Source organism: Capsicum annuum, chromosome 11, assembly GCF_002878395.1.
Source record: "Capsicum annuum cultivar UCD-10X-F1 chromosome 11, UCD10Xv1.1, whole genome shotgun sequence".
NCBI classification, from domain to species: Eukaryota; Viridiplantae; Streptophyta; class Magnoliopsida; order Solanales; family Solanaceae; genus Capsicum; species Capsicum annuum.
The window spans coordinates 157808733-157880821 of NC_061121.1; positions in this window are offsets into that span (position 1 = coordinate 157808733).

Genomic DNA, 72089 nt, shown 5'->3' on the forward strand with positions numbered 1-72089 from the left:
TGCTTATCTAGAGCTGAGTCAGTCTCAAGATAATCTCAGTCGTGCTATGATCAGTAGAATTAAGTCATCTATAGAACTTAAGAAAATTCAGTAACCTCAGTACTAGTTCAATCTATTCTCTGTATTAGTCTAACTCAGGTTTGTATCTAGTTTGGACCTCAGTAGTATTCAGAATTTAGTTCATATTTCATAAAGCTCAGTAAGTTATAGAACTCAATAGTATTTAGACAGAAAGTAGAATTCCTAAGTGTTCTGTTAGACAACGGAATCAGGTAAACTCAGTCAGATTAGTCAAGTAAGATGATCAGTAATAGATTTATCTTGATCTAATACAGTTTAAGAATCAGTTCAGTGTCTTTTAGTTGGGAGTAGGAACTAGCACCAAGCGAGTGTAGGGCCGATGGCTTCCCCGTTATAGAGGTAGAGTCGCTAGCATCAGTCCCTGAACTCTTAAACTGTGTAGCCAGCACAGGACCAGGAGTTACCCATTAGATTAAGGCTTGACTACCTTCTAAAAGTCACCCGATGCCTTAGGCTTGACTTTCTGTTCAGGGTCACCCGTTTGAAAGGCTTGACCATAGTAGTGTCTTTCCCAGTGGCACGGTACTGACACCCTTACAGTTGGGGTTATAGGTCAGACCCCACCAGTTCAGATTGCGGGATGTCAGTTAAGTGAGAAGTCCCACAGTTTCAGCTTCAGATTAAGTCTCAGTCAAGAACTCTGATAGTTCTTCAGATTTATTATTCTATGTTACTACGATTTCAGTGATAGTTTAAGTATTCATGCATGTATTCTTATTTAGCATACTCAGATTATCTAGTTAGTTTTGTTCATGCATAAGCCCTTGCATTTAGCCTTACCACATCTAGCATACCAATATATTCAAAGTACTGATGCATACTTTTCACTTGCGCTATAGTTTCTTATACCATAGGTTCAAAAGTGCAAAATCCAGAGCACCCTTAGCAGTCCACACTCAGTCAGCAGCAGTAGATATAGTAGTGAGTCCTCATCATTCAAAGATGCTTTGTATTTTAGTATTACATTAGATTCAGTTTATTTTAGTAGTTGGAGTTAGTTGGGGACATGTCCCATCAACTCCTTATTCAGACAGTTTAGAGGCTTTCAAACTACAAAGTTTTTTAGACTAGTTATACAGACAATTATTTTAGTTTTGATATTGATAGACATTATTCAGTTGCATGTTAAGTTTTTGAACCTCATGGCAAGCATCCGCCAGTTTTATGCTCTTATTTCATTATATTTTGGAGTTCTCAGTACAAGTACCAGAAAAGGGTTAGCTTGTGGTCCTTTGAGATCATAAGCACCGTGTAGCATTCTGGCTATTGAAAATCAAGGCGTTACAAATTTGGTATCAGAGTGTAAGGTTCAATAGTGTCCTAGGGAGTCTGAAAGCCACATCTAGTAGAGTCTTGTACATGGATTTGTTGCGTATGACATTTATGTACAGGAGGCTATAAGATGTTTATAGAAACAATTTCCCTTCTTTTATGTATCAGATCGTGCTGTAGAAATGCTCTCTAAGAAACCTATGTGGATTCTCATCATGTTCTATTCATGTCAGCTTTACCTCACTTTTAAGGTAATAGAAGTAGTAAAGCCCAAAGTCCTACAGATAGAGCTTTCTCAGACAGTCTCCACAGATAGTTTTGAGATAGTGTTGTCTAAAGTGTGGCAGAGTATGTTTGATGGGGTTGGTTGTATAAAAGGTGAATTAGTAGGCTTGAATTAATGTATACAAGAGTTTAAGTTTAGTAATTAAAAGTTATATGTGTTATCGATGTGAGTATAGTGGTAATCCTTATGGTATGAGGAGAATATAAGCTTAAAAGATGTGACATTTGAAGGCTAGGATGAGAGTAGTAAGATTATTAATGATTTATGGATATTCATGTTATGCTTTAGAAACTAAGCTTGAAATCTTTGAAGAATTTAAGTTGGTGGACTTTAGACTAAGTATGAAGGTATGGATATAAGTTTAAAAATTTGATATTAGTAGCCAATGATAGTAGCAGATGTTATGTATATGTATAAGTGTCTAGACATGTTTTAGAGATATCAGTAGGCTTGAATAGTACAGGGAGAATTTAAGTTTATGGGATTCAAACTAAGTATTAAGGTGTCGAGGTGATATAAATAGCCTATAAAGGAATAGAAGTAGATAATGTGTTAGTAAGACAAGCATTTATCGAAAGGAGTGTAAGTATGTAATGATGATTGCAGAGTCTAAAGAGAGTTAAGATTTGGATCCCACGAGATAGTATTAGCAGTTCAGAGTTTAGTAAAGTATTCATAGACTTACGGTGATGGCTCGAGGCTAAGGTGGAGAGAATAGTAGAAAGACTATAGAAGAAGTACTTTAGTTAAGTATAAGTTTTCAGCATGAGTTAGTTAGTAGAGCCAGCAAGTCAGTTTAGCAGTCAGACAGTCAGATTCTCATAGATTGTTTTCTCTTCTCTTCACCTAATCATGCTATAAGAATTCTCAGGCATGTAACTATTCCAATGTAGAATATTCTAGTAGTTACAAGTATAACTCATTTCATGCGTCATGCATTAGATTTAGATCCCAGACGTTTAGTTATGAACCAGTTCATAGGTGCCTTATCCATCGCCTCAGTTTTCTCAAGTACTTCGGTGAAGTAAGTGTTCATAGAGGGACATAGTGTACCAAGGGGGAGATACCCTATAACTCCCTGATTTTTTCAATTCCTAAAACCCATTCAGTTTTATGCTCAAATTGTCATTACAAGCTTTGCATCAGTTATCATTGCATAGTTAGTGATTCTTTCAAGAGTCAGTTCAGTTAAATATTCATGCATTAGATATGCATGTTCAGTAGAAAAGTTCAGTTCATTAGTGTATTCAGTCATGCATTCATGAGAGAAACTCAGTCAAGTATCCACGCATCAGATATGCATGTTCATTATGAAATTCAGCTTATCAATAGTTTTAGCCGTGTATCCCATGCATCAGTTATGCATGTTCAGAATAAGAACTCAGAATATTAGTAGTTCCAGTTGCATAGTCATGTGTTTGATTTTCCCTTCCCTTAAGTAAGCTCAGTCGATCAGTACTTTTAGCCTAACAAGCGACATTCGAGGACGAATATTCCCAAGAAAGAGATATTGTAATACCAAAGATTCCTAACCGATAGTAGAACCATGCTTCAAACGCATAAGAAATAAGTTCTAGTTATTTGGTAGTTTTACAATCAAGTTTAATGTATATTAAGGCCTCAAATACATCCTAGCTATTAGACAAATCAAAACATCCCTTACTGATTAAATTCTTGGGAAGCATATCGATATAGTCAACTTCAAATGAGCATATCTCTCGTTATATTATAAATTTTTGGGCTCATGACCCACCAACAGATAGATAATTTAATTAGATTTTCAACGATACCAATTTTACCCAAATTCGGTATCAGAGAAAAAAGAAATACCCACTTTACTCTAGCATGTCAGCCTGGCAACTAAGTGATGGTATAAGATGATGGCTTATCACAAATTTGATGGCTTATTAGCCCATGTCGTCAGACTTAGAAAGAAACCTATCAATTTCAACTCCCGGATGACGACCTGGTGGCTGATGGGCTATAACAGATCTGACGGCTTATCAGCCTTAGTCGTAAGATGGAAATTTTAGCAACTAGGAAGTGATTTCGTAGGGATATTTTGGTCTTTTCCTTAACCCTAAAACTTACCCCCACGACATAAAATGCAAAAAACACATACTTATCTATTGTGATTTAATTTCAAAAGCTCTTAACCCTCTTTGTTCCCAAGAACAAACTTAGAGTTTCTTCTCAATTGAATTCAAGACCCCATCACACTCTCCACAAGGTAATCAAGAATTAAGATTCCCATTCCATAACATTCAAGAAAAGTCATTCTCTTTCAAGATTCAAGATTTTATGGAATGTTAGATATTGATTCTTGGGTTCCTTTCACCCAAGAAGTTCAAGAATCCTTTTCTAAATTCAAGATTTATATTTATAAGATTGTCATGATTTTTGTGAATAGAAATTGAAGTTAATGTTGTTGATGAGTTTTAATTCATGACTTGATTTCAAAGATCCAAGCTTTGATCCTACTATGTGATGATCATGAAAAAACCCCTTCAAGTTTCATGATATTGATGTATTTATGATAATTAAGTATAGAATTTGTGGTATAACCAATGCATGCTCCCCATATGTTTGATAGAATGCTTAAGTTAAGAAAATAGTGCCTTTTTAGTATGTTAAGCATGGAATCCCCAATTATGTGATAACTAGTACATGCCAAGTGTTTCCTGAAATGCCTTAGTATGTATTATGATAAGTTGCATGCATTCTTATCCATGTGCATTCCCTATTGAACAACTATGAGATATTAGTATAGATACCCTATACATTTACATGTTTATGACATACAAGTGATTGATGAGATATCATATTGATTGTGTTATCAGAGAAAGTCAATTGTCATGATATTCATGTATGGTCATATATTATTTATTTATGATATCGAGTCCTGGGGGTATTTATACCTGAAAACTTAGCTGCTTGTCTAGAGCCGGGTCAGTCTTAAGATAATCTTAGTCGTGCTACAATCAGTAGAATTTAGTCAGCTATAGAACTTAAGAAAATTCAGTAATCTCAGTACTAGTTCAATCCAGTCTCTGTATCTGTCTAACTCAGTTATGTATTTAGTTCTGACCTTAGTAGTATTCAGAAATCAGTTTAAATTTTAGTAAAGCTCAGTAAGTTACAGAACTCAATAGTATTCAGACAGAAAGTAAAATTCTAAAGTGTTCTGTCAGACAATAGAATTAGGTGAACTCAGTCAGATTAGTCAAGTAAGATGATCAGTAATAGATTTAGCTCAGTCTAATACAGTTTAAGAATCAGCTCAATGTCTTTTAGTTAGGAGTAGGAACTAGCACAGAGCGAGTGTAGGGCTGATAGCTTCCCTGGTATAGAAGCAGAGTGGCTAGCATCAGTCCCTGAACTCTAGAACTGCGTAGCCAGTATAGGACCAGGAACCACCCGTTAGATTAAGGTTTGAATACCTTCTGGGAGTCACCCGATGCCTTAGGCTTGACTTCCTGTTCAACGTCACCCATTAGATAGGCTTGACCATGGTAGTGTCTTTTTCCATGGCATGGTACTAACACCCTTCCAGCTAGGATTACAGGTTGGACCCCACCAATTCAGACCAAGGCATGTTGGTTACGTGAGAACTCCCATAGTTTCAGCTTCAGATTTAGTCTCAATGAAGAACTCAGATAATTCTTTAGATTTAGGACCGTCAGATACGGTCACACAGCTCAGTGAGGAACTTAGATAGCTCCCCAGATTCAGAGATCACCCACTAGATAGGCTTGATCTCAAACTCAGTCAATTATTATGATTATTAGTAGATTAAGAGATCAGCCACTAGATAGGGCTAATCTCAGATATAAATCATCATCATCATAGTAAAATCAGAGGTCACCCGCTAGATTGGCCTATTCTCAAATATAGTCAATCATTATTATTATGAGTAGAGTCAGTGAACTCAGATTTTAGTACTAGTAGACTCCGACATCAGTAAGTCAGTATTCAGAAACTAGTATTTAGAAGTTAGTATTCTGTGTTACTATGATTTCACTGATAGTTTATGCATTCATGCATGTATTCTCATTCAGTATACTCAGATTGTCTAGTTAGTATTGTTCATGAATAAGCCCTTGCATTTAGCCTTACCTCATCTAGCATACATTCAAAGTACTGACGTATACTTTTCTCTTACGCTATGGTGTCTTATACCATAGGCTCAGAAGCACGAGATCCAGAGCACCCTTACTAGTCCAGACTCAGTCAGCAGTAGTCGATATAGCAGTGAGTCCTTATCATTCGAGGATGCTTCTTATTTTAATATTACATTAGATTCAATTTTTTTCAGTAGTTGGAGTTAGTTGGGGACATGTCCCATCAACTCCTTATTCAGATAGTTCAGAGGCTTTCAGACTATAGAATTTTTCAGACAGACTAGCTATACAAACAGTTGTTTAAATTTTCATATTGATAGGCACTATTCAGTTGTATGTTAATTTTTTGAACCTTATGGAAAGTTTTCACCAGTTTTCTACATGTATTTCATTATATTATGCAGTGCTCAGTCAGGTACCATAAAAGGGTTAGCTTGTGGTACTTCGAGGTCATAAGCACTATGTAACGTTCTGGTTATAGAAAATCAGGGTGTTACAAAATGAGTGAACCTCTCAAACCTCTTCTAATCCTCAAAACATAGTTGCACTCATAAGAATTGGGGGCATAGTAAATCTGGCTAGCTAAGAACTTATCTGAAGAGACATCATAGAAGAAGGTTTAACTCTATATCTCATAACACCATACTTAGATATAGGCACTAAAGGTGGAACCGCACTCAGAGTCTAAGGAGTACCATAAGCAGATATTAGTATAATAAGATAATCCATACTTCAAACTGAAGGAAAACTATAAGCAGAATCTAGCACAAATAGGGGTACAATACTCGAAGTTGGAGGAATACCAAGTGTACTTAAAGGAGCACTCTCCAAATGTGTCAGCAATCGAACTATAACCCTTTAAGTATTAGGGCAGAGAAACTCTATAGGACTAGGGTAGGACCCATATCTCTAATATTCTCATCCCGAGGCTCATGGGAAATACCCCTAGTGCTATCTATTGATAGGGAAAATACTCATGCCTATATTTCATGTTGAGCCCGATGATGATTCGTAACTCACCTTCTAGAGTGGGCTCAGTCCTAAGATAATTGATCCAATTATCTAGCCTTATTGGATCTAGTCCTCACCATCTGCATAGAAAAGAATGAAATATAACTTATAACACAAGGTATGAAAGATTTGCATGATGATAAACAATGTAAGAAAAGTTTTCAAAAGATATCTTATAGCCTCTCAAAGATAGATATGGACGTCTATGTATCGATCTGCAAGACTTTATTAGACACTTTATTCTTACACTATTAAGACCAATGAACTTGGCTTTGATATGAATTTTTCACGACCCAAAAGCCAATGTCATCATCGCACATTTTGCGAAAAGTCTAGATAAGTAAGCCTATTACTCAAACTGGTATGAAAAGAGTTGAACCACACATATAGAGTAAAATACGAAATACATAGTCAAGATACCATACAATATCCCAAAAAACCTTGTGTCACGGTATAAGAACTACTAAACATAACTCAAATGTAAAACATACAATAACTGTCCAGAAAGAATCAAAACCTAACTTAGAATACTAAATAAGACTTAAAATAGATAGAAAGAGGTAGTAGACCAATTCCTAAAACATGGAACGAACATTACCTCGGATATACTCCAAATTCCACCTGACTCATTTATCCATGTGGTGCACTCATACCTGGATCTACATCTAAAAGGCACAGTAGGGTCCTTACATTCCAGTTTTACTCACTAGGTAGCATAGGCCAACTAAGTAAGGTAGAAAATAAAGGACATAAAAATTAACTATAGGAATGTCACCTTTAATTATATAATGTCCCAAATGGTAGGCCACATCGTCTCTACTAATAGTTATAATGTAGACACATACAACAAATATATGTAAGATAAAAGAAGAAAAAATGAACCATACATCAAATACAAGTATAGGAAGTGATGTTGGGTGTATTTGTGCATTCTAGAGTCATTATTCTGGCCTTTTTAGCCTTATTTTGAGGATAATTCTATACTATATTGGTAGATAATGAGATAAATATGTATAACAGTGTTAAAGCATGTGTTTATAATTGTTAAAAGGGTTATCCAACTAATTCGTACTTAGAAGAGTCAATTAGAGTTCAATAGAGAAAACTAGTCTTTCTAGCTTGAGCTAGCTTCTTGTCTAGTCTATCTTGTTGAACTCTATTGCATTTTATGTGTTCCTTGTGATTTTAAATGTTTTATTATATGTTTAATAAGTTTTAAGTATTGTATAAAGTTCAAATAAGTTAAGATAAGAGTGGAAACTTGAAGTGAAAGATCATGGAAATCAACCTAGTTCAAGCTCTTGTTTTTTATTCATTGTGATGGATGTTGTGTGTTTGTTCTTCTAATTATTGTGTTGTGTTCTTATAGGGTACTCTATAATATTAATATAATGATATATAGATGATATAGAGTCTGTAAAATCAATGGTAAGACACTACAAGACAAGGGATGGAAGGAGGAAGGACCAACACGAACCAAAATTTGGAGGACAAATTCCAGTAGCATCATGCTATTAGCATGTGTTGCATACTCTATTCCTATGGAATATAAGGTGTTTCACATGATACATTCTATCAAAATAGAGGGTTTTATGCATGGTCCACTCCGCCCCTGGGCTTTACACTCCAATTGGACTCCAACACGGACTTGGCTTACCCTTATGCTATATATACATATTGTATCACATTTATACATAACTTTTGGATGCCTTTCGACAAGATAAGTCTGATATACATATTATTTAAGGTTTTATTAGCTCAAATTTAGTTTCATTCATGGTTGGTATTATTAATCCAAGGAATTAGATGATGAATATTGCCATTAAAGGCTAAAACCCCCTTTCCGGGGTTAAGGCCAAAATCATGACTACTTTCATTTTGAATTAAGTTTGTTGATTTGGTTATCATTAGTGGTTTCTTGTTTACTTTTGTTTTAAATATTTTAAGTATTATCTACCCTTATAATACATCAATTGTCAACCTTGTGATCTCAAGAGAGGAAATAGAAAGATCGAACATGGAAATAAACAAAGTATGGTTCTTGATTCTTTATAAAATAAGGAATTTGAATTAGCATCAAGGACAGGGTTGTACTTAGATTCCTTATATAATTCACAGGTAGGATGACAGCTTAAATAACTTAATTGGATTACTACATCCCTGCTCAGCGATGTAAGTGTAAGCTCCAACTTAAGTAAAGAATTAGAGGTCGGGTAACCATAATCATGCGATTAACCCTATGAATCAAAAACCAATATAAGTAATTTAACTAATGCAGTTCAATAACATAGTATGATTGTTCGTAACCCTTAACCCTGCGCTTCTATCCACTGATTATCCTTACTTTTCTGCATTAATTTAGTCTCCTTTAAGTTACAACTCAAACTCTATTGTTTACTTTTTCTTAATTGTTAAACTAGAATTGGATAGTCGGCGAGTGCAAGTCCCTGAGAGATCGGTACTTGGGCTTTCTTGAAGCCACTTTACTATTTGGTAAGACCACATACACTTGCTTATGAGATTATGTACTGCCAAGTTTTTGGCGCCATTGCTGGGGATTTGTTATTTGGCAAATGTTTATTTTAGTTTTACTTTTAGATTTATTTGGTGTTTTTACACTTGGTCTTGGTTTTGTTGTTGCAGGAAATAGGGTTTTAGGTTGATAATCTGGCAAGGGATCGGGATTTGGTAGAACCAAGCCCTGAACCTGAGAAAAACTTTCACCAATGCATGACAGAAGCAATTATTTTCCCTAAAATTCCTTAAATCCAAGAACACGAAGAGAATCCTATGATAATGGCGGCAGAACAATAAGCATGCAGGACAGTTTGGGAAGTGGCAGTCCCACTTCCGATGAACTTGACTTCCCCAATTCAAAGATCAGCTGCTGAGGGGAATTTCGAGTTAAAGCACAACATGGTGCAGCTTCTTATCAGCAGTGCGTAGTTTGCAGGGCTTTCGCACAAGGATCCACAAGTACACTTGTAGACCTTCAATGAGCTTACTGATACATTCACTTCGACGAGGGTGATTTCAATTTATCTGAGGCTGACACTATTTCCCCATTCACTTTTGGGGGAAAAAAGGTGGTTTAATACAGAGCCAACCAATTCAATTACATCATGGGACAACTTAGCCAGAAAGTTCCTCATCAGATGTTTTCCATCTGGCAAGACTAGGAGACTTTGTAGTGAGATAGTGAGCTTTAAACAAAAGCCTGATGAAAACCATTATCATGCTTGGGAATGCTTCAAGGCTCTTCTTTAGGATTTTTCACACCACTAATAGTCTAATGAGGTACTTTCTCATACTTTTGTAGAAGCTCTTGATCAAAATACGAAGATTTTGCTAAATTCAGCTACAGGTGATCAAGCGTTGGAATTGACTTATGATGAGTTATACACATTATTGAACCGTATAGCATAAGGAAATCAAGAATGGCATTCATATTGAAGATGCTCCACAAAAAAAATTGCAGATGTATTAGAGGTGGATCAATTCACAGCCTTATCAACATAGGTTTATGCATTACAAAATTTAATCAACACTTAGTTTAGTAGCACGAAGTTAGGAGTACCACAACCTACAGCCACAGTCAATGCCATTCAACGAGCTCCAGGTTGGTATGAAGTATGTGAAAATAGTAGTCATGCAGCTACCGTGTGTGCTTCAAATTCAAAATCTGTGATATATGTAGGCAGTAATCAAAGGCTAAATTATGGTAATGCCTAAAACATGAAGTGGCAAACTCAGCTACCAAATCATCCGTGGAACGCCCCATAGCCACACGCCTAATAAAATAACTCAATAAGAAACATTGAAGAGATGTTAAAACAACTCTTATCTGGGCAATCACAAATGGTTGTGGATATGAAAAGTCAATAGGAAGAATTGAAAAATCAGCAAGCGGCCACAAGAAGTTTTGAATTACAAGTGGTCCAATTTTTACAGGCAATAAATACTAGAACACAAGGTGGTTTACCAGCAGATACAGAAAATCTAAAGCAGGTTATGGAAATCACCTTGAGAAGTGGTAAAGAGCTTCAATGAGAACCTCACAAGGCAACAAAAAAGGTAGATGTTGATATAAGGATCCAACAGGTAAATGACAGAGTTGCTAAAAATTCAAGAAAATCTGCGTACTTGAATAAAAAAGTTGAGCCAAAAGTGAAGAAGAAACTACCATTACCCTTTCCTCAGAGTCAATTTAAAGCAAAAAAGGATGCACTATTTAAGAAGTTCTTTGACACATTCAGAGAGCTTCATGTTAATTTACCTCTTTAGATATTTTGTAAAGTATGCCCAAGTATGCAAAGTACTTAAGAGATGTGGTGGTTAATAATGTTAAACTACAGGATATGGGAGCTATAACACTCACTGAAGAGTGTAGTGCTATGATGACACAAAAAATCCCCAAGAAATTGAAAAGTCAAGGGAAGTTCGCTATCCCTATTCAAATTAGGAGTAAAGTGGACCATGCATTGAGTGGCTTAAGGGCGACCATTATTGTGATGCCCCTATCATTGCTTAAAACATTGGGCTTGGGAGAGCCTAAATCGACACCAGTGGTTATACAGCTCACTGATGGATCCATAACATATCCAAAAGGAGTAATAGAGGATGTCCTCATTAAGGTAGATAAATTTATTATACCTGCTAACTATTTTGTTCTTGATTTTGAGGTAGATTAATAGGTACCAATTATCTTGGGGTGTCCATTCTTAGCAACTGGAGGGGCCTTGATTGATGTTAGAGAAGGCATGCTCAAAATGAGGGTAGATGATGAAGAGGTTGTACTTGATGTTTACAAAACACCCATTATAAGATCCCAAATTAAATATTTATGTGTGATCAATGTTATTAAAAGGGATAAGTATAGGGTGGTAAATCCACCAAAGACCTCTTCGGATTACCTAATTTAGAATCCCATGTTGAATATACTATTTTCTAATATGATGAAGGTTGAATTTAAAGGAGATATTGACCTTGAGAGTGAAACTTAAAGAGGTCAGGAATGAATGAAAAAATAGCTCCCCAAAAAAAGTAAAAGGGTGAAGGATTATGGTTGAGTTGAGTTGGGTTGTGCCACGATACTAAATTAGGCGCTTCTTGGGAGGCAACCCAATTTAAGTAGGTATGTTTATTGGTAGTTTTTTTTTTAGTTTTATTTCATGTAGTTTTTGGTTTTGGTTGAGTCACAGGTAATGAAAAGTCGAAGTACCATAAGCTTGAGCTGAGGAGCATGGCAAAGACTGAGTATGGGGTCCCATGAATTTCATTTATATGTAAAGATGCTACTATATAGGCCTAGAGGACTCAGGGAGTATTTCTATATCTTACTTCAAAACTTTACTTTGGGGACAAAGTAGATTTTTAACTGTAGAGTGGGGAAATCTCAAATTTTGGCTCAATTTAAAAAAATTTAGGTTAGGAATAAGTGAGATATTTTTGTTGGTTCTACTTTTGATTACAAGGTGCAAGCGTTTTGTTTGATAAAAGCATATTGAATGAGTGAATTTCTATTTTTGAAACTCTTAGGCTCATGTTTATGACTCTTGAACTTGTTGGCTTGAATTTGAATTGATGCTATTATTTGGTGGGGAGTTTATGATAATCGTATATGAGTTGAGCATGTGCAATGTGGGTGCAAGGTTCTTGTATATTTTTTATTGTATGTGATTTCTACATTTTTCTTTGTGTGTGTGTGATGCAAAATAAATAATATAGGTTTAGGAGATGATTTAGGAATTTCTTTGATAGCCTTGTTTTATACCTTCTATTTTTCCTACCCTTGTGCGTTATCCTAGTTAACCCCCATTGAACCTTTATCCTTTTCTTTGGTAGCCTCATATGCAGCCTAATCCCCTTCTTTGATAGAACATGATTTTATCCAAAAAGCTTCTAAGTGCTTTAATGAAAAATTGAATTAGTAAGGGCATTGAGAAGTTAAACAATAAAAAGGTGAAATTGAAGCCCTAAGATAAAAGTTTTTGGTGTTTATATGTGATGTTTGGGGGTGGATGTGATATAATTTATGCTAGAAATATTTCCAAGGTTGTGAAAAAAAGAGAAAAATTGATTCTTATGGTAGTAAACTATGCGTCCACCAAGTGTTTGTGAAAATGCTCAAAAGAGACGGGGCAAAATAAATGAATAGGGTAGACAAAAATGGTGTAATTTTGTTGTGAAGATTGGTTTTAAATGTATAATGTATTGTATTAAAGCACTTAAAGAGGTTAGTCACTATTCCCTAAATAATTCCTACCTGTCCCTTAGCCTATATTATACCCTGGAAAAGTCCTAATTGAACCTAAGCTTTACATTCCGATATTAGTGGAGAATTACACTAAGGGAAAGCCTATGGTTCATTCTGTGTAACTTGTGCCTTCTTTGTGAGAGTGAGCGTAATTTGATTCTTGTACCCACCATATTATGAATTACATTATTATGAGTGATTATGGGTAACTCTCTTGTTGTAAGGGGCACTTGTTTGATGAATGTGGGTGATTTGTATGATGTCCATAATTGAGAAATATGCATGTGTTTGCTACCAGGTCAGTCAATTCTTGAGGATAGAATGTTTTAGAGTAGTGTTCATGAGCTTTCAATTGTGTAAATAACATGCTTAGTGTAGTAACTTCGATTTTATGTAGTCATTGTAGTGCTAGTTTGAGTGTCTTTCATTCAGTAGAAGAGTAGAATCTCCTTAGTTGATAATCATTATAGTTAAGAGTTGTTCGAGGATGACCAAGGCTGTAAGTGTGGGGTGATGATGTTGGGCGTATTTATGCATTCTAGTGTCAATATACTGGCCTTTTTAGCCTTGTTTTGAGGATGATTCTGTACTATATAGGTAGATAATGAGATAAATATTTATCAAAGTTTTAAGTCATGCGTTTATAATGGTTACAAGGGTTTTCCAACTAGTTGGTACTTAAAAGAGTCAATTAGAGTTCAATATATAAAACTAGTCTTTCTAGCTTGAGCTAGGTTCTTGTCTAGTCTATCCTATTGGATTATACTGTATTCTATGTGTTTGTTGTGGTCTTAAATGTGTTATTATATGTTTAACAATTTGTTATGAGTGTACAAATTTTAAATGAGTCAAGATAAGAGTGGAAACTTGAAGTGAAAGATCATGGAAATCAACCTGGTCTAAGCTCTTGTTTTTTATTCATTGTGATGGATGTTGTGTGTTTGTGCTTCTAATTCATATGGTGTATTTTTGTAGGATCCTTTATGAGATTGATATGATGATATATGGATGCTTTAAAATCAATGTAAATACACCACAAGATAAGGGATGGAAGGAGGAAGGACCAACGCTTAACCAAAATTCGAAGGACAAATTCTAGTAGAATCATGCTATTAGCATACATCACATGCTTTATTCCTATGGAATATAGGGTACGTCACATTCTTCATTCCATAAAAATAGAAGTTATGACATGTTTTCCACTCCACCCTTGGGCTTTTTACTCCAATTTGACTCTAACACGGACTTGGGTTACCATTACGCTATATATACATGCTGTATCACATTTTTACCTAACTTTTGGACGTCTTTGGACAAGAGGAGGATACTCTACACATTATTTAGGATTTTATTCTCTTAAATTTATTTTCTTCCATGGTTTGTATCATCAATCCAAAGGATTGGATAATGAATATTGCCATTAAAGGCTAAAATCCCCTTTTCGGGGTTATGGCCCAGATCATGACTACTTTCATTATGAATTAAGTTTGTTGATTTTCTTATCATTATTGGTTGCTTGTTTATTCTTTTTTTAACTATTGTAAGGATTATCTATCCTTAGAATACATCAATTGTAAACTTTTTGATCTTGGGAGAGGGAATAGGAAGATAGAACATGTGAATAAACAAAGTATGGTTCTTGTTTCTTTCAAAATAAGGAATTTGAATTAGCATCTAGGAAAAGGATATACTTAGATGCCTTACTTAATTTACATGTAGAATGACAGCTTAAATAACTTGATTAGATTGTTACATTCTCGCTCAATAATGTGGGTGTAAGTTCCAACTTAGGTAAGGAATTAGTGGTCGGGAAACAATAATCATGCGATTAACCCTATGAATCAACAAATAAGATAAGCAAGTTAATGAATCCAGTTCAATAATGTAGTATGATTGTTCGTAAGCCTTAACCCTGGGCTTCTATCTGTTGATTTTCCTAAGTAATTACTTTTCCGCATTAGTTTAGTCTCTTTTTATTTTACAACTCTAAAACTCTATCATTTACTTTTTCTCAGTCGTTAAACTAGAATTGGATAGTCAGCGAACGCAAGTCCCTAAGAGATCGATACTTGGGCTTTCTTTAAGTCACTTTACTACGTGATAAGACCATGTACACTTTTGTGTACGCTTGGTCACTGTCAAGAAGATAGAATAAATAGATAGATATCAAGTCAAAGATAGAAATACAATCATAATATAAGCACAATATATGAAGTGCAATGAAGATTATGATGATGATGGTGGTAGTGGTGATGATGATGATGCAATGCACGAGGTCATCGCACAACCTCCACATAAACCTACCAAGCTAAATATTCCCAAGGTATGACCCATGGGGGGTTTTTTATACCTTATAAAAGTAATATCAAATACCAATATCTATATCTCCTCTCCGACACATCCATCGTTAGAGGGTTTTAAAGATGACCCATTTTCTATCAAAAATGATAGTATTTTCCATATTTTTGTAGTGGTGCCAATGTTTCATGAATGAATATGATATAAGGATGTAATACTCACAATTATCAAAATAAAAATATCCAGTATCCAACTAATATACTTGTATCACCCAAATCTATACCTCCAAACAATGTTAAAGTGGTCGATGAAAAATATAGTAACCAAACTCAGGTTGGGGTCAAACCCACAGGGAATATGTGAATTATCTCTCTTGTTTACTGAATTCAATAAGTAATAATTGAATGTTATTAGGTGTATTGTAGTAGTAATCTATGAAAAGTAACAAGCTATGAGTGTTTTGGTTGTAACCAATTAGAAACGAATACTACGACTGTGTTCCCCCTTTCTTCTCAACTCCATAGGTTTATCGTGCTTTGTTGAATTAACCTGGTACCTTACATGAAAAATCTAATTAGTTATGTACCATTAAATGTCTTGTGGATTCATTTATGAATTTCACCCGATAACTTTTGAGTATCAGGATGTTATCTTACTAACCATTATCCTAGATCCATGATTAACTAATACATTTAGAGACTCAAGTTATTAGATGAAAGGTAATTATCTTAAATAGATGAAGGTGATTAGCCTATATCGATAATTAATCTTAAAATTACTGTTGTGATCATCTTTTCCTAATCTCTACTCCTCTTATGAAGTACTCGAAGAGCTTCCCTTCATTCATTACTATCCCCTTCCTTTCTTAATAGTAGATAGATATAGAGCTGGAGACTCCCTCGATAGGGCATCTCAATCTGGCTCTCAATCTATCGTGTAAGGAACGAAGACCATAGGCAAAGGGTAATAGCTCCTTACTTGTAATTGAGATAGGGGCTCACTGAAGACAACCACAATATATGAAAGAATATCAATTCAAAACAAACTTTACACTTCCCCTACTTTATCAATTTGCCAAGGTTCCCACAAGCATAGCAAAGGGAATTAGCTGCTCATCATTGTGAAAAAAATCAACGGAGTTCATAATTGACAGAATTAAATTAATATCATAATGAATAACAAATAAAACCCAAATTCATGATATGAATAATCAACCAAAAACAAGAACTAAATAAAACAAAGATCAAAATCGAATCCTGGAATCAAATATATGTTTGTAAGCATCAAGAGTATGTAACTTAACTAAAAATATCAAAAGGGTATATATAAAGTATAACAAAAAACTAGTAAATAAATCCTAAAAAAAGAAAACTTAAGGTCGGTGGCAACTTATAAGGCCACCTATGGACCACAGGCGGAACCTATGGACCGTGGGTGGTCCCACGTAGGTTCCAGGACTTCAAAACTTTTGTAAAATCTCTAGACTTTTAATCTTCTAATATAGCTTCTAGAACCGGTTGACAGTGGGTGGTACCAACAGGCTGTAGGTTCCCTTCGTAAGTTGCAGGGTCAACTTTTTCTGATTCTGGTTCTCTGTTTTTCTACTTCTCTAACACATACTCTAGAACCTACACCTAGTAGGTAGTACATACTGGTTGTAGGTGCCCACGTAGGTGTTCCATATCATCAAATTTCACCCTTTTTCTCAAAATTAGCTCCAAAACTTGATTTCTTGCCAGACATAACACAAAACACATCATATCTAACAAAAAAACCTAAGTACCTTGCATATTTTCATTCTTTTAAGCGTCGAAAGTTCTATGAAACCATAGCACATCAACACCCTCAACATAGAACGTTTACATGTCCTCAACCAACATAATAAAATTAAAAAAAATAATGACGCTTAACTAGAAAAAACCTAAGCTATCTAAGATAGTAAATCATAACTTTAAGCTCAATAACATTACCCCTTCATATCTCAACACCTTCAGAACCAACTGTGTGTATTAATGATGTACAATAATGTGACACAAGGGAATCAAGATATGGCATTACATTAGCAACAAATAGCAATACATATGTACAAGTTACACTGCCCAAACAAGTAACCAGCTAGCAATACAACTTATGAGCCCTCACAACAAAGAAGTCACAATAACTCTATAAAATCATGGATGTCAATACGAGGATGGTCAAGAGATACTCATACTCAAAAGAGAAGTTCCTCCAATGTGCATCAAATACCATAGGCTTCCCATTATTTTCATTACCTAAGCTTTCATCCAGTCAAGTTAGGATCACTATATGAATTTATTTAGCTTGTAATGTAGGCTAAGGGGTTGGTATGATACATCTGGAAACTTTTATTGAATAAGACTCCTTGGCACTACACATACTTTGGGGTCTACTTATAAACCAATTTTCTCTTATTCCACCCTTATTTCTCCCTTTTTATTCTTTTATTAGACAATCAGGTGGGTGTGGTTTCCTTTATGCATTCTCTTTTTTTCTTTCTTTTTCAAAATTTTCTTTTTTTTCTTTTTAATTTTCTACCACACCCGACCCTACATTTTACCCTCTTACTGTACCCTTCTTCATTCCCACTTCATATTATGCACCACTATGATAGCTACCCTCAACTTAGGAGATCTGCCTGAGTTGAGATGCACAATTTCCAAGGAGAACCAGGGATAAAATAGGTTCATTATAATATAAATGGGAATGTGAAAAGATTAACAAGAAAAATAAGCTATACATGCTCAAAAATAGGGATAAAGGGATACTTATTCACTTTTAGATGGTCATTTGGGCAAAAAGTGAACTAATATCAAGAACGACCATAATACTTTTCTAACAAACTATCCTACAACATAGTAAGACTAACTTGACAAGTTTTGGATTCAACACAAAAAGAGAAATAACTTGCATGTCACACAAATATGGCACACAGTTACATCACAAGCTACTACCTATCTGGTTCATACAATTTTAGCTATGATTATTATGTCCCTAATCCTAATTCCATAACGAGATTCATAACAGTCACACATATATATACATCACACAGTTCAAAAACAAAATTTTGAAAAGGTATTATGCTTCTCAAAAATTAATGAAAAATATGTCAACTATCCTCAATACTGAAAATCTCCTAATTATACAAAAACATAATACAATAGAATGTAATACAATACAAAACATAATATGAATCAATATTAACCTAGACATGTAATGAACCTTAAGGTAATTTTTTGTATTTCTTCTTATTTTCACTATTAGAGATTTTTTATTACTTCCACAAATCATTTATGAATTGATGGAACTCAAAATTTTATTATCAGGCAGCTTACTTGATTTAGCCCAAACATAGCTTGGTTTTTACCTATTTTTAGATTTCTGATTCCATGAGTTTAATATAATATTGGGTTAGTCTCAGAAATATCATTTACATTGAGTGGGACCCATGTGGGGTTTTGCTATATTTTTGGACTTGAAACATAATGGTGCAATATGGGTATCGATATTCTTCATTAATGAGTAAAATATGTTTTTCATAGCTTGGCATTTTGAAGAGACTTCTCAAAAGTGAAAAAAAAAGGTTGGGGATTGTTGATCTTTCTTTTCATCGAGGTAGGTTAGGTTTATAATTGTTAGATTGAGTCATGTCATAGTATAATTGTCATATCTTACTAGACTGGCAGGTTTTAGGTTTTTGATTGATTAAATATAATATTTGGAATTAGTTGAATCTTTTAGGTCATTTGGACCCATAGAGTGAAATGCTTAGCTTATTGACTTAAAACTTGATGGATTAAACTTAATGTCCCATGTTTAGAATGAGAATTCTTATAATTACTCTAGTTAGAAGGGAGTAACCTTGTTACTCTTGTTTAGGGAAAGATTGGCCTTAGTTTCTTCATCTAATGAAGTTGTTTTAGCTCCAATGGACTTAGTGTTAGAACTTGTGTAGAACCTTTACCTTTGATTTAATTGTGGCTTTCCATATATCTAAGAGTTGATTTAGATACCTAAGAATATGTCTGGGGTACAAATGAATTTAGAATGTATTTCGGGGGTTTAGAAGTGCGCTCTTGACCTACCTTAGGCCAAGATTTGATATAGCTCCCTCTAAACTCTTTCATGTTGCTAAATGTTTAGAGAATTCCCTATAAGGAAATATTGGGGAATCCTTATAAATTTTTGGTTATGATTAATGGTGTAAGAAGTAATGCCTAATGATTATGCCATATGTATCATTTATGGGTTAAGATTACGATCTGCTATTAATTATGTTATTGATATGGCTATTGATTGGGGCTGCCAAAGATATTATTGAATGAGCCATTGACTATGATATTTTCAAAACCCTAAATATGCTATGGACCATGCTATGAATAAACTATACAATATACCATAGATTGGCTATTGGCTAAGCTATTGATAAACTACCTCTTAAGCTAAAGGTAAACTATCCTTTATGTTAATGATAAGCCATCAAAACTGCTATTAAGGAGACATTGCCCAAAATATTGATTATGTTTATGATCTTGATATAAAATCATGCTATAAACTATCCTTAATGTCGATGTTAGCAATTGTCCCATTAATTATGATAGAAGTCATGCTTAGTGATTATATTAGGAATTTATATCCTTCATTATGTTGAAATGATGATACTTAATTATATGCTTTGTTATGCTATTGAATTTGCAAATAATTATGATTATGATGATATAATGATACCCGATAAAATTAAGGGATATCATGATGATATAATGATGCTCGGCAAGTTCGGAGGATATTATAATGATATGATGATGTCTGGCAAGGCCGGAGGATATTATTATTATATAATGAAGCCCAGCAAGGCGAAAGGACATTATGATGCTATGTTGATGTCCGGCAAGGCCAGAAGATATTACGATGATATTAATACCCAACAAGGCTAGAGGGTGATTATATTAATATGCCAATGTGTACATCTACCAGTTTGAGTCCTATTAGCCCTATGTATGGCAACTACATGTTTATATATTTATATGTAATTTGGGCATGTTGTTGATATTTGTGATGTTTGTTGTAGACCGCTAGTGCTAAATGACTACAAAATGGTATAGTTAATGATTAGTGGTTGATATTGTTAAGTAATAATGTTAGTTGACAAATGAGATTAGTTTATGGATGATATATTTTAATTAATGTGGTGATGGCTAGTGATAAAGGATAGCTAATTTATAGAAGGGTAGATAGTGGATTCATTTAGATATTCCATGGGGTAAATTGGTATGAAATATGGTAGATAGTCGCCTATGTGATGACTTGTAACTTAGTAATCTAGTTAAGGAGAAATCGTTAGCTAATGAATAGTGGCTAATGAAGTAGTGATGATTAAGTAGTTAGTTATTGTAATAGTATGGAATATAGATACGTGTTCAATATTGGTAATTAATGAAAGTTTGATAAAATGATCGATTGATGATAATTATAGAAATACAATTAAATAATGATAAAGTTTGGATATGTTGTTGGTTAAATTCCTCTATGCATCTATTGGGTGTAGTCTTCAATAGTATGAGATGGTGTGATTGATTCTTTACTTTATGCAATAGATGGCACATGGGAGCCAAATTTTTACTTGTTCTTGTTTGTGTTGATGTATTATAATGTGTTATGATTCCAATTTATCTATTTATTATGCACGGCGATTGGCATGTGTTGATGCCTTGTGTAATACTGTTATTTTGCTTTAGTATCTTATTACATATAGTGATAATAGAGAGGATTTAGGTTCAATTCTATACCTTAACTTAGTTATGATTATCTTGTATTATATCTTTTTATATCATCATTTAGCTGAGTCGAACATTAATGGCTTCTGAGTGTCCATTATTTTTGTACTCATACTATACTTAAGTACCTTTTTGGTGTAGTGCTGAGTACTAGATGTTGTTGTTATTAGTTCTTCGTGCAAAGTTGATCTTTCAAAGATAGGGTGATCTCTTAGAGTTCTAAGTCACCTATTTCCTTCTATTTTATTGTTATTTAGTCTTTTGTATCAAGTTAGGTGTATTGACTATATTCTAAGTCTCTTGAGTTGTATTATTGACATTAGACACTTTTGTACTGGATCTACCAGGTCATAGGATTGGTTTCTTTGTTATGTATGTTTATCTATTTTAGAACACTATGTTATTTATAACTTATGTTCATTGAATTTGGTCTATATTGGGCATTCCCTATTGAACTAACCAATTGTGTTAGCTTTGAGTTCTTGTTTTGGATTACCTACTAGTGGGGTTTAGTAGATACCATTATGATTAGTAAATTTGGTCTTGACAAATTAGTATTATATTAAGGTTTCACTGATATTGTTGGTAAAAGATCAGGTATCTAGAAGAGTCTTCCAAATCAGTAGGATGACATCTATTTCCTATATTCAACAGGCTATGGTACATTTTTAGGAGTTCATCACTTCTTTCATTCATATCGTGCTATAAGCCGGAGTTAATTTTTAGAAGTATTCCCTTGACTTTACTCTTTTATGGATGTCCAAGGCCCCTGTTACCACTACATCAGATGAGGATCCCAAGACTGAGCCTAGGGATCCTTCTCTATTTCGTGGATGACCTAGAGGTTGTGGACAGCCTCGTGATATGTCCTCATCTAGGGTCCAAAATAGGCCACCTTCCCTAGGTCCTATTTATACTCCTAATCCACAGGATATTCTACCACAGCTAGTGGTAGACCAGGGACCAGCCCAAGCTCTACTAAGATTTGTTCTTCTTCATTACTCAGAGATGTGTTGATTTATCTTTTAGGGATAGTCGACCGTGTGTCGTCTGATACTAAATAGTCTACTAATCAAAGTGGTACTAAGGCTGGGGCATAGGCTATAGCTGTGGCTTATAGAGTTGAGATTTCTCTTGCATCGACAGTTGCTCAGTTGGTATTTATTCTGCCAGTGGTTAATCAGCCTGCTATGTCTTTTGAACAGTAGAAGATGTTAGGTAGATTCTTGAGATTGGCTTTCCCTAGGTTTTCTGGTGCCCCAGGCAAGAATGCACTTAAATTTCTAATTCTTTATGAGGATAGGCTTCATGGTTTGGGTCTTGTTGATACTCGTGGTGTCGATTACACCATATTTTAGTTAGACTTGTCTGCTTGGTATTGGTGGAGAATTTATATGGATTCTAGACCAGCTGGATCTTATCTCTTTTCTTGGACTCGATTCTTTGAGATATTATTGGAGAAGTATATACCTCATAGACTTAGAAACATTTGAGATATTAGTTTTCTAGATTAGAGAAGTGCTCTATTACAGTTGCAGAGTATGAGGCTTATTCTCACAAGTTGGCTACACATATGACTTTTATTCTAGATACTAAGTATGTGAGGGTTCGCTGCTTTATTAGGGGGTTGAGATTCCTTATTCGTATGTTTAATAAGAGACTAGTTATTATGGGTAGGTTTTTTGTTAAGGTTTTGGATCATGCCAGGGTGATGAAGGAGATGCACCATGAGGGTCATGAGGGCCGTGATAAGAGGCCTAGGTTTTTAGGAAGATTTAATAGGAGTCGTCGTAGTTCCCAACCAAGAGATAGCATTTCTCAAAGTAGGTATTCTCTATATCCATCCTATCATTCTATGAGTTAGCCTAGTAGACTAGTTCATGCTTCTCTTTAGAATACTGATGGAGGTCAGTCTAGAGCTAGTGATCACACTAGTAAGGGAAGTGGTTAGTCTTCGAGGGGCTCACCTTCAGGTTATTCTAGTTGTGGTGGTTACTCCAGGTCAGCCAGATCTATTAGTCCTAGTTTATCTTGTGTTTTCTATTTTACTTGTAGAGTTTCTAGTCACTATTTACATGATTACCCTAGCCATGGGGCGATTGTTTCTTTAGATCAAAGTGTTCCCCATATTAGAGTTATTTATCCTTTATCTAGAGGTGGTTCTCAAGGTCGTTGAGGTTATTCCTAGAGTTTTCGAGGAGGTTCTTAGGTAGGCAAGATAGAAGGTTGGTCAGGTGCCCAGCTTGGTGGCTGGCGCGGTCAGTTTTATGCAGTACCTTCTAGACATAAGTTTGAGACTCAGATGTTGTTGTTACATGTACGATTTTGGTGTTCTGCCAATCATCCCTTGATTTATTTGATCAGGATCCACTTATTCTTATATTTTTTCTTATTATGCACCACGATAAGAGTTGTCTTGTGATTCTTTATCCATGCCATTGTGTGTATCTACTCCCATGGGTGATTCTTTAGTAGTGGATCAAGTTATGAGATCATGTGTTGTGAATGTTACTGGTGTTGATACTTATATGGATCTTATCATTCAAGATATGATGGATTCTAATGTGATTTTAAGAATGGATTGGTTATCCCACTATCATATGATCATGGATTGTTTTGCTAAGACCGTTACCTTATCTATGCCAGCATACCCCCAGTCGTATGATAGGGACATACTAGCTGCAAGCCGATGGAGATTATCTCTTACATGTGTGGTAGTAGACTTATATCAAGGGGTTGTAATTCTTATCTCACTTATATTTGTGATACTAGTGTGGAGAGTCTGTGCTTAACTCTGCTCCTACTATTTATGAGTTTGTTAATGTGTTCATTACCAACTGGCCTGGTATTCCCTCTATCTGTGAGATTAAGTTTGCTACTAATCTCAAACCTGGCACCCTACCTATTTCTATGACACCTTACTGGATGGCTCCTGCCGAGCTTAAGAAGCTAAATTCTTATCTTCAGGATCTTCATGGTAAGGGTTTTACTGGACTGAGCGTCTCCCCATAGGGAGCTCTTGTATTGTTTGTGAAGACTAAAAATGGTTCTATGTGTATGTGCATTGATTATAGGTAGCTTAATAAGGTGGCGGTAAAGAACCATTATCATATGCCTCACATTGATGATTTATTTTACCAACTTCAGGATGCAGTGGTGTTTTCTAAGATTGGTTTAAGATTTGGCTACCACCAGTTGAGGATTTGGGTTGAGGATTTCCTAAAGATAGCTTTTAGAACCCATTATGGTCATTTTGAGTTCTTAGTGATGTCTTATGGATTGACTAATGTCCAAGTCGTGTTCATAGATTTGATGAACCGGGTATTCAGGACTTATTTGCACTCCTTTGTGATCGTGTTCATTTATGAAATCTATGTGTATTTGTGGAGTAGTGAGGAGCATATGCAACATTTGAGGATCCTGCTCTAGACTTTGAGAGATTATTTGCTTTACACCAAGTTCTCCAAGTTTGAGTTTTGGCTCAAGTCACTGATATTTGCTTGACATATGGTATCTAAGGAAGGTATTATGGTAGACCCAACAAATATTGTGGCTATTCAAGATTGGGATAGACCTACATCTTTGACTGAAGTTTGTAGCTTCATTAGTTTGGATAGTTATTATAGATGCTTCGTCGAAGGTTTTTCTATTATTTCATCCCCTATGACCCGATTGACTCAAAAGGAGTTTCCTTTTCGATGGTCTGATGCATGTGAATGGAACTTTGAAAAGCTCAAGGACTTATTTACTTCATCTCCTATTTTAGCTCTTCTTGTTGAGGGTGAGGGATTCACCATGTTTTGTGATGCTGGCCTAGGTTTTGTATTGATGCAGTAGGGTCTTGTTATTGGTTATGCGTCTAGACAGCTTAAGGTGCATGTGTGTAACTACCCTACACATGATTTAGAGTCGGCTGCAATAGTTTTTGCACTTAAGATTTGGAGGCATTATTTGTATGGTGTACATTATAGGATTTTCACCTATCAGCACAGTCTTCCGCATATTATGACCTAGAGAGAGCTTAATGATCGACAACATAGATGAAAAGAGTTGCTTAAGGACTATGATATTTCTATCTTGTATTATCCTGGTAAGGCAAATGTGGTACCAGATACCTTGAGTCGCAAAATAAGTATGGGTAGTTTGTCTTGTATTTCAGTTTCAAAGAGATTGTTAGAATAGGACATTCATCCCTTAGCTAACTTGATGGTTTGACTTGGTATTTCATATCCTAGGAGGATTTTTGCTAGTGTAGAGAAGAGTTCAACAAAATTTGAGCAAAATCAGGATCATTAATTTTAGAATTGCAAGCTTTGCTTCCTTTGTGATTAGGTGTTGAGTAGTGAGTCTAAGAGGCACACCATTAATTCAATGTGCATCTTCAGGTTTGATGGTAGTATTTGTGTTCTTCAGCTTGATGACTTGATATAGTTTATTTTTCATGAGACTCACAGCTCAAGTTATTATATTAACCCCAGGACAGAAAATATGTATAAAGATCTAAGATAGCACTATAGTTAGATTAGCATGAAGAGAGATGTGCAAAATGGTGTATCTTGTTGCCTGTGTTGTCAGTAGGAAAAGGCCAAACATCAACATCCTGGTTGATTGACTCAGAGGTTGCCTTTTCCCGAGTGAAAATAAGAATAAATTACTATGGATTTTGTTAGTGGCTTGCCTTGTAATTTCGGTGGTTTCGATGGTATTTGGGTGATTGTGGATCATTTAACCAAGTCATCATATTTCATTCCTATTAAAATGACATTAAGTGTTGAGAGGTTGCCCCATATCTATGTTTGGAAGATAGTATGTTTGCATAGGGTGCCCATTTCTATCATTTCATACCTGTAATACCCCGAACTTTCTTTAAGTCAAATCTAGTCTCTAGAAGAGTTAGTGATGACTTTATAAATGATTAATGTTTAAATCAGTTCGAATTTCCCAAATTTTGACTTTTTTTATCATATGTGAAATTGAATTAGCTTTCCAACTATATCAATTTCGTCCAAATATGGCATCGGAGTAAGAAGTTATGGACATTCTATAGAGAACTGTCAAAATTGCCCAGAAGCGACGGTCAGGCCGATGGACCGTCGAGCTAGAGACGGAACATTACCCAAGTTGTTGCGAGTAAGGTAGTGAACCCATCTTTTGGCCAAGTGCGATAGTCAGGACCGATGGACCATCGAGCTAGCGATGGAACATTGCCCAAATGGTTATAGACGAGGCAGGTAGTTCAGGTTCTGGCCAAGTATGATAGCATGGAACAGCCATGACCCCTCTCACCACCTTTTGTTCTAACTGGTCTACTCTACATCCCTTCTACCTCTGGGAGTGGTCAAAGATACTATATCAACATAGGAAGCATAGAAGTCATGCACTAATGCATAGTTGTATAAACCCTAGGTTCTAGTCATTTACTCCAGTTGATAACTATCAAACACAGCCTGAAAGAGTGGTGCTTCAGCCATCTTGGACAACTGAATTTGTCACTCCACCCAAATAGAACTCTTGGTCTAGCTGATCCCAGTTACAAATATGTCTTACTCATAAATAGTTCAAAAACCCTTAACATACCACCTTGGGTTAATCTCATCAATAGGCTTGGCCAAGATGGAGTAGGGTCGGAAGCCTAGTCTGTCTGAGCTATTGGCTCCTAATGAAAGGTATATATAGTACCATCTTTAGACTAGGGCACTACCAATTATGTCTTAGGAATTGGTGCTACTGACACGTCCTCAGATTAGGGGTCCTTTAGGGCTGCCTCTGGTAATGGATCAGACTTCACCTCCTCTTCATCATCATTCTCTCTCTCCTTAGACTAGGGAGAGTGTGGAAATGACATCCTGGCTGACTTTAACCTCATCCTAAAAACTGGTTGGATGGCCCCTGGCTGGATCCTAATATAAGTAGATTTGAGTCGTCTAACCTACTATGAATTTGTTGTGAGCTGGACACCCAAAGTCTCCCTAAAAACACACTTAGCTACAGCTTGTCTCTAGGCCTTAGTCCACGGGAAAGCTTCTATGGTCAGTCCAATCAGGTACTTCTCCACCAAGTCACTGTACTCAGGGGACTCATCCAATTGCCTCGATAGCTATTCCTTCTTTATGAAAGCCTTTGGTGCCATATGTACCTAAAAAAACAAGTGTTAGTCCCCAAAAGATAGTAAGGGATTGCAAAATTTAAGGGAAAACTAAAAATTCTAAAACTTCAAATATTTCCTAAATTTTCTATCCCTATAACCTGTACTTAGTCCCAACAAGTCTATTTTTCCACATTCAGTTCTGGTAAACTATCAAACACAAATATGACATACAAAACTCTTGGGATTACCAAACCTTTAAAACCTCTACTTTCACTTTAGAGCGTGATCATAGTGTATTTGTTAAATTACAATGTACCATTTTAAGATTTTAGGCTAATTCTAGGTTCCGTTAAATTACAATGTACCATTTTAAGATTTTAGGCTAATTCTAGGTTCCTACATAAATGTTAGTTTATTTGTACATATTTTGCATAAAAATATCATACCAACTCAGCTATTTCAAGTTTAGCATAATGTAATCTGATTAGGAGCCAAGAGTTTTTACCTTTTTTTCAAGAACCAAAAGTGAAGATTAAAAAGATAAAGAAACCTAGATTTAATGGCACAATACGTTCAATATAGACAAGTTGGTACTAATCCAAAGTAGTGTTCTTGTGTTTTATAAAGTGTGAGTGAAGTAGGGAAGTTTGAATTTGAGAAGGAATGAGAAATTTTAAGGTTTGATAGGGTTTAGAAGTGGGTTATGGTGTTTAAATAGACCTAGGGAGTTAGGTTCGGGTCATTTAGATTTAGGTTGGGTGCAGAATTTAAAAAAATAGGCCCCAAAAACTATTAGTTACAGCACCACCTATGAGGCATAGGTGGTACCTACAGCCATAGGTGTCCCATCGTAGGTGGTCCTAATTTTTCAAGCCTTTTTCCTGCTCTCTGGACTTCTTGTTCTGACATAGATTACACTACTTATGAGGTTGTAAGTGGTATTTATGACATCATAAGTATGTTTACAAGTTAAAGTCCAGAGATCCCCAAAAATATTCAAATTTTCTTTTTTAACAGTCAGTGCATAACTTGCCTGGCCTGAGTGGGACTTATGACCTTCATGAGATGGTTAAAAAGTCCCCATACTTACGATATTCTAAATTAAGTAATGTATTACCATATTATAGGTTATTCCTCATGCTATTTCACAAACAAAAAAAACAATGTTAACACTAAAATAGTGGGCAGCCTCCCACCCAGCGCTTGATTTAACATAACAGCACAACGTGGCTATGTTGGTTACTTAGAATTCACCAACAAGCCCATGGGTGGCCTTCCATTCAGTGCTTGATTTAATGTCGTAGCATGATATGGGAACCTTGAATAATCAGAATTCATCAAGGTACCGAAAGGAGTAGCCTCCTGGGTCCTCAACACAATGAATAATCGACACCACCCTCTTGTCGGTTGGCTGGTTCATAGTTCTACGAATGTTGAATATCAGTTCCTCATTATCAACTTTGAACTTGAGACTCCCTTATCCAAATCAACCATCGCTCTACCCGTGGCCATGATTGTGTTCCGAAGATTATGGACATCTCGAAGTCAACTTCATAATCAAGGATAACAAAGTCAGCCAGAAAGATGAAGGTGTCACTTTTACCAATGCATCAAACAATATGACTATGGATTTCTTTACATTTTGGTCTTTCATTAGCAACAGTAAAGTCATAGGTTCTGCAGGACTCAAGCCCAACTAGTGGAACACAACCAGCAGTATCAAATTAATGTTGGCTCCCAAGTCAAACAATGCTCTGGCAAATTTGGATGTCTCAATGTTGTATGGGAACGTGAATGCTTTGAGATCAGCCTTCTATTGGCCCATAGATCTATATGTAACTACACTACAATGGTGAAATCCATCAACATCCTCAAACTTTATAGCGCTCTTCTTTGTCACCAACTCCTTCAAAAACTTGGCATAACTAGGCATCTGCTCCAAAGCCTCAAGAAGAGGAATGCTTAAGCTCAACTCTTTTAGCATGGAAATAAACTTCTTAAAATTTCTTTATTCCTTCTTCTACTTTATCATTTGAGGAAAAATTTGGGGCGGTTAAGGAATTGTCTGCACTACAAGCTCTTCGATCGTTCCCTTGCCTTCGTCCTTCTTAGCACTACCATCAACACTTATTGCCTTTTTCAACTCTATGCTAGCTGTCTCATCAACCAAAACACTATCATTCATCAACTCATCAATAGTAGGCAAAGGGGGATCAAAAGTAGTCTTAACACTCCAAGTGGTTATGGCTAGACAATGACCATCTCTTTTTGGATTCTAAACTATATTAATTGGAAAGTACCCGACTGCCTCTGATTTAAAGTTGTAGATAGTTTCCCCAACTGTTGCTCTAATTGCTTTATTGTAGCAGCATACAATTCTACCTTTTGGGTCAGTCCTAATATATCTACCCTAATCTCCTGAAGGAAGGTTTCCTGACTTTCCTGACACTTAACAAGTTTGGACAATATATCCTCCATCCTCTACTGAGTATCACGACTGCCTGGTGGAATATACCGTTCCCCATTCTCATTGTAGTCACTCTTTTTTCTCTAGTCACTATTACCCTCTCTACTCTGATCTCTATACCTATCTCTATAAGAGGTTAGACCTATGTTTTCCTGCCCCGTGGCTCGAAAACCTATCAATTCTCGATCTAGATACTTGGCCCCCTATTCTAAATAAGAGTCATAAGATTTAAAGGAATTACCCTGTGAACCTGCTGCATTTACCTTCTCAGAATTCATTGTTGCAAACTACTTCATCAGGAACAAAATATTAGGTCTAAACTATGCAATCTCTTGCGCCATAGAATCATCAATCACTCATGCTCACTAAAATCCCCAATGGCATTAGTTCCAGTACCTTTCTTGTCCTCCCGAGTATGCCACCCTTGATTGGTGAGAGATATTTGGTAAAATATATAATTCTACTTCTAAAAATAGATGTATGAGTGCTCCACCGGTGACTGTATAAGCCATAACTTTGGCACTAACAGTAATGTCTATATAAAATATCTCAATCAAATTAGTCCTTGAAATGCGATGATTGGTTACCATGCTCAACATCTTCTTAAAATAAAACCATGCCTCATACATCAACTCAGAATGTAGTCGTTTAAAGTTATATATCTCATCTTTCAATAACAACATTCTAGTTGGAGGGAATAAATAGTATAAAACTATCTGTACAACTCATTCCAAGTAGTAATCCATCCTCAATGAAGTTTCTCTATCCACAATGAAGCTTTACAAGTCAACAAATAGGGAACAACTAGAGTCTGAGCGTTTTTTAATATACCCTAGGTACTGTGTATGAAGTGAATATCCCAATAATGTTTGCAAGATACATGTTTGTGTCATCTATAGACAAGCTCGTAAAAATATCTTTCAGGTTCAAGTGCTTGATTATAGCTCTTGTAATGTCGAACTTCACACCTGGTGGTAAAGTAAGAGGATGATGGATGCTACGTTAGTAGGTTCAACATAGACCATATCTTCCTCTGGATCATCATATAGTGGTAAGTACTAGTAGGCAAGGATGAATTGAGCTCTACCACCTCTAGCTCTATCAAAATTTTCATTGTGTACTACTCGATAAGTTGTTTCTTGTCTCTTCCTAGCTAGCTCTGCCTACTGAGCTATACCTTAGGCTTCAGCATCCTTCCTCTTGTTAGCTTTTTACTTAATAACTGATGAGTTCTTTGATCAGCAATGCCCTGGAAATCTTTAGGAGGAGGGGGAGTCAAATCATGTGTATCATCCTGAACACCTTGAAGTTGGCCTTCATGCTCGTGTTCTGTCCTTGCATAATTCAGCTGTAGAATTCTCTTTAGGTTAAGATATAGTGGGAGTGTTTCATTGACTCCTGGTGTTAGGCATACACCAGTGTAGACCCAACTAAAAGTAGAAAACAAAAACCTAAAAACATCAATAACTTCGATCAATAATCACCATAATCCCCGGCAATGACACCAAAATTTTGGCATCAAAGCTATACATCAAAATATGGATAAAGTAGTTAATGCAAAATATAGTAACCCAACTTATTTTGGGATTGAATCCATAGGGAATACGTGAATTATTGTTGAAGTCAACAGGCAGTACTAAAAAAATAGGGAGATTATAGTAGTAAATCTGTGAAAAGTAACAAGTTGTGAGTGTTTTGGTTGTAATCAATAAAAAACGAACACTAGGACTATACTCCCCATGGCTTCTCAACCCCATAGGTTTATCGTGCTTTGTTGAACAAACTTGATACCTTGCATGTATAATCTGATAATTTATGTACCATTAACTATCTTGTGGACTCTATGACAGATTTCACCCTTTACCTTTGGAGTCTCAGGATGTCCCCTTATAAACACTTATCCTTTATCCCAGCTTAACTATTTCCTTTTAAGTCTCAAGTTATTAGATGAAAGATAATTATCTTAAGCAGATGAGGATGATTAACCTATATCGATAATTAATCTTCAAATTACTATTGTGATCATCTTTTCCTAATCTCCACTCCTCCTATGAAGTAAGTAGTAATATAAGGCGGGATCCTAACATTTTCAACCATTAAAAAATCTATAAAACTGAAGACAACCAAAACACATGCAAAAATATCGGCTTAGAACAACTTTGCACTTTTCCTACTTCGTCAATCCATTAGGATTTCCACAACCGTAGCTAAGGGATTTAGTTGTTCATAATTATGAAGCAATAAATTGAATTCATAATTGAAAACATTAAATTAATAGCACAATGAATAATGAATAAAACCCAAAGTCTCGAATTGAATAATTAACCAAAATAAAAAACAAAACAATCCCAAGATCAAAATTAAATCCTGGAATCAAATATATTTTTGGAAGTATCAAGAGTGTGTAACCAAACTAAAAACATCAAAAGGGTATATACAGAGTACAAGGAAACCCTAGGAAATAAATCCTAAATAAAAGAGAAAAATTTAGGTTGGTGGCCACTTACTGGGCCACCTAAAGAACATAGGTGGTCGAACGTAGGTTCCAGCACTTCAAAACTTCTGCAAAATCTTTGGACTTTTGTTCTTCTAAGATAGCTTCTGGCACCTAGGGACTGTAGGTGGAATCTATGGGTTGTAGATGCCCTCAGTAGGTAGCAAGGTCAACTTTTTTTACTTCTAATTCACTGTTTCTTAGCTTTTATAACACATACTCTGGCACCTACACCAAATAGGTAGTACATATGAGACGTAGGTGCCCACATAGGTGGTCCAAAACTTCAACTTTCACTCCATTTCTATAAATTAGCTCCAAAGCTTTATTTCCTGCAGGAAACAACACAAAACATATTATATTTAACAAAAATACCTAAGTAACTTGCATATTTTCATTGTTTTAAACATCGAAAGTGCTATGAAATCATAGCACATCATATACCAACCATATGAGCCAAAAATCCACTCAAATCAACCATCCATGATCCAATATAATCCAAAATCCATCAAGTGAAACATGCAAGAAAATGTCTATAATACCATATAATTCCTAAAATCTAGGCTTTTTCGAACCAAAAAGAGTGTAACCAAACATACATATATCAATACCAGGTCAATAACATCATATAAGGCCCCACACAATCGCACATAGCAAATAATATCTCAAAACCACAAAATATTATCCACATAGCCCCTCCGCCACAGGAACATATATCATCTAACACATTTTTTATGATACAAACTCATACCCATAGCATGCCTTTACATTATTATTAACCACCCAACCCATTCGGAAGAAATTTAAGCCATAACCTACCTCAAATATCAAATTCGAAACAATTAAGATTTTATCACCAAGTTTTCACCCAACGCACGGACACAAACTAAGTTAAAAAAAATACAAATATAGGATCTATGCTTCAAAAGAAAGCCAATGATAGTAATACTGTCCACTTCTGGATCGGGGCTAAAACAGATCCACTAAATGATTTTTCAAAACAAAAAAGAGTGGTAAAACAAAAATTTTAGTCCAAAACATATTTCCTAAGATTAAATGTACTTATAGAAGAAAACCCAATTGAAAATGGATTAAAATTGGGGCTTGAATTAATGAAATGCTAATTTGGTCCTTTTGGGCTAAAATCTCAAAATTTTACCTTTAATTCTAAGTTTAAATAAGATTTAAATGATAAAAATTGTAGGAAAATAATTGTAATAGGGATTTAGATCTTACCCAACCTTAAAAATGGAAGAAAATGCTCAAAAACTCGAAACCCAAGTTTCAAGTCTCAAAAATAGTAAAAGAATCTTGAAAAGAGGAATAAATCCCAGCCAGGCATCGCCTAATCGACTACTGGGCCGCTTAGACAGATATCGCTTAAACGACCAGGAGTCCATTAAGAAAATCCCGCTTCATTACGTAAGAGGTTTATCTATCACTTAACCAACAGGCATTTGGCATGCTAATCTCTTAAGTGATCAGGACATCGCTTAAGGTGGTCTGATGTTGCTTATTGCACCAAACCTTACACATAAGTGTACATGGTCTATCAAGTAGTAAAATTGCCTTTAAAAGTCAAGTATCAATCCCATAGGTATGTGTGTTAAAAAACTATTCAATTCTAGTTCACTATTAAGATGAACCAAGTACTAAAGTAACCATGAGTATCTGAGAGTTAACAATTAAAAGTAAATTAATCAATACTATAATTTAAATGACTTGAACAATGATGGGGAGAAATCCAGGGTTAAGACACTATGAAAAATCCTACATAGCTATATAATATTGTTGGATTAAGTAATTCTTCTTGTTGTTGGTCTATAGGGATAATAACATGATTACAGTCTTTCGTCTCTAATCAACTATCTAACGTAGCTTCACAACTATATCATTGAGCGGGAATGCAAGAACAAAGTTAAATGAATTTGTCTTTCTTATTGTATATTGACAAAATAGGGCAAATTAGGTATATTGCTATCCTTAACCCAAATCATAACTTCAATTCAATGAATGGTTAGGATCATATATCATATATGCCACATTCTTTTCTTTTGCTCATCCTTCTAGGCTCCTAATAGAATTATGCATTTATCCTAAGGATCGTGTATTCGTAGAATAATTCAAACAAGGATACATGAACAACCAATAATGATAATAACATAAACAACTCAATTAACATGCTTAAATACTCATGTTCTTGGCCTTAATCCTAGATAAGGGTGTTTAGCCACTCATGGAGTTACAAAGAATCATAATGATAGAATTCATGTAATAATCTATAAGAAAACTAAGTTAAGGAATTAAAACAGTAATTGAAGCCTCATCAAGTGTATTCAAATCCCCTCAAATAGAGGATCAAAATAATATAAAGGGATCATAAAACCACACCAACCATGTTACCAATCTAAAATCGATGTTCCGGATCGGCTTGTATAGTCCATTTTGCTATCTGATGTACAAACCAAAAGATGTTGACTGAAGTCAACTAGTAAGCCTTTAAGACCATCAAAAACCATAATATCGGATAAACTAAAATCATAATATTACATAAACCACACCAAAATATATTGGGATCCATGTCAAACATCTTTATACCCCAGAAATACCATAATACAACCATAGGGAGGGGTAAAATGGTAAAATTATATAAAGCTAATACTTCAGACAAATCACCATAAAATCATGTCATTATTATATTGTAGCTTCTCTTTAGGAGAAGAGAAATAATTGCAGTCTAATAGAATCTTGACTCATGCTAGAAAAATTATAGAAAGTCCAAATCCCTACAAAGTTAATCAAATAAAGATTCACATCATAGTAGGAAGGCCCATAAACACTCCCTTCAAGTTTAGCAACTGGAGCATAGCACTGGTGATGTAAAACATAGTTCCTGGTGGCATTGGCAGTGGAACAATAGCAACTATTTAAGTACCCTCAATAAAGTCTAGACTATTCTCTAAATCATCAAACTGAGGAACATAATGCAAAAGAGTTTGTTTCCCCCTATTCCATCTCTGTTAATTTTCTCCTCAAGTAAGGACAAGCGAGCCACTTCTGCCTATCAAGCCATTCTTTCTGGGTTGCGTATATAATAGCTTCTTTCCTAAAATTTCTTCCATAATCAACCTAGCAGTGGTTTACTTTACAGTTTCCTAAATCCCATGAAGATGCCCTTGCTGATTCGTAACACCCTTATCTACTACTACTTTATAATGAACTCTCTGATTATGAATGCCTTCATTCACCATTCTTCTTCTAGCTCTCATAGTTCGCTCAATTTTCTTGATCAAGTGAAATATACGGGATTTCTTTAACTCCTAGAGTTGGGTATGGATTGATGTGTGTCCTAGAAACAATAAAATAAGTAAAATTATGAAACAAAAACTAACAGCCAGACAAACACAATCAATCAACTCTATAACTACGTTTCCTAGAAAAAACACCAAAATTTGACATCACCCTTATCAAGCAAGTCACATCTAATTGCTCTTGGGAATCATAAAGCAGTCATTGATCAAATATTGAACCTAACTAGGTTGGGGTTGATCCTACAAAGAATAGGTGAAAATATCTGTCAAGTGTTTACCTGAGCAATTAGTAAATAATTTCTAATAAAGAGGATTTGAGAACTTCAACTAGTAAAAGTTGTTGATTCCGTTGGACGTGTAATCAGTGTGAGAGAGGCACTAGGATTGTATTCCCGATAACTTCATAAATCTATTGACTTTTTGTACTATTAATCTCTCATTGTGCGCATCATGTAGAATCAATATATTTTTTCATCTAAATGATTTTACACCCCTATTAAATGACTATCCCTAATCATGAATGAACTTCTCCTACGTTTGGATTACTAAACGCTATTACTGGTCCCATATTAACTATCCTATTTACCATCTCAAGTTGATTAAATGGAGGTTGATAGCTCCAAATAGCATTGTAATTTTTTTTCCATCCATTACACCTATTTTCATTGCAAATAAGGATAATGTAAGTCCTAACGTTGGCCACCATCATGAAGTAATCCTACCAAAGAGAATCAAAATGCATATGTAACTCTAGTTGTGGTGTTTATCTATTCAGCATTGCAAGAACACAATATTAATTGTGAAAAGACATCATAATTATAAACTTACAAGAAGAATGAAAACCACAAGTCCTCACTTTGAATTAATCCCTAAAAATAAATGTTAAAACTTCAAAGAACAACAATATGCCTCAAAAGTTCTAAGAGAATGTAAACTTTAACAATAACCCTAATAGCAGTATTTATAGACAAACATAAAAGATATCCTAAAACAATGGGATTTGTTGAGTAAACGTCTTGAAATAATGAAAGTACGATCGTGGATAGATATAACGATTGCATGTCCTATGTGCTTATAGGTTGACTTTTGACTTTTTGTATCTCTAAGATCATGGCTCGAATGATGTTTAGTACGCACTCGTGGTTTCATTTCACGATTGTAGAACCCTTTCATGCTTTCCACCTTGGACTCTTACTTTTTTGAACTTTTCTCTCACTATCTTCAGGACAAACCGATGGTACCATCTCACGATCGTGGGATCTTCTAGTCTAATCGTCTTTGCACATAATAACTGCAAGCCTTGTTCTTGAAATCTCTTTCCACAATCAATTTAACAAGCATACCATATATGTACAATCATGGGATACATTCATCTGATCTCTTTCATTTTTCACTCTCTTAGGTTCTTCGCAAGATAACAAGGTACGACCATTGTCCAATGGTCGTGGTTAAGCTCACTTAGTGTCCTTTTGGTATCCAATCTATATTTTTTTTCTTATTTTATTAGTAACTCTTTTTGCTCTAACCCTTTGTTTAGATGGTGTTGTAAACCACCAGTGTGTTTAATTTTAGTTATTATGTTTGGGTATAGTTTATCTAAGAATGGCATTAGGTGATGATAAAATTAAACTCTCGCACTCTTGAAGTTGAACATATTATTTTTCAAAGTGACAGAAGCATAGGTAAGCTCTCACATCTTGAGTTGATTGTTGCATAGTCACAAAACATGAAGCTAAATTTGTTGGTCTTAAAATACCGGACACAAGGTTAAACTCTCACATGTTAAGCCAACTATTGCAGTCCCCAAATTTGAACTGAATTTGTCAAGTCTCAAGATATCGAAGATAAAGTTAAACGCTCACATCTTTAGTTGACCCTTGACAAACGGTTTAACCCTACAAAAAAAGAAAAGAGAAAAAGGAACAAAGACAAATAAACTTTTCATTCGCATTTTTCTCCCAACTTCTATTTTAATTTTATTTTTATTTTTTAACTTAACTTTTATTTTTTAAAATTATTTTAATTCATTTGTCTTAACTTTTATTTTTTATTTTTTTTCTCAAACACTTTTTATTTATTCATTTCTTTTTTTTTTCAATTCATTGGTCTCACTCTTTATTTTTTATTTCTTTTCTCATTTCTCATTTCTCATTTCTCATTTCTCATTTTTCTTTGTTATTTTTCTCAAATTTTATTTTTATTTTCTTTTCTCAAGTTTGTTTTTCTCAATCTTTTTTTTTATTAATTCTTTTCTTTTTTCTTAACATTTATTTCTTTTCCTGTCCTTTTTTTTTCTTTTTTTCTCAATGTCTTTTTTTTTATTTCTCTATTTTTTTTGTTCTCTTTTTTTTTTCTCAACTTCTATTGTATTTAGCTAATAAATAAAAGTTGGATAATTCGCAAGGAATCTTCTATTTTTGACATCAAAGCAAATTTAAGGGTATGACTTATTATTAGGAAGTCCTTTGGGATAAGTCTTGCCTCTAAGTCAAAAATTATAGAACAACTCATAATTAATTAAGATGCAATGTGGTAGTGTCAAGTCTTGCTTGTGGAGCATAACTTATTGTTTGAAATCCTAGAGTTATGTCTTGCTTCTAAGGCAAGAATTATAAAACATCTCATAAATCAAGGAACAATGTTTTTGTACAAACACTCGTCCATTGGGCGTAACTTGTTCTTTTGGGAGGTTCTTGGGCTAAGTCTTATCTTGGAGGCAAGACTAATAGAGCATCACATAAATCAAGAGATAATATGATAGTATCAACTTTTGTTCATGGGGAGTAACTTATCGGCTAAGTCTTGCCTCTAAGGCAAAAGTTATAGAATATCACATAAATCAAGATACGATGTGGTAGTGTCAACTCTAGCCCATGGGGCGTAACTTGCTATTTGAAAGTCCTTGGACTAATTCATGCCTCTAAGACAAGAGTAATAGAATATCTCATAAATCAAAACATAATGTGGTAGTGTCAACTCTTACCCATGGGGCATAACTTGTTGTTTGAAATTCTTTGATTTATGAAACATCTCTTAAATCAAGACACAATGTGATACTGTCAAATCTTTCCCATGTAATGTAACTTGTTGTTTAAAAGTACTTGGGCTAAGTCTTGCCTCTAAGATGAGAGTTATAGAATATCTCGTTAATCAAAACATAATGTGACAGTGTCAACTTTTTTCCATAGGCATAACTTGTTGTTTGAAAATCCTTAGGTTAAGTCTTGCAACTAAGGCTAGAGTTATAGTATATCTTATAAATCAAAACACAATGTGGTAATGTCAACCCTTGCCCATAAGTTACAACTTATTTCTTGAAATTCCTAAGTCTAAGTTTTGCATCTAAGGAAAGAGTTATAAAGCATCTCTTAAATCAATACACAATGTGGTGGTTCCAATGATAATAACCAAGTGCACACGCAAGTGTACATAGTCTTATCAAGTAGTAAAATGGCTTCAAGGAAGCCCAAGTATCGATCACTCAGGGACTTGAGTTCGTCTCCTATCCACTTCTAGTTTAATGATTGACAAAAAGTAAACAAGGAGGTTTAAGAATTGTAAACTAAAAGTAAACTAACCTAATGCAGAAAAGTAATGACTTAGGGCAATCTATGGATAGAAGCCCAGGGTTAAGGCTTACTAATAGTCATACTGCATTATTGAACTTCATTCGTTAGATATCTTATCTTTGTTTTTAGTTCATACGATTTATTGAATGAATATGGTTTTCCAACCTCTAATCCTTTACCTAAGTTGAACCTTACAACTACATCATTGAGAAGAGATGTAATAGCTCACTTAAGTTCTAAAAAAATATCATCCTACATATGGATCAAGTAAGGTATCTAAGTACATCCCTGTCCTAGATACTAATTTGAATTCCTTATTTCATAAAGAAAAACAAACTATATTCTATTTATTCCCATATTCTATCACCCTATTTCCTCTCCCGAGTTCACAAAGTTGACAATTGATATATTCTAAAGGTCATAAATCCTTACAATGTTAAAACAAGAATAAACAAACAACCAATAACGATAAGTAAAACAACAAACTTAATTCAAAATGAAAGTAATCATGATCTTGGCCTTAACCTTGAAAAAGGAGTTTTAACCTTTAATGGAAATATTCATCATCCAATCCCTTGGATTGATGATACAAACCATGAAAAAAACTAAAGTAAAGAGATATAAGCTCAAAAAAAGTGATCAGCATCCCCACAACTCGTTCGAGACGTCCAAAAGTATGTAAAAACATGATAAAATATGTATATAGAGCATAAGGGTAAGCCAAGTCCGTGTTGGAGTTGAATTGGAGTGAAAAGCCCAGGGGTGGAGTGGACCATGTGTCGTACCCTCTATTTCTATGGAATAGAGCATGTGACGCACCCTCTATTCCATAAGAATGGAGTATGTGGTGCATGCTATCAGCATGATGCTACTAGAATATGTCCTCCAAATTTTGGTTAAGTGTTGTTCCTTCCTCTTTTCATCCCTTGTCTTGTGGTGTCTTTCTAGTGATTTTCCAGCCTTTATACCATCCATATATCTTCATGTTAAGCTCATAATTGAACCTACAAGAAAACACCACATGAATTAGAAGTACAAACACACAACATCCATCATGATGAATAAAAAACAAGAGCTTAGACTAGGTTGTCGTCACTTAGTTACCAGGCTAACATATTGGAGTATAATAGGTATAACATTTTTCTCCGATATTTGATTTGGGATAAATTGGTACCATTGGAAATCTAATTCAATTATATATTTATTGGTGGGTCATGAGCTCAAAAATTCATAGTATAATGAAAGATATATTTGTTTTAAGTTGACTATACTAATATCCTTCTGAAGAATTGAATTGGTCAGGAATGTTTTGATTCGCCTAATAATTAAGACATATTTGAGACCCTAATTGACATCAAAATTGATCATGAAACTACCAAAGAACCATGATGTACTATGCATAAGCTTGAAATATGGCGTTAATAGTGATTTTCATGTTTTGGGGTATTACAATATCTCCCCCTTGGGAACATTCGTCCTCAAATGACACTGATTAGACTGAGAGAAATGATAACTGAAAGTGCATACTAGACATGCACAACTAAAGCATGATTTCATGATTGACATAACTAATATAGAACATGCATATCTGATGCATGAATACATGATTGAGCTGACACATGAATGCATAACTGAATATGTAATGGTACTTAGTACCAAGTATAAAATGGAAATGTGAACATGAAACTAAATAAGCTTAAGGAAAATTATTACCTTGAGCTGAGTCTGAGTTTGCGAAGAAGAGGTGAATGTACTTGGTTCATATGTCTGCTTCTGCTTCCCAAGTAGCTCTCTCAACAAACTAATTCCGTCAAAAAACTTTGACTAGAGGGACTTTTTTGTTCCTTAGTCTATGACTCTCGTAGTTAAGGATTTTGACTGGAATTTCTTCATTAGAGAGACTGTTATTAATATCTATGCTCTAAATAGGGACTATATTTGTCGGGTCACCTATGCACTTCTTGGGCAAAGAGACATGGAAGACTAGGTGAACTGAAGCTAGATCTGAAGGCAATGCGAGCTTAAAATCTACTTTACTGAAGCGACTGAGAATTTTTAAGGGAACAACATATCTGGGACTAAGCTTTCCCTTTTTGCCGAATCTCTTCACTCACTTCATGGGAGAGATCTTTAGATATACAAAGTCACCAATTTCGAACTCGAGATCATTTCTGTGCATATCTGCATAAGACTTTTATCAGCTCTGATCATCCCGAAGTCTCTCTTTGATCAAGGAAAATTTTTGTAAGGCATCGAATACAAAGTCAAGCCCTGTGACTGAGGACTCACTAAATTTGAACCAACCAACTAGAGATTTGTATTTCCTACCATAGAGAGCTTTGAATGGAGCTATCTGAATACTGTAATGATAGCTGTTGTTGTATGCAAACTCAATCAAAGGCAAGTGGTCATCCCAACTGCCCTTGAAATCAATTATACATTCCCTTAGCATATCCTCTAAGATCTGAATGGTCCGTTTTTCTTGACCATTAGTCTAGGGATGAAAGATTGTACTAAGATAAATTTGGGTACCAAGACCCTTTTGGAATGCTTTCCAAAAGTTAGAGGTGAACTGGGTACCTATGTCTAAAATAATGGACAACGGAATACCATGTAATCTGACCAACTCCCTGAAATAGAGTTTGGCGTAGTCCTCAGCAGAATAAGAGGTATGAACTGGAAAAAAATGAGCTGATTTGGCCATCCTATCAATAATGACCCAAACTGAATCATGCTGATGGCGAGTACGTGGAAAACCCGTCACAAAGTACATGTTCACTTCTTCCCATTTCCAGGTGGAATAATGAACTGTTGCATGGGACCAATAGGCTTCTGATGCTCTATCTTAACCTGGTGACATATAGAGAACTTAGCCACAAACTCTGTAACATCTCTTTTCATCCCACTTCACCAATGGATCTCCCGCAAGTCACGGTACATCTCTAAGAGAATACATACTGAAGGCTCTTATGGTCTGTGAACTCATCTACATGAACACAATATAGATAATCCTCTAAATCTTTAAGGCAAATACTACAGCTCCTAACTTAAGATCATGAGTCAGATAATTCTTCTTTTGGGGTTTAAGCTATCTGGAGGTGTAGGCTATGACCTTACTATATTGTATGAGGAAACAACCCAAACATACTCTGGATGCATCACAATATACTATGAAGCCATCTGCACTATCTGGAAGAGCTAGTACTGGAGCTGAGGTGAGTCGAGTCTTCAGCTCTTAAGAACTCCTCTCGCAAGGATCTGACCACTGAAACTTGACCTTCTTCTAAGTCAATCTGGACATAGGGGATGCAATAGAAGAAAATTTCTCAACAAACCTTCAGTAATAGCCAGCTAAACCCAAGAAACTCCTGATATCTGATGGATATACAGGGCGAGTCCAGTTTCTTACCACTTTGGTTTTTTGAGGATCAACCCTAACGCCATAACTAGAAATGATATGACCAAGAAATGCTACTAACCTTAGCCAAAAATCTCACTTACTAAATTTGGTGAACAGATAATGATCTCTGAGAGTCTAAAGTACAATTTTGAGATGGTATGCATAATCACGCTAACTATGGGAATAAACCAGAATATCATCTATGAAGACTATGATGAACATGTCCAAGTACTGCTTGAACACCCGATTTATCAAGTCCATGAAAGTTGCTGGGGCATTAGTAAGACCAAAGGACATGACTAGGAATTCGAAGGAACGATACTAAGTTTGAAAAGCTATTGATGGAAAATCGCATTCCCTGACTCTGAGTTGATGATAGGCTGATCTGAGTTCTATCTTATAGAAATAGCTGGCACCCTGAAGTTGGTCAAATAAGTCATCAATATGGGGAAGTGGATACTTGTTCTTGACCAGGACTTTGTTGATCTGATGGCAATCAATGCACATTCTAAGAGAACTATCTTTTTTGTGAATGAATAAGACTAGTATGCCCTATGGGGATACGCTGGACCGGATGAACCCCTTATCTAAGAGATCCTTCAAATGATCTTTCAATTCTCTAAGTTTTGCTGGTGCTATTCTCTATGGAGGAATATGTATAAGCTGAGTATCTTGAAAAATATCAATACCAAAGTCTATTTCCCTTTTGGGAGAAATTCCGAGAAGATCTTTGGGAAAAATATCTGAATATCCATTCACGACTGGGACTAAATAAATGCGGGGAGTTTCAAAACTAGTTTCCTTAACTCAAACAAAATGATAGACACATCCTTTAGACATCATTTTCTTTGCCCAAAGGTAGAAAACAAGCTGACCGCTGAACGCTAAAGTACTATCCCTCTACTCTAGGATGGGTTTATTCGGAAACTAGAACTAGACTATTTTATTTCTATAGTCGACTGTGGCATAGCAGGAGTGAATTCAATCCATGCCGAGAATGATATCAAAATCAGTCATCTTTAATTCAACTAAGTCTGCTAAAGTGATTTTCTGAAATATCATAACCAGACAGTTCCTGTATACCCATCGGACTATGATAGTTTTACCCATTGGGGTAGATACTGAAAAAGGATCTGCTAGAATTTTAGGACTGATTCTGAAATTGCCTGCTATATAAGGAGTAACAAAAGACAAGGAAGCTCCTGGATCTAGCAAAGCGTAAACATACATGTGAAAGATCTATAACATACTAGTAACCATATCAGGGGAATTTTCCTTATCCTGTCGAGACTGGAGAGCATAAAGTTTGTTTGGGCATTACCTACTATTAGCACTGGAAGTGGCACCCTACTGATTTGGGCGATCGAACTAAGCTGAGGAACAGTTCTAATGAACCTGATAACCTTACTGGGGACAATTTTTGACTCTGTGTCCTGGCTTGCTACATCTGAAATAGACATTACTGCCAGCTCTGCAAACACCCTTGTGGTTCTTACCACAAGTCTGACAAAGAGGATTAGTTCGGGCATTGCTGACACTTTCCTAAGACTTATAGCCTAGTGCCCTATCACTATTACTATCCCTGAACTTAGGAGTTGGAGCACTAGCAAAAAAAGAAGCTAGAACTAATGACTTAGGATAAAACTGAGACAGGTTTCCTCCTTCTGATTTGGCTTGAGTAAAGTTAAAACTACCTGTCCTTGCTCTCTTATTCTTCTTCTCTCTCATCTTAATTTTTTGCTCCTCTATCTGCTAAGCATGAGTCATAATCCTGGCTAAAGTCATGTCACTATTCAACATCGCAGATCTACACTCATTCACTATACTATCATTCACCCTAGAAATAAACTTACTCATCTTTGCCCTGTTGTCGGAAACCACATGAGGGGCATATCTGGATAATTGAGTAAACATAAGAGAATACTCTTTCATCATTATGTTTCCCTTCCTGAGGTTGATGAATTCTAATACCTTAGCTTCTCTCAGCTCTAGGGGAAATAACCTCTCTAAGAATGCGGTGACAAACTCCTCCCACTCTATAGGTCCTGCAACAACTAACCTTTCTGATTTTCACTTCTTGTACCAATTGTGGGCAACATCCTACAACTGATATGCAGCTAGATCAACATTCTCACTAAGAGTAACCCCCATGATGTTTGTAACTTTTTGAACCTGATCGATGAATTCTTGAGGGTTCTCATCTGACTTAGACCCAAGAAAGGATGAAGGATTCATTCGAGTGAAGTCCCAAATCCTGACTGCAGCTGAATTGGCCACTGGATAGGCCGTAACGACAGCTGGTCATTCATTATAAGTAGCAACTGACTGAGCAAGATTAGAAAATATAGCTCTAAACTCTGCATGAGAAATATGTTCGTCCAAAGGATCTTTGGGCTGAGAGGCTGGCTAATTCCTGTTTCTTCTTTTATGAGGCATGTTCTATAAAAGAAAGGGAGAAATTGATTAGACTGAGATATTAGCTTGAGATTACGCTCACTGGCATGACATGAATAATGAAAGAAGGGAAACTATTCCTAAAACATCTTATATCCCCCTGCACATAAATATGGTGCGCAACACACCCATGTACAAGACTCTACTAGATGCGGTTTTAAGACTGCCTAGGACACTATTGAACCTTAGGCTCTGATACCAAGTTTTTAACAACCCAAAACTGGTACCCAAAATGCTACATAGTGCTCATAACCCTGAAGGACCTCAAGCTAACCTATGACTAATATCTGTACCTGAAGACTACATAATATACTGTGTAAATATGGAAATAAAGATTGTAAGGCCGTAAGGTTCAAAACTGAGACCCAATATCTAATAAAATATAACAACTATGTGGAGTTTGAAATACCCAAAAAAAACTAATAAATTAACTGAACATGATAGTCCAAAAAGCCTCTAACTGTCTAAATAAAGAGTTGATGGGACATGTCCCCAGCTAACTCCAACTACTAAAATAAACTGAGTACTGAAATAATAAGATAATGCTTAGTCCTCAAAGGATAAGGACTCATTGTTGACTCTAACTGCTGAGCACTGGAATGCTACTGATGCTCTAGAGCTCATGCTTTTAAACCTATGGTATAAATCACCATAACACAAATACGTCAATACGATTGAATATACTGGTATGCATGTGAGGTAGGTTGAATGCAAAGGGTTTACATGCACGAACTATGCTAACTGACTGAACAACATGAATGTGAAAATACATGCGTGAATACATAATAACTGTAACTGAGTTCATGATTACATGATTACTGAATTTGAGTACTGATAACATAAGATACTAATAATCGTATAACTAAAATAACTAATATTGAGTGACTGTATTTGACAGTCTAATTTCTGATTGAACTAGCCGAGTTTTTTTCTGTTCTGAGGTGATTGCATCAAACAGTCCTGAATTTTGTAGAACTATCTAAGTTTATTACTGAGACAAACTAACTGTATCTGATAGTCCTAATCTGTAATTGAAACTTTGGGAATTAGTCATCTAACTAACATGCCCCAAATAATGTAATATAGTTGTGTTGGGGTCCAATCTGTAACCCAATTGAAAGGGTGTCAATACCACGCCACTAGTAAGGACAAATTGTGGGTTACCCTCATCTAACAGTGTCCCCAAAAGAGAATGGTGGGACCCTCATCTGATAGTGTTTACCCACCTCAACAACCCTCATCTAATAATGTTGATGTCTTAACCTATGCTGGCTACAAAGTTCTGGAATAGAAGGATGAATTCTAAGAATCACACCCTCATCTGACAGTGTGTGTTCCCATCCTTTGGTTCTATCGGTGCTAATTCCTACTCCCATCTAAATAGACACTGAACATGGATTACTGAACTAAACTAGACTGAAGTAACTGAGTTTTTATTTACTAATGAAATAGTACTGAGATTACTCTATTAGTGAACTTTCCTGAGTTACATGATTGACTGAGTTCTAGGGATCATGGCTTGACTAAGGATATTATGAAAACATGACACTAACTCTAGTCACACAACTATATTTTTTAGGTATAAGTACCCCTTGGACTCGATCGGAAGAAACTGGCAAAGCATAACATTCTTGAATACATGACCAACATCACAATCCATAATACAATAAGTTGGAGATTTCATGAAGTACAAGTTCTAAAGCACCAAAATTGCTACACATATATCCATACTTCATTAACTAAGACATTTCATCAAATACTTGAAGTGCATAAACTTGTACATGAATGGAGATTTTATATTATTATACTAGTATGACACTTTTCCTTCACATAGGCATTTAGTCAAACAGATGGGGAGCATGATTTGTTTATACCATCATCAACACATCTAATAATTATGGATACATCAATCAACATGTAAATTGAAGTGGGTTTTCATGATTATTATGCAAATTTTCATATATTAGGGTCAATCATTGGAATATGTAATTTAAAACATGAATCAAAACCCCACAACATCATGAACATGAATTTCAATTCTATTTAAATCATGAACGTTAATAAATACACAAATCTTGTTATTTGAAAAGAGATTATTTATCTTCATGGGTGAAAAGGACCCATGAATCAACACATGACATACCTTGATAATTGATTTGGGAAGATTAATGGAAGAATCCTTGAGATTTGGATCTTAAATTAGAAACTCCTCTTCTTCTTCTTGAGAGAATTTGAGTGAAAAGAATGTATTTTGGTGAAATGGAGGCTGAATTTAGTGTTTATGGATGTTTGGGGTAAACGTAAAATATTAAAATACCCCACTAAAATCGTTTGGAAAATGCTGAATTCTACTGCTGACGATATTGGGCTGATGTCGTCACATATGTGATAAGCCGTTAGCTCATATCATCACTTGATGATAGAATTTATGAATTTATACCTAAGGCTGATGACATTAGCTGATAAGTCATCAGATATATGATAAGCTGTTAGCTAATGTTGTCACTTAGTTTTCAGGATAACGTGCTGGAGTAAAATGGGTATAACTTTTTGCTCCGATATCGAATTTGGAAGAAATTGGTATCGTTTGAAATATAATTCAATTATATATATTTTGGTGGGTCACGAGCTTAAAAATTCATACTATAACGAGAGATATGCTAGTTTGAAGTTGAATATACCAATATCTTTCCCAAGAATTCACTCGGTAAGGAATGTTTTGATTCGCCTAATAGCTAGGATGTATTTGAGACCTTAATTGACATCAAACTTGATTATTAAAATACCAAAGAACCATTATTCACTATAAATAGTCTTGAAATATTGTGCTAATATTGATTTGCATTTTTTTGGGGTATTACATTTTCTTCGAGAGGCTATATGGCATTTAAGAAACATTTCCTTTTTTTCATGTCTCAAATCATGTAGTAGAATTGTCCTATAAGAAATTTATAGAGATTCTCATCTTACTCCATTTATGTAAACATTGCCTTATTTTTGAGGTAATAGAAATGGTCAAGCTTAAATTCTTATGTATACAGTTTTCTCAGACAGCCCCCACAGACAGTTATGGGATTGAACGTAGGCTCAAAATTATACCATCAGTTCTTTTAAGTTCTAAATTTTTAAATATTTCATTCATGTTCATGAAAATTATGCACTAAGCTAAAGTCATATGTTCCCTCAGATCCCTTTTCAGAATCCTATGACAGTATATAGTTTAGAGATAGAAGCATGATCCTAGAAGTTTAGCAGCACTAAAATGGGGATAGTGTTATCTGAATTTAGTGGGTTATGTATCCATGGGGCTAGTTGTATGAAGGTAAAACAAAAGGCTTGAAATAGTGTGTGTAAGAATTTAAGTTTGTTTATTCAAAATTATTTATTGTTGATGTTAGGCATGTTGACGTAATGATAATTATCATGGTATAGGAAAAAATATAAGTTTAAAGATATGATATTAGTAGGCTATGAAGAAAGTTAGTGTGGTTCATTAAAGGTTTGGGTATATCCATGTTAAGTGTTAGAATCTAAGTTTGAATTATGGATAGTTGAGCTAATAGAAAGAAGAGTTAAAATTTGAGATGGTGTTGCAACGACCCGAAACTACCCCTAGTGGTTACACGATGCTCATGGCCCCAAAGGACCACAAGCTAACCCTTTTTCTGATGTCCGTAATGGAACACTGCACAATATATGGAAATAAAAGCAAAAATAGGCAAAAACAAGCCATAAGGCTCAACACATCTATAAATACTCAAACTACAAACTGAATATCGATACATCTATCCGAAAAGCCTTTAACTGTTTGAACTATGGAGTTGATGGGAAATGTGCCCAACTAACTCCGTTAACTGAAAATAAACAAAGTTTGATACAATAATAGAAAACTAAGTATCATCCTCAAATGAAGAGGACTCATTTCTATGACTACTACTGCTGACTGGGATTGAACTGCTGAGGGTACTCTGGATCTTATGCCTCTAAGCCTATGGTGTCAAATAAACACCATAGCATAAATGCGTCAGTACGTGGGAATGTACAGAGCATGCAGATGAGGTAATGCTAAATACAAAGGCTCATGTATGAACAGTTACATAACTGAATAATCATGAGTGTACCGAATGAGAACGCATACATGAATGGATAAACCATAATCACAATCATCACAACTCTAAATACTGAAACTAGGATACCACTTTACTATCATATGAACTTGCTACTAACACTGAGATACTGCATCACTGAATTATCTGATACTAATAATTGATTAACTAAATATACTCACATTAATGAATGAATTCTAAGCTCACTGCTCTCAATTGATTGGATCAAAGATCAACCTTTTTAATGGATGATTCTGGAATCTATTATTAATGATAAGAAAATTATCATGTTCGAATCTGACAACAAGAATACTCAACAGAATCTGGGAATGAGATCAAGCCTATCTGACGGAGATCTCTAAATCAGATAACAAGAATACTCAACATAATCTGGGATTGAGATCAAGCCTATCTTCCGGGATATCTCTAGATATGATAACAAGAATACTCAACAGAACCTAAGATAGAGATCAATCCTATCTGATGGGAGATCTCTAGATCGGATAACAAGAATACTCAATAGGATCTGAGACTGAGATCAAGCCTAACTATTTGGAGATCTCTAGATCTAATAACAAGAATACTCAACAGAATCTGAGATTGAGATCAAGCCTGTTTATCGGGAGATCTCTAGATCTGATAACAAATAACTGTATATGAGACCAAGCCTATCTGACGAATGATCATGAATCAATGGAACTATCTGAGTTCCACACTAAGATATATGACTGTACCTCATAGTCCTAATTTTTGAAGATTGTTACTAAAACTGCAACTGTGGGAAGTAGTAACTTAACCGACATACCCTGACCTTCCATAGGTGGGGTCCAACCTATAAACCCAGCTGGAAGGGTGCCAATACTGTGCCACAGGTAAATACCTCTCTATTCAAGCCTCTCTATCGGATGACCTTTGCAGGAAGTCGACCTAAGGCAATATAATAGTCAAACCTCTCTAACGGTGACAGCATCTACTGATGGAGACTCCTATATCCTGTGCTGGGTATGCAGTTCTGGAGTTCAAGGATTGATTCTAGCGACTCAGCCTCTCTCTGACTGGGAGCCTCCATCCCTTCCCTCGCTTGGTGCTAGCTCCTACTCCCAACTAAAAGACTTTGAACTGAATTCACAACTGAACACAAACTGAACTAAATCTGATACTGATCATATTTCTCAAATGATATGAATGAGTTAAGTTGAATTCACTTTGTTCCATATCTAACGGAATACAACTAAATCATGGTATCTAACTAATACAAAGTTTGAATAGGTTACTCATCACTACCGAGGCTAGTACTAAATACTTCGATACTATAAGATCTGAACTAAGTACAACACTGAGGTTATATTACTAGCGATCCTGAGATTTCGAAGATTACTGAGATTTCTTAAGTTTTGTATCTTTCTGAGGATACAGATTTCTGAGAATTATGGATTGACTGGGATTATTGTGAAAACTAACACGGGCTCTTGATAGCAGCTAAATTGTTAGGTATAAATACCCCCAGGACTCGATAACATAAAAGTAAAACATAACCATTCTTGATTAGTCTTAACCACGGTCATTCATTCATTATCACAATCACTAAAGCATCTCTTCAAGCATTTAGGAATCATAACATGTATCCACTATCGCAATCACTAACTCATCACTTCAAGCATTTTGGAATCATAAGCATCTATTCACCACCACAATCACTAAGGCATCACCCCAAGCATTTAGGAATCACAAACATCTATTCATCATCATAATCACTAAGGTATCACCTCAAGCATTTAGGAATCATAAACATCTATTCATCACCACAATCAGTAAAGCATAACCTCAAGCATTTAGGAATCATAAACATCTATTCATTATCACAATCACTAAGGCATCACCTCAAGCATTTAGGAATCATAGACATCTATTCATCATCACAATCACTAAGGCATCACCTCAAACATTTAGGAATCATAAATATCTATTCATTATCACAATCACTAATGAGTCACTTTAAGCATTTAGGAATCATAAACATCTATTCATTATCACAATCACTAAAGAGTCACTTCAAGAATTTAGGAATCATAAACATATAATAGCGTAGGGAAAAAATGTTACTAGATCATACTCCATTCAACAAGGTCTTGGATCAAGTACTTCGCATGTATATTAGTCTTGGTATGTATTGGATAGCACATGATTGGGAAAACTTTATACTATCATGTCACAACTTACTCGTCAAACACTTGGTATGTATTAAAGGCTTAGCATACATCAAAGAGCATGTAATTGAAGATCTTCATACTATCGTGTCTCAACTTGTTCAGTAACTCTTTTCAACAAACACTAGGCATGCATGGGTTTAAACCTAATTGGGGATTTTATACTATGATATCATAATTTATTCACTAGGGCATTTCATCAAACACTAGGCATGCATGGACTTGCTCACAATTTAGGGTTTCCTAATCAACATTCTATAATGTCCCTAATTCTTCACATAAGCACTTTATCAACCAACTTGAAGAGGATTTATCATGAACATCATATGAATTCCACACACTCGGGTCAAAGCTTGAAAAACTTGTAAACAAACATAAATCAAAATTCAATAATAACTGGAACATCAATTTAATTGTACATGAATCAAGAACAACTCATAAACATAAAATCTTTGAGATTTAGAAAAGGGTACTTGAGCTTCTTGGATGAAAGGGACCCAAGAATCAAAATCTACATACCTTGGAGAAACATTTTTCTTGAAAGCCGTTGGAGAGATTCTTTATTTCTCTTGATTCTCTTGATCTTTCTTGAAGAAAGAATAAGGGTTTTGATTTTTGTAAAACCCTAGTTTGATATTGAAGATGGGAAAAATGAGGCTGAGAGCCTCTTATTGTGTATAAATAGGGGGTAATAAAAATTGGGAAAAGACCCAAAAGCCCTTGGAATTAAAATCCAAAATTGGAGAATAAATCTTGATTTTTTATGTTGGTGTGACACGCCATAATAGTGCTAGCTCACTGGAATTTAGATAATTGGGAAACTGCATGACGGCGTGACACGGTGGAAATTGCGTTGCCACATTGGTTGCGAACTGGAACTATACCACGACACAATGGAATTATGAAGGTTCACTGTAATTTGACAATTGCCATTTTGCCTGGCTCCGCGGCGTGCTAAAGTGCCAGGTGGCACACTGTCTCACTAAAATGGCTCTAACTCTTCACCCGAGTGTCGAATTTAGGCAAATTTGGTATTAATGGAAAGCTTATTCGATGCTCTACATGACAAAAAATTGATGTGAGGAAAATTATACATGGGTCAAAATACTTCACATTTGGGAAGACACTTCTCAATCTTTTAGGACCGAATTTATGCTTCACTAAACATGCTCTAAGTCTCAGACTAGGAGAGAACTTTGCAGGGTGTTACAGGTGTGAACTCAGGGTATGGTGATACTTATGAAGATTCTAAGTTAGTTAATTTTTGATTTATTATATGATGACTACTGAGTCTATATAATGATAAGAGTTTTATCTCAAAAGAAAGTACGAGCAACAGGTTTTACACTTGTAGGTGTAGTTTTTTAGGTTGAGTTTATTATCTATGCGTATTGTTATATCTCGAACACTAGAGTAAAGTGATTGCAGTTTAGTTTAGAGTTTATTAAGGGATCCACAAACTAAGAATGACGGCTTAAAGCTAAGAGGGTGATGATAGAATGAGGAACCAAGTGAAGGTCTCAGATTTTAGTAGTGATGTCAGTGTATTGTCAAACATTAGAAAGAGAGAAAGTTTCCCGACCCATTCTAATCTCAGTGTAATTTTTTCTACTTCATTTATCATGATATATACCCATGCCTTATATGTCAGCTCCATGATCATAGCTCATATTCATGCACTTTCCAAAGAATTATGTACGCTCCTAATTCTATAACACCCCATACTTTCCTAGCTTAAAATTGTACCTAAAATGTCAAACATTTTCTTCGAAGATGAATACCTTTTATTTTATGTGGTATTTTTTTAGATTTAGACTCTCTATTGTGCGGGAAATTGAATGATCGTTCCATCGATACCAAATTCTCCCAAATTCGATACTAAGTTGAGAGGTTATGGCATTTTCAGTATTGATAATATTTAGACCTTTATTCAAGCAAGCCACTGCTATTCCACCGTGTTGCGATGGAAAAAGCAATCAAAGCCTCATCACGTTGTGGTGGAGGCCAATTCAATATTTGTCAATTTTCAGAAGGTCACCATGATTTGACCGCATTGCGGTGAATCCCAAATTAGCAATTGTCATAATCCAGTGAGTCTCTGTGATTCTATCGCATCGCAGTGGGTATCATGATGACACACTCACTGTGTCGTGGTAAGCCCTCAATCAGCAACCCAGTTATGAATTTTAAATCACAAGGGTAGTTTAGTTTTTTGCCCATATCCCCAAATTGTGAAAACAGATGATTAAGTGTACTATTGAGCATAATTTACTCATTATTCATCAAGTCTTTCTCAAAAAAACCCTAGGTTTCAATATTCAACTTCAAGAATCCCCCAAATTCCACTATTGTTTCTTCAAGAAAGCTCTAAATTGAGGATTCCCAAATCAAGACAATCAAGAATCCATCTTCAAGAATTCAAATAGGAATCCAAATTCAAGTTTCTCCATTTAGTCATTAATCAAGGTATGTGGGGTTATGAACAAGGAAAATCTTTTCATTCTTGTGCCAAAACTTATTTCAAATTCTAATTTTCACTAAATTTTATATGATTTCCCATGAAATGCAAGTTAGGGTTTATACCCATTATTGTTATTTACAAGTTTATGAGATTTTCAATGATTTAGAAGTTGAATTACATGATTATGTTCAAATCTTCATGAATATTGCAAAAATTTCAAGATTTTGAGTTGATTTGTCAATATTTACATTATCAAGCATGAAGATTTTGATATTTTGACATGAGTTTAATACGTGGGTTATTAATCCCTAATCAATGATTGCTATTTTGAGATTTGTTGTGCTATAAGCACCCTATGACTAGATTCCTCTAAAATTATAGATAAAGATTTGATCTTTTTGGTCTCAGACTAGATATGAATCCACTTTTCAGATTCAGATTACAAATTTAGCTTTACATATATACAGTTGGTTTTGATTATAAACTATTGTACTATTTTAAAAGTGGATTTCCCTCAGAATGAGCATACAAATTTAATGGGAGTAGTATTTAGCATCGAGATGGTATGTTACTGCGGTTTCGTACCCTAGAACTACGTACCAATTTAGGATTCATATTATTCCCACTTCTACGTGGATGAAAGACATGTGGTCTCTTAGATAGGTTATACTCCCTAGCAAGAGTATGATTTCTCTCCCCAACGTAAGGATTCCTCTTTAAGGGGACAAAAACATTGGACTCTATAAATTCTCACATGGTTTATGTCAGTTAGAAGAATCTCCCATGCAGAATAAATTTTCAGATTTCTAAACTCTTCAGATAAAATATTTCTCCCATATAGAATAATTTTGCAGATTTGTAAACCCTTTAGATAAAGTATTTTCCCATGTAGAAGTTTTTAGATTTCTAAACCCTTCAAATAAAGTATTTTTCCCATGTAGAATAAGTTTTCAGATTTCTAAACCCTTTAGATAAAGTATTTTTCCCATGCAGAATAAGTTTTCAAATTTCTAAACCCTTAAGATAAAGTCTTCTTCCTACAGCTTAATAGTAGAGATTTTTAGAATAGTTTCTAAAATTATTTCTCCCTACCATCTAAAAGAAAAGAATGACAAAAAAGTTTTTACAAAACTAAGTGTAAATGCTCACAGTTTACTCATATTATGCTTTACATAAAGATAACTGTTACATACTTCAACTTTTAGCTTTTAAATTTTGGAAGTGAGCTCTTTCTACACTTAGATAGTATGATTTACATACAGAATACAGGTATATCATTTAGAACAAAATGTTCTGACTCATTAGATTTATAAAGCATGACTTGCTTCTCATGATTATTATTTTCAGTATTTTGGATATTCCAGCTTATGTGAGTCATTTACATTTAGCATGCATTTTTTTACAAATTTTGATGATGAGATGATGTTTTTACTTATGCATTCTCCCCCATATACTTAGTACATCCTCAAAGTACAAATCCACATCTATGTCTATGTTCTACATTATCTTATAATATAGGTATCAGTTCAGTTGTAGCACACATACCATATTTAGACAGTTTGCAATTTCTAGTCAGCAGGTGATAAGTCCTATTGATTCAATGGCTCGAGTCAGTCATATAGTTTGAGCAGTATTGTATTTTTCTTTATTCAGTCATATTGATTTGGGATAGTTGGGGGTCATATCCCGGCTACCTATAGTCAATACAAGTAGATGCTTCATAGACAGTCAGTAGATTTAATATATTTGATTCCAATTTTGTTTTGTAAAAGCAGAGTTATTAACATTTTAATTTAGTTTTATATTGATCATATTAAGAAAAGAGTTATCTTTTGCCTATTTCAATCAGATTTATGTATTTTATTTAGTTTCTTATGAGTTATATAGTAGATGGGTTAGCTTGGGATCACTTATGGTCTTAAGCACCATATGATTTCTTAGGGTGTCACAAAACTTGGTATCATAGCACATGGTTCAAGTGTCCTAGGGTGCCTGGAAAGTCGTGGCTAGTAGATTCTTGCAGAACAGTATGGAGATGTCTGTACTTTTCTTCGAGAGGCAACAAGGCATTTAAGAAAAGTTTCTCTCCTTTCATACTCTAGATCATGTTGTAAAGTTGTTCCTTTAGAAATTCATATCTACTCGTGTGTTACCCCAAAATTCTTCGTGTATGACTTATTATTGAGATAACATGATTAGCCAGTTCTAATTTTCTCCCCAGATAATGCTCTCAAATTTACCATCAGTAATCTCAGAAGTCACACCAAAAGGCATGAGAGGAGCTCTCTAGTGCATCATAAGTACCTCAAGTTGAAATTTATGTCCTCATCCTTATGAGTTGTTCTGTTGAGACATAATAAGATATGTATTTAGATTATCCATTGGCCTTTTTCAATACATATAGTGCTAATGAGAGGATATAGTGTGAACCTAGACTATTAAATATAGTGTACATTTGAGGGATATTATGAACTTTAGTGTTATGATTTATGAATAGTGGAACCCTATTATAGTTGGAAGTATGGGTATAGAAGAGTAGTGACAAGAAAGTGGGAATGATAATAGATAGAAAGTATAAACATAAACTTAGGCATGTTGTATAGTTTTATTAAGGTGATATGTCCTTGTGTACTAGTCTAGTGAAAGGTAGAGAAGGATTTATTAGTTAAAGAGAATTGTTCTTTGCTTGAAGTATAAAAGGAGTTATGGATGGTATTTATTATGATTGAAAAGTATAGGATATTAATGAAGTAATTGGTGATTGATTACCATTAATTTAGGTGTATGGAAAGGTAAATAGAAGTGATGTATAGAAGTATTACTTGCTAATGGATTATAATAAGATAGGTCATATGATTTTGACTGATTACCATTATTATGAAGATCTAGTGGACTAGTGTTTCTTGATGTTTAATTTTATAGCTTCCAAGTGAGAATTGTATGTAAGATGGGTTGTTAAATCATGTTTATCACTAGACATTAAGTTTAACAGTTGATGGTCGTTAAGGTGGATGTAATGATTTCTTGGTTAGTAGTGCTAGTTATTTGGAAGTGATCTAGTAGGCTTGAACAGTATGTGCAGGAGTTTGAGTCCATTTTAATTCGTAATTAAGCATGATCTTATATGTACGATGAAGAAGTATACCCTAGATGATATGAGGTTGCATTATCTGTAAAAGGTTATTATCTATTGAGTTTCTAAGAGGAAGGAGACTAGTTATATAGTATATGATGTCCTTAATGGCTAAGTTAAGGAGTTGAGTTATGGATAGATGATGTTGAGCCTTTTTGGTACGATCTTGATTCTCATGGTTTAGAAATATAAGTTTAGAGATGCGATATTAATAGGCTATGATGGAAGTAGTATGGTTTACTAAAGGTTGAAGATATTTATGTTAAGTGTTAGAATCTAAGTTTGAACCTTTGAAGATTGAGCGAATAAAAATAAGAGTTAAAGCTCTAGAAGGTGTGAACCCAGGATGTAGTGATACTTACGCAGATTCTAAGTTAGTAAGTGTTCAAGATATTATATGATGATTAGTGGGACTGTAGAAAGATAGAGTTATACCTCGAAAGGAAGTATTAAGAGTGGGTTTTACACTTTTAGTTGTAGCCTTTCAGAGTAAGTTTGTTATTTACATGTATCATTGTGTTCCAGACTCTAAAGTACCGAGAGTCTAGTCTAGTTTAGAGTTTAGTAAAGGGTTCCTTAGACTTAGAATGATGGCTTAAATATAAGGGGAAGATGATAGAACGAGTGACCAAGTCAAGCTTTCATATTCTAGTAGTGATGCCAGTATGTTATAGAACATCAGAGAGTAGGGGTGAGGCTCAACCCATTCTTATACTAGTATTGGTATTTTAGTTATCCCAATATCTACTCATACCTTACATGTTAATTCCATGATCATAGTTCATATTCATGTATGTAATAGAGGATCATGTACTCTTCCAGTTCCTACTACAACGAGTTCCAGTTCATTCAGCAATTGGAATCATATTCCATAAAGTTATGAACTCCAAAATTCAGGTCATGCATCTCATGACTCGCGCACTTATTCTTTACAGTATGTTTAGTTCCAGTAATCAGGGAACACTCTTAGTGATCAGAAAATTCAAATCTATATCATGTATGTCCTTAGATTAGATCTCTTTAATAAATTGATGTCGTAAACACTCTATTCCCCAGGCCTCGATAAGGTGTCAAGTTATGCTTTGTATCACTTTATATTTCAGGCCCTGGTATTCCAACCTTTCAGTGACCTTCCCTTAGGTCAAGATAGTGATGATGAACAGTTGTGTAGATGGGAGAGAGTAAATATCTTATGTTAGGAAAGATAGCTATATGCTAGTTTTATGTAAGTCAATAAATGAACGAATATTGAGGCGAAGCTTTTTGTGTATGACTTGGTTAGTCGAGAATATTTTATGCGTGCCTTCTTAACAATAGTGCATGGAAGATGTTATTAATAGAGGTGTTAGAGAATACGAGAAAGGTGCTCTTATGGGTATTTGTTTAGAAGCGCATATTTGGTTATGAAGATAGGCTTAAACATGATGTTAGTATATAAGAGGATAGATGTGTTGAGCATTAATGAACGTCTAGTAAGAGGTTGAATTTAGTTATTAAAGTGATAAGAAGAATCATCCTAGGGTGAGTAGTTATGTCAATGCTTGGGGTATTGGATCCATGGTTCAGACTAGTATTATGGTGTTATGTGTAGTACCTCATGATTCCGAATAAGGCTTGACCATAATGAGAGGATTTAGTTTAGTTTAGACTTTAGTAGACAGATTTATCAATGTCCATGTGAGAATTACAAGTTGAATCACGTGAATATGGTATTTAAAGTGTAATAGTATAGTTGAGGGAGTGCTTGAGAAGTGTTGCTAAGCTTAAAAGTAAGAAGTTACATTGCTTAAGGCCTAGTAATTCTATCCTAGCTTATGATTTATAGATCTATGTTCCATGCTATAGAGTGGTAGCAATGTTGTGATTTCTTAGTCAGATGTTTTGTTCAGATCATGTCCAAAGTTCTTTACTTCCTTGGTTTCACACTTTTAACACTTAGAAACACATTTTGATTTCAAGATTCATCCTCGATCTTGGGATTTCATTGTATTCACTTTGATTGATTATTCAGTTTACGATTATGGGTTTTCTTTAATCCTATCATTGTGATTTCATTTTTGCTATCCAATATGAATTTTATTAATTTTGTCAAAATAATGAGTAGCTAAAACCCATAGTCAGGGTTCTCGAAACCCTGGCAAATTAACAAAGTAAGGGAAGTACGATTTTTGGCCTAAACCAATACCCATGGCATGTATTGCTTTGTCTTCATTATTAGGGGTGTCAAATAGGTGGGTTAGGTTAAGATTGAGGATATTAAGTGGGTTGAATTGGATATCATCTTGGGTCAGGACCTGCCTAAATATACTTCAGACTGAAATATGTTGGGTGGAAATGGGTAAACTATCGGGTTTGGTCTTGACCAGCCCAATATGACCCACTTTGTCTATAGTTAAATAGTTCGAATTTCAAGTTTCATTTATATTAAAATTACATGATCTCGACTTGATATAAACAATATAGCTCTTTGTATTTTCAACAGTAAATGTGTGCATCTAATATTTAGGATGTAAAATTCATACTAACTTCCCTGATTGGTAAGATTAATTAATAATTATCATAAACAAATACTAACAGCTAACTAATATTTCTACGTCCTCCGTGTAATCTTGAATACTGGGTGCTTCATTAAAAACACTGAATAGCATTGGCAAGTTATCTAGAAAAATAAATAAAAGGTACATCGGCACGCCCACAGAACCGTCAAGTCAACTCCTCATGTCGTCAAATGCCCATAATACCAATAATGTACTAAAATATGTTTACACTATAGATGATTCCATAATAGCCCACTTCTAATGCACATGTCTTTAAACAAAGGGAAAAATAAAATTCTCCAACACCATCAAGTTTTTCTGGGCATGCAACTAATGAATTAGAGAGTGTCTCCTTCCAACTACGTCATCTTGATCAGATATCCAACCAAAAAACCAATAAAACCAATCAACACGACGAACAACATTTAAAAAATGGACAAAAACTGTAATCTTTTTCCCTTGTCAGGCTTCAAAATTTAAATTTTAAGCAATGGATCAATGGATCAGGTGAATGAGGATCCCTGGTGGAGTGACTGCCAACTACACAAATGCTATGACCTGAGTTCCCCAAAGGAAATGTCACTATATCCTCTGGTTTGATTTCATCCTCAAGTATGAAACTGTTTATTGTATCAAAAGAAACTTTGACTTGAATCACAACTGACAGCACCTCTGGTAGCATTCTAACAGGTTCCGATGTGGACCTTAATGCTACCAACACAGACAAAATCATAGCAGCACCAAATGAGGCGCAATACATAATAGCATCAACAGTATGCCACTTGCACTGTCAAACTAACCTAAGGATGCAAACATTGTTAGCAGAAATATGTTAAATTCCAACATCAGTGAGCGGAGAGGGACTTGGTATAGCAATTATAATTTGTTAGTTATTTTACAGCTACTAGCAACATTTGTATCAAAAAGAAGCTTTGTCATCGTGTAATTTTCTTGCCAGTGCATCACTATCTAATAAGTGTGTCACTATCTGTCAGTACTGTGCACAAACCAGTACCACTAAGAGCCATTGCCCGTGATCTTTTCTAGAAACTCTCTTCACATAGTTGAGTTTCATTCTAACATCACCAATCTAGGTTTCACTATATACAACTTTCTATATTACACCTATTGTAACCAGCCATAAATACATGGCACTATGGTATATTCTTTGAGACATAACAAGAGAAGCGAAACAGGGTCATAGGCTGAAAGAATTAACTATTAAGCATATATTTGCATACATTCACCAAGCTAATTAAATCTCTAAGCAGTAACTTCACTCACATCTATTGCAATGCCATATTCCTCTTCAAACATATTGTACTAGTAATACCAACAAGTCCATCTTTGATTATCTTTTTATGAACCTCATATAATTTACAAACATCAGCTTTTACCATATTTCTTGAAAGGGTCTTAACATAAGGATTAAAAAAAGAATGAATATCTCTAATCCCTTCATGTTCCATTAAGTTAAATGGATAATTATGTCTAACTGTAGACTTGGCTATTTTTTCATGATATAATTTGTGATCTACTGGCGTACTTTGTTGGGATTGAGATTCATCTTTTAGTTGTTTCAAGTGATGACAATTTAAATTTGAAGTTCATGAAGTCGGGTCAGCCAACATGATAAGTCCACATTTTTTACATTTTGCTCGTAATCTATTATCTTTACTGTTATCCTATGGAAACTCCTCAAAAAACTTCCACGCTTCGTATATTCTTTTGTGTTTTGATTAACTTGAAAAGATAGAAGATTCATCGTTATGATCCATAACAAATGATAAAACCCAGAAAAAATGTGAATCCATCAATTAAACAACTATAATTGACCCTACTCCTTACATTTTGATTCAAATTTCTAACATCAACTCTACACAAATTCAAACTATTCTTGTTTACATAAGGAAGAAAAAAGAATCTTGTCCAAAACTTTTGTTTGATATGCTAATAACACCTTTGTTTGATCTTTTCTGGGTCATCGCACAACAAAGACAAATCTAGTATTTGGAATTTATATGCATATTTACGGCAATTAATTTAATACATAAAAAATATATAATAAACTTCTTAATACATACACAAAGTTTAAGCAAAAGATATTGAGATTTGGTGAATCCATAATTACGTGTAGATCCAAAATTAGGTCAAACTTTTGTATGAAATTTGAGCAATACCAGCATCCAAGAGGCAACAACGACTTCACAGAAGTAATTAGAGTAATTTTAGATAAACTGATTAATCGAGACTCAAGAAGAATGTTGAATCGGAGGTCAGGAATAGAGTTCCAACTGCCGAAAATGTGTTTCGGCAATGTGGAGTGTCGTCGACGGTGGTTGATTTGCTATGGGTTCACAAATTTCTGTCTTGGATTTTAACTGCTTAAGGGTTGAAATGAGTTGATTTTTTTTTCTCGGTGGAAAAGGAGTTGAAATGAGTATTTTAAGGGTTGAAATACGTGAGAATTATTTTTTAACGGGCCAGATTTAATGGGCTCAAACCTAACCTAATTTGAAATTAGTTTGTACACAACCCAAAAAAGTTTGTGCGGTTTTAGCCTTAATGGGTTTATTTTGACAGCCCTACTCACTGTGATTGATTTCTCAATGGGTTCACATATTAGGATTCTTCCTAGATATTGATACTTACTCCAAAAGAGGGGTAGTGACTAGGAAAAGAAAAAGACAACTGTAATTTGGGAGTTAATATTTGATCTGTTGTAGTACAACGGAATATAGTGCATAGTTATGAGCTTTCATCTAATAACTTGAGACTCAAAAGGTAATCGTTAACTGGGATGAAGATAAGGGTAAGTAACCCGACACTTTGAGACTCAAAATATTATGGGTGAAATCTTCCTACTTATCCAAAAAACTATACGAGGTACATAACTTATTAGTTTTATATGCATAGTATTGACTTGGTTCAATAACACACGATAAGACTGCACAATTGAGACGCTAGGGGAAACTTTCTCGACCCGAATCATAGCCCTGGCCATGATGAGTATCCCGAACCATAAAGGCCTAAAACACCCCTATCTTTCTGGTAGTCATGCACATAATTCATATGATAAAAAATACGGAAGATAAACAATATTACGGAAACATGGTCAAGAATCATACGAAAGCAATAATGGGGAATAATCTCCCACAATCTCAACACAACATCTCTATAATATCTGCAAAATCTCTACTACATGACTGAAACAAATATCTATCTAAAAACTGGCACAAGGCCCCCAGTAGACCCAAAACTAATAAATGATAAATGAAACTGCCAGATATCAGGCCTTCCAAAATATAGAAGGCTCACCAAGTGACTCTGTGAATCTGTCTGAGGAAAGCTACTGATTTTCTGGACCCCTAGACTTTGCCTCCGAACCTGGAAGGGAAGGGGGATAATAAAAAAGTACTGGTACGCAGAGATATCAAAATAAAACATAATATTTTTATAAAATATAGTTGAGAGCTATTTTAAAGCAGTTTCATAGCAAATTATTTGAAAACACATGGGCGTAACGTAATTGTTTTCAACAACAATGCAATGCAGCTGAGCTAGGTGGAATGCCGTACATATCATATTTACACCAACTTTCAAACCTCGATTGTCGTCGAGATTAGAGTATAAGTGAGGAGAAGACACAAAAGATCACATAACAGGGTGTCTCGACCCAATGGTAGTGCACAAGATCACAAAGCAGGGCTTCTAACCATAGTCCCAATTTAGGAATAACATAAAGTCAGGTACGCAAGATCACAAAGCATGGTACCAAGTTTCCATGTCGACAAACATTATTTTCAACGATGAGCCCTGACACACAAATGCCTTCTTCGGGCATTCACCTATCTCGTGTAAAATCAATGCATTCAAATTTTATCTAATTTAATCATATATCATATTCTGTAGGGTATCCTCATACCCGACTTGCAAGCCATCAATATAACATAATTCTTCTCATTCAACTATTGTATTCAACATGTTTTAACATAAAAAGCCCTCTCGTTTTCAAGTTAAAATCATATCAATTCTCAAAACATTTCATGTTATGCTTTTCAAGATGTTTTCAAACAATTTACATCATATGAACATTTAAAACAAATTCACATCAAGAGAAGGATTCTATATCATTCATACTCTCAAGTTAACATCTTTTTGGAATACATGCATATACATATATCATATATTAAATCACTTTAGAATTAGGCCTAAAGACAAAATCAATATCATAAAATGTTTAAAACATAATCATATTAGTAATTTCAAAATCCCCATTCGAAAACATGAATTTTTAAAGCCCATGAGATTTTTGAGATAACCCCACGTACCTCTATATGCGAGTATGATAGGTGCTTCTTGAAGCCTACGTTGTGGAGATTCCAAATCTTCAATTTATTTGGAAAAACCATGGTTGAATCTTGAACTACTTGGGTTTCTATTTTGAAACCCTATCTAGAGTTCTTGAAGAATTTTGATGAATGAAAGTGTATTTTTTGGTCTTTAGGAACTAAATTTCGTGTTTATGGCTAAATAAGGGTGGGAAAAGGACTATTTTGCCCCAAAAACAAAGTGTTTAAGTCACTTGAAACCTTTACATAGGCGCCACCTATGCTATCGCCTATGTTTACATAGGCACCGACTATGCTATTGCCTATGCTTTCCAGTGACCATGTGCAATTGGTTAGGCGACGCATACTACTTTGAAAGGCCATAACTTCTTGCTCGGGAATTGAATTTTAGCAAAATTGGTATCGTTGGAAAGCTAATTCGAAAACCTATCTTTTTACACATAGTAAGCTCTCTAATTCGACATATACAGTGAGTTATGGTCAATGGAAGCTGACACAAATTACAACGTCCACTAAATTTAATCGATAATAATAGTTTCAACTCGTCCTTGAGTTGAAGGACCTCTATGGTCTAAATTCAAGCTAGAATGGATTCATATACTATGCAAATAATTAACATGCTATATTGGCATAGGATTTATAGCTTCGGGATTATCAACGCATCGGAATCATGGTCTATAATGTAGCCCAAAATACACAGTGTTACAGAAACACAATCCTAGTGTTCACCTACAACTGATTTTAAACCAAGTTTTTATTGTTATTTGGTTAAGATGACTACAATCAAAACCTTAAATTTACTTTTCCTATTTTGCCCATAGACTTCAATCACTTAGATTTATCAAACCATGTGTTCCCTTGGGATTCGACCCCAACCTTAGTTCGGTTACTATATTTTGATAGTGATCATACCATCATCTAAATTGAGTTGTTATTTAATATCATCCCTATATTATGGTCAAGGAAGGGATAGGGCTCGGGCACAAGATTTTAAAAAAGGGATAAAATTTGATAAGGTTAAGATTGAGGTGATTGAAAAATTGCCTTCACTAATTTTTGTGAAGGACATTTATAGTTTCTTAGGGCATGCAAGTTTCTATAGATGATTAATCAATGACTGCTCTAAAATTTCTAATCTATTAAGAAAATTATTTGAAAAAATGTGAAATTTGTGTTTGATGAGGCCTTTCTAAAAGAATTGGAGTGCCTGAAGGAGAAATTTATTTCAGCCTTCATTATTATGTCTCTGAAGTGGACCTTGCCATTTGAGGTGATATTTATTGCTAGTGGTGTGGTGATAGGATCATTCATAGGTCAAAGTAAAGGGAATATATTACACCAGATCTAATATGCTAGCAAAATACTTAATCATGCTAAAAAAATTGCACTATGAATGAACAAGAGTTGTTTATGATTGTGTTCGCATTTGATAAACTCGTCTTACTTGATTGATACCAAAGTCACTATGCATACTAATTATGTAGCTCTTACACATCTAATGGAAAATAAAGATTCAAATTAAGGTTTACTAGATGGGTACTTCAGTTTCAGGAGTTTGATTTTGATGTCAAGGATCGAAAGAAAATTAAAAATTAGGTAGTTGATCATTTGTCACGGCTTGAAGAGGAGGTTATGTTATAACTAAAGGGGATCTTGAAATTGATGATACTTTTCTAGATGAATGGGTGTTGGAAACATATCAAGACTTAATCTCTTGATTTGCATAATTTTCCAGCTACATGACAAGTAACCTTATCCCAGAAGATACATTATTTTAGTAGTGCAAGAGATTTATACATAAGGTAAGGAAGTTTTATTTTCAAATGAGATACATTTATTTCATATCTGTGATAATGGAGTGATCAAGAGATGTATTCCAGAGGTTGATATTATGACCATATTAGAGGTGTATCATTCATCTCCAGTTGGGGGTTATCATGATGGTGCGCAGACCGCACATAAAATCATGCAATGTGGTTACTATTGGCCTACTATATAAGACCGCACATAAAATCATACAATGATGTTGTCCTACTATCTAAAAATATGTACATGAATATGTTAGGGATTATGAAAAGTTTCAGAGGCAAGGAAATATCTCACACAGACATAACTTATAATGGCAATGATCACTGAGCTTGACTTTTATAATGTTTGGGCCATTGACTTTATGGGTTCATTTATGAGTTCACATGAGATATAATATATCACAATGGATGTTGACGATGTTTCAAAGTTGGTGAAAGCAATTGAGCTTCCAAACAATGGAGATAACAGTGTCATATCCTTTCTAAACAAGAACATCTTCTCTAAATTGGGCAGATCTAAAGCTATCATTAGTGATGGAGGCTTATATTTCTATAATTATCTTTCAAAGCCTTACTTGATAAAACGGTGTGATGTATAAGGTGGAAACACCTTACCATCCTCAAATAAATGGGAAGGTTAAGGTTTTCAATTGGGAGATAAAATTTATTTTGGTGAAGACTTTGAATGCCAATAGGAATGATTAGGCCAAGAATTTAGATGATGCATTATGAGCCTATTAGACAACATACAATACTCCCATAGGTTCATCTCTATATAAACTTGTTTTATGGAAAAGAATGCAACTTGCCCGTCAAACTTGACCATAAAGAACTATGGATATTGAAAAGGCTTAATATTGAGTGGACATATAACAAAATTGAGATTGGATAAGATGAATGAAATGGACAAGTTCTGGCTCTACGCTTATGAGATTTCATCCTTATACAATGAAAATATGAACTTGTATTATAATTGAAAGATAGTATGAAGATAATTCCAACCAAGTGATTCGATTTTGCTGTATAATTCAAGACTCTGTTTGTTTCTTGGCAAGCTAAAATCCAAATTTTCTACACCATTCACTATGGCGAGAGGTTTTCTTTATGGTGCTATTAATCTTCAAGGACATGGCACTTCTCTTTTAAGGTAAATAGCCTGTGTGTCAAGCACTATGTAGGTATCACGAAGGAAATGAGGTTATATTAAAGATTTAACCTTGACAGAGTCTAAGTAGACAAGGTAATCGGGGTGTTTTATGACATTTTATTAAGAAATTCATAGAAAGAATCCCATGGCTAGTTGGTGATGTCTTAGTACCTAAATTAGCCACATCGTGTAGTGATGTTAAATCAAGTAATTCTTAGGAGCAAACCATAGTTTGTACTTTATGTTTTATAGGGTAATATTTTTTATTGGTATAAAAAATCATCAAAAAGAGAGGGTGTTGAACTAAACACTAGCATAAACCCACGAAAGGGATTGTAGAATCGTGGGTTCAATCATTTGATTACCTATGACCAAAGTATCAAGGGAAAAACATCTGGGAGTCATCCCACGATTGGTTATCACTATCGTACCTATATTTCACAATCATGATATTAGTCATCTAATTGTTGTCCTATAACAAAATAGTAGGCAGAAATCAACATCTGTAAGGAATGATTGTGGTCACATACCACGATCTTCCTTAAGCTTCATAGGTTATCAGGTAATTTTCTTAAACCATGATAGTACGAAAGAAATGGTATATCGTGTAATCATACCATAATTGTATATTTTGATCATCTGATTACACCTTCGGTTTAAAATATACTTGACCCGAATCAACTCAATAATTGGCCTAGATGTATAGAAATGATTGTACCCTTCACTTGATTCATTTCTCATTCATTTCAATCATTTTTGAACTAAAAAATCATGAATCCTAAGTAATCTAGTGGAAAACATTGAGTAATTTTAGTGATATAACTTAGAACTCCTCGTCCCCTCTTTAATCCCATCTGTGCATTATATATTCTAAAAGATTTTCTTTTCATATTATGCTTAACATGGAGTGCTTTACTTGATTTTGGGTATTGGGTGTACTTTTGGGTGATGATAGCGGGTTTGAAAGCATAGGGGAATTTTGAGTACCCGTTAGTGCACACCAAGTTGTCATAATATGTCAAAACAAATTTGGAAAAATTGGGTCCATTTGGGTAAATTCATTGGGAGAAAAATTTACCAAGTGTTTTGACTCAACGACACAACCTAGGAATGTGGTTTTGACATATGATCATAGGTTGGATAATTATGGGATGCCAATAGTGAACCTTTAGTAGTTCATCAGACAAAAACATCCCATGATCGTGATATCAACATACTATCATGGTAAGTGCCCGTCTGATATAACATAGTTAGTGGGTCACAAAACTCTTTTTTATGATACGAAGGTACAATTGTACCTTCATGGTATAATTGTAGGTAATAATTATTTTATTGATTTTTGTCCTATTCATTCTCTATACAATCAACCTATGATCAGATGGTATGATCGTACCTTCATTGTACATTGTAGGTATGGTCATCTTGTATAGTTTTTGTACATGTAAATTGATTTTACCTATAAAATAACATTTCATCCAAAACTAGTTACAATGTATCTTAAATCCAAGCAAGTTTAGGAGAAGTCTCTCCAAATAAAGATATCCAAAGAAATAGACCCAACAAGCTCCACATAGAGTAGATCTTCTGCTAATGGTTTTAAGGAGTATAAAATTAGCTCCTCCGACGAACAATACTCTTCTTGGAGCACGAGGAAGTATGCAAAAGAAAATATTGCCACCTACATTTTTATCATAGAGGCAGCCACCCCTATCTACCTTCACCAGTCTAAAGAGGGAAGGCAAGACAATCAATTGGGCAGGGGTGCACTTAAGAATGCTGCCACTTTATCAAAAAAGGATGAGGACTCAAACTTTGAACCTTTCAATAGTGATTCTACTACCCAGAGTAAAAACGAGCCCCTATAAAAGATGTTGGAATGTGCCAAACACCAAAAACTATTACTTCAATAGGGTTTTCCTTAAGGAAAATGGAAACCAAAAGAGGAGTATCCAAGAAGAACTAAAGATACAAAGTGAATCATTACAGAAAATTGTAGAGATGGCCTGAGTAGTTGGAAGGTACCAGTTGGGGTAGATGAAAATACTACTCCAAATTTACATGGGTAAGTTGGCAAGGGATTTCTATGCAAATTATTCTGCAACCCTCAAAAACATAACTTCGTCTAAGAAATAAAAAGATGTGAAGAAGCACGCTCTCCTGGACATGATAATAGTACAGGGAAAAGAAGTTGACATCGCCGTGAAGGTTATCTCTAAAGCCTTATTTGGAGAGAATTTTGAAATAGTAAAATAAACCCCACAGTATAATTTATGGATAACTGAGTCAAAAAAGGTAAAGAAATTTTTGACAGAAGATAAGGCATTATATTATAGGTGGTTGGTCGACCACATTTCTTAGGTCGATGTAGAGGAACCTTGGGTGAATGGGTCTTTAATTTACAAACACAGTTTCAAGTTTACTGCCAAAACATGAAGGTCTATTGTTAGGCACGAAATTGCATCTACTGCTAATGAAAATACATTGGGTGCAACCGATGCTTGCCTGGTAGTAGCACTAGTTGCGGAGTTGGACCTAAATATCCTATGTATCATTATAGAAGATATCATAGAGTGAGTACTTGAGTTTAGCACCACATTCCTATTTCCCATCCTAACTATGTAGCTATTATAGGATTTAGGTATGCCCTTAGTCCCACTGGTGGAAAAGTTTATTTAGCCAACTAAGTCTACAGATTTAGCAATGATAAATAACTTATAGAACCTGACTATACTGGTTAGAAGTTTTGGGATCCCTAATGTATGTGGGGATTCCCCTAATGATATGCAATCTTTTGATGGTTGTGCTTCATCTTTTTCAACACCAGTGACTTCAGCTCAAAGTAGACCATTGTTTTTAGGTGGCTACACGTTGATTCTGACAACCTAATTGGAAGAGATTATTTGGAATTAGATTTTGCATAATTCCCTAATTAATAATTTGGAGGATAGTATTAAGATTAGGTTTTGTACAATTCCCAATTAATAAGTTGGAGGATATGGTTAAGACATATGTGACTAATGAGATTCGAGGTGCTTTGAGGACTGAACAAACTCAGAAGGATAGATTTAAGGGTCAAGTAATGGCCAAACTTGATGCAGTCCAGGTCCTAATTTTGATAAATACTCAAGAAGAGTTCGATGATTTGAAGAAATCAATAAGATTCTTGGTTGATAGAGTTGATATGGCACCACCACCACCCATGCTTTCTTTAGCATCACTCTTGGTCGATGTTAATTCCTTGGTTCCCGACTTGTGTAATCCTTCCTAAGACCCTGAGGCTACTAATTTAAAGGTTTTGGGAGATGATTTGGATCCTTAAAAGAGGTAGAGAAATTATAATCTTGAGAGGGAGGGCAAGAAAACAGAAAATGATGAAAAGAATAAGAGAAAAGGGATAAGAAATAATAATACAATAGGTGAGACCTTTGAGAGGCTATCCCAGAGGGTGTGATAATACCACCTACCATGGAGGTCAGTGTAACTACTGGTGTAGGTACAAATACTGCCCCCAATATTGAGACTTTGAGTGCTACAGACGCAACTAGGACCAACATGACTTTACACGTCATGGCCATAACCGATGGCACTATTGAGAAGGATATTATGAGAGACCACCTATGTCCTCATTTGATTAGAGTTCCACCAATGTCTAGGGAACCCTAGGTGTGTCACTCACCCTATTTTTCTGTTATTTTATCTGAGTCATGATATGGGGACATTGCATGATATCAATTACAAGTTGGGGTGAACCATAAATGAGGGTTTTTATTGTCATGTTTCTTTACCTTTGATTGTACTACTATAGGTAGAACCAACATGTTAAGGTGTCTTTAATTTTTTTCTACTTTTGATGTCAGTGTAACTTAGAGTAATTTAAGAAAGCTTGGTGCAGTGTGATTTTAATAAGTGTGCATACCTATTTTTTAATGTTTAAAAGGATACCCCTCCAAACATTTAATTTTTGTGATATTTTTTTTGTATGCACTGTGATTTAACTAATGTTAGGATATAGACATGGAATTACAATTGTTAATACGATAAACTGGATGATCTAGCATGAACTGAATGGGTATCAATTTAGATGAAAGCCGTGAGCCATGAATGAGTGAGCTATATACCAATTCAGTGTGTGTATGTGATCCAAAACTTGCTCAGTTAGTCTCACTAAAAGTTGTAGGATAAGAGGTTAGGAATGGATCATAGCTCGTGTTTGAATTAGTCCACGTTAGCCTAAATGACCTACCAAATAATCATTTGTCCCTAGAACCCAAACTCTGAGGCTTAATAGATCTTTTTCTTTGAACTACCCAATTCACTGTCACAATGTTTACAATGAACCTTCTTTGGTCTTGGTCCCTTATTGGATACTATGTACCTTAACTCAGGTAAATCGTGTAACTTGAGGGTGGATATTGTGCAGGGGTGTGTAAAAGAAGGGTTTAAAGAATTAGTAGTAAGAAAGAAAGGGGAATCGGGTGTCGTATGAGGAAAAAAAACAATAAAATAGAAAATGAAAGAGAAAATCTGATAAAGTAGAAAAGATGAGAAGGTGATCTAAAAATAAAATTTCACCTGAGATCCAAAAAGGAAATAAAAATGAAGAAAAGGGAGAAAAATGTAACAAAACAAAATAGTGGAGCCAAAAGTACTGTAGTAAAAAGAAGGAATAAGTCATCGTACCCAAATGTAACATACATGTCCCCAAGCATACATTACAAGCCTAGGAAAGATCTCTAAGATCCTAACTCAACTATTCAAAAGATGAAGCATAGAAAATAAGGGCAAGCTTATGGTATCAAATTCACACATCTCAACTTCTTTATGAGAGTGATATATTTAAAACCATTCAAGTAATTGATTTTCATTGCATATACCGAGTGATTAAGGACTTTTTTTAAGAGAGGGAATATCCTGATCCCATAATGTTAGAATACTTGTATTGCATGAACATATATGACCATATTTGGTTATCAATCACAAGAATTCATGTCACAATTTTTCCATATGGTCAGGATATGGAATTACATTATGAATAGACAATAGAATTAATGTCACAATTGGATGTGGTTAGGATATGACATTACATTATAAATTGACAACATAATTTATTTCAAAATTGTACCATGTGATCAGAAGTGCAAAGGGAAATTCACACCTACAGGCATTAAGTGCAAGAGTATCAGAAGATAGCTTCCCACAGCCATGAATTGAAAGCATTATTGTACCATATGGTTATGGAATGAGACTTCAGTTGTTGCAAAGTCTCCGAACTTCAGTAGCGTAATGATCAAACGATGGTATCCCATGGTCATACGTTAAAACCATAGGTACATACTTAGCACCATACTATACAAAACCTAAAACTGATCAAGTCCAAGTACAAACCACGATAGGAAAAGAATGATCATGGGTTCTAACCTCGATCGTACCTTATTCTC